The 72,089-nt window shown below is 33.6% G+C and overlaps 1 protein-coding gene across 5 annotated transcripts; it reads left to right on the top strand.

Moving 5' to 3' along the window:
- The first annotated feature begins 21,404 nt into the window (after positions 1 to 21,404).
- LOC123720843 (dedicator of cytokinesis protein 1) lies at positions 21,405 to 70,753 on the top strand. 5 transcript variants are annotated; one of them, XM_045677635.1, is made up of 38 exons: positions 21,405 to 21,582; positions 33,717 to 33,888; positions 35,720 to 35,822; positions 38,735 to 38,880; positions 39,571 to 39,694; positions 40,128 to 40,352; positions 41,130 to 41,221; positions 41,565 to 41,699; positions 41,791 to 41,914; positions 43,017 to 43,226; positions 43,641 to 43,739; positions 44,780 to 44,956; positions 45,468 to 45,660; positions 46,074 to 46,222; positions 46,601 to 46,764; positions 46,885 to 47,086; positions 47,774 to 47,904; positions 48,205 to 48,379; positions 51,430 to 51,534; positions 52,117 to 52,302; positions 52,696 to 52,916; positions 53,267 to 53,505; positions 53,835 to 53,981; positions 55,620 to 55,911; positions 56,672 to 56,840; positions 57,563 to 57,811; positions 58,295 to 58,430; positions 59,055 to 59,198; positions 59,881 to 59,982; positions 60,475 to 60,639; positions 61,349 to 61,498; positions 62,194 to 62,300; positions 63,115 to 63,245; positions 63,587 to 63,631; positions 64,273 to 64,324; positions 64,827 to 65,015; positions 65,690 to 65,792; positions 68,272 to 70,753. In XM_045677635.1, the coding sequence occupies exons 1-38, from the start codon at positions 21,537 to 21,539 to the stop codon at positions 68,520 to 68,522; spliced, it is 5,850 nt and encodes a 1,949-aa protein (XP_045533591.1). In that variant the 5' UTR covers positions 21,405 to 21,536; the 3' UTR covers positions 68,523 to 70,753. The 5 variants fall into 5 exon arrangements, with proteins under 5 accessions (XP_045533591.1, XP_045533590.1, XP_045533593.1 ...); XM_045677634.1 differs by having other exon boundaries at positions 41,538 to 41,699; XM_045677637.1 differs by lacking the exon at positions 51,430 to 51,534.
- The last annotated feature ends 1,336 nt before the right edge of the window (positions 70,754 to 72,089 follow it).

Genomic DNA, 72,089 nt, shown 5'->3' with positions numbered 1-72,089 from the left:
ACAAGCTGTAAATTTTTAGGTCTAAGGCTTCGACAATATGTTTAACTTCATGGTATGAGCAAGGGTTAACTGCGCAGCTATAAAGATAAGCTCATAGTAGCCGTAATTTTATGAAAATTATATTCAATGTCATATTAGTGACAAATGAGAGCAGTGATGGCCTAGTGGCGACTCTCATTCTCTCTCGTTCTATCTCCAGCTGTGCACCAATGGACTTTCTTCCCAAGCATTTAACATTCGCTCGATCGGTGGAGGAAAACATCGTGAGGAAACCGGCTTGCCTTACGCCCAAAAAGCGCCTAGTGACTAATGACAAGTACTTGTTGGTTTTGAATAATTTTCTACGATAATTTTTTTGGTACGAACAGGGTTGTCAGTATGATTATAGCATAAAATCGATTGAAGTGAGATTTGTAGATTATGATTCCTAACAAAAAAATAAGATATCATATCCAGATCGATTTGGCGGGAATTAGATAGTTATTTGATATAATTTGTACACAGGTGTGCTGAGCGTAATGTCATTAGCAATTGTTTATATGCGGCTTAAACAATTAATTATGCTAGGGTAATATATCATACACTATATACTGGTTAGTTTTTTAGAGGCTAAAGATATATAGACTAACTGACTACCGCTCTATCAACTCACATCTGATCAATTAAATTTATAGATTTTATTCTATGTTTAGAATGTTAAATTTAATTTGCAAAATATCTTATTTAATTATTTTTTTATCAATTCAGGGCCTATTTCATACGGAACACAATTAAAAAAGAACCTTGGTGCTACAACCTTTTGCATTGGCTTCTGATTTCTGTTCATTGGGATGTTCCTCGCGTAAAACTATTATAAAATAAACTCAACTCTTTGATTTGAATTATTGGTAAAGACGATGTCTCAATCATAAATCAATACCTTTTATTTAAGCAACGTAAGAATTATTTACCAAAAAAATGTGAATATATAAATTATCTTCCCTTCATTAATTTAGCTTGAAGTTTGTAATGAATCTCAATGTCTGGTGATGGGATTCATTACGTCTTGTGTAAAGCCTCAACACTTCATATAGACTAAAATAAAACTTAGGTTGAATACAAACAGCGCTTTTAGTGGATATCAATTAGACTGTATACAAAGTTATTTTTAGAATGTACGTTAAATAAGACTTCGTTATAGATATATTACTAAATATGCTCGTAGTTTTCTGAGTAAACATTGTGACAAAATTCATTCATAATATTAGCTCAACTCAACTTTGCGAACTGTTTGGCCTGTTTTGTTGTATAAAAGCGTCTTTTGCAACTTTAACGCCTTTAAAAATAAAATACAAACTTAATTTCAGCCTGTTGACGTTCACTGCTGGATTCTCTCCTAAATTTCTAGTACCAATGGTTCTCCGCATTTGCATCCATCACCTACCAACCAGGTTATCTGTCCGCTTAATGGGAGGAAAATTTAATCTGTAAACGATATAACTGTATTTTTATCACACGACTAGAAAAGAGATAATGTTTAATCGTATGTCAATCTCGCGTTTTGTAGGGATGTGGGGTCACTCTGCACTTTCTACCGCATTAACCATGGATAATGTTCAGAGGAGTTGTATGGATTCATGCCTGCAGCTGAGTTTCATCACCGGACGTCGAGGCAATATACGAAATACCATCCGTATCACCTGGACGTCCATCGTTCCACAACGGAGCGTTTCTTCAGATAGTTTTGCCGCGCATCATCACTGTGGAACCAGCTGCCCATTGAAGTATTTCCGAACCAATTCCTCTTAGGGTCCTTCAAAAAAAGAGCGTACCAATACTTAAGAGGCCGGCACTTGTGAGCCTTCTGGCGATGTGAGTTTCCATAAGCGGCGGAATCACTTAATATGAGAGCCACCTATCTGTTTGTCTCCTGTACCTTAAAAAAATAGAAACGTATGAAGATCGTAAATCATTTATGTACATGAATAATTCAAATAAATTGGCTGAACTTTAACGTTTTTTTCTTGCGTTACTTAGGTTTGGCAAAAACATATTTTTATTATTTGCTTTTATATTTACTCGTATATGTGAAGAAAGCAGAAAATATTTATAATTGCATAACGCTCGTGAGTAGACAGCCTATTCATATAGAAACCCTCAAAGTAGTATTATGTAAATCAGTTGTTTGGACTTCAGCTTTTCATATCAACACTATTCACTCGTTTTAATTAAATAGTTATTTTAGTTCCCATTACATTTTTTTTTGTAATACTTTAATATATTATAAGAATATTAGGATAATAAGATCGTTGGTATGTTTTTTTTATTGCATAAATAAAAGTGACATATAATGAAGGAGAAATACGGTTGATGGATTACTTATTTAAGGTACTATATTATCTCACGTGTCTCTCAAATAAATCTTGGTCTCCCTCAGATAGTAATATGCCCATGGACAAAATGTAAAAAGACTCGAAAATACATTAGGACATTACCGATTTAAAAGATATTAAATTATTTTGGCTGTTTTATGAGATTGAAATATACCTTATAGGAATTTATAATTGTTGACTAAACTAAAACCAAAACTTGATGAGTAGATAGACGTACTCAGAGTTCTATTAAGAGATGAGTTATTTAAATGACTACTAAATAGTAAATATTAAAACCCAGCTTCAAATTCAAGCTAAGAAATACTATAATAAATAACCACGAAACTTGTTCATTGTAAAATGTAATAAAGCCTTTGGCTTAACCATTAAACTATTTAAAAACGTTAAAAAGTTAACTCTTGGAGTTTCACGGAAACTGCGTAGAAGTTTAAAACCACAAAAATTGCTTCTTAACTTTCCGGATACAAGTTAGGAATTTGTTTCATTGACAAAATGCAGTTTTCTGGCTTTGTATAGATTTGGAGAATGACATAAGGCATTTTTATTTGAGTTACATCTTTTATTCTTAATATTATTCTTATTGCGTTCATGTAGTAGCTTCCAAAATGTTTATTTTTTTAGAAGACTGATCACTGGAACACTCTGGTCCTGTCCGGCGTTCACCATGGTGGATAATTTATTATACCTATTCCATCCATAAGTTCTGTTACAAATGTAAAAGCATTTTTTATAATGTAATATTATTAAATTTTATACCTACACATTATGGAATGAAGTCTCATAATTTTTTTAAAAAAATATTCTATTCGAAATGGCCACCTATGGCTTTTATACAGGCCTTCATCTGTTTTGTTACGAATCTATGGATTTATGCACTGTTTCCAAGGGAAATTTCGCCACTGCTTTATCCAAAGATTTTTTAAGAGACTCAATGTCGTATGTTGTATAAATCAGGGTACGTCCTATAAAACTGAGCATAATTTGAAGTAAAAAGGAATGAGGTCTGGGCTAGATGCCTGAGATGAGATGCTAGAGGGCCAGTCTTCAGCTCTTATAACGTTCGTTTCAAGCCAGGCTTGGTTAGTTCGCGCCTTGTGACCAGGTGCAGAATCCTGCTGGTAAAGTTTCTCAACATGAATCAAGACTGTATCTTACTTGCATACACTTTGGCTGAAGATTTCACTTGTTTTTTTACAAAAATGTAGTTTCGTGACTCCTTGATAAGACACACCCCACCAAACCATCACTGCTGTACCTTTTCCACCACTTGGACAACTTCTTTGGAACTGGAGCGTACACTTTATTATTTTGCTTATTGTAAAAAGCAAAAAAAAAACGTGAAAATTTTCAAAATAATGTGTGTTCAAAATAATTAAAAAGTTGAAAAAACTCACTGAAAGGCTTTGGGGCTGTCCGTTTCAGGTAAAATACCTCGCCTCTAATTTGACAAATGGAACCTCCGCTATACAGTTTGAAGCAGGGACTCTCAGTAACGATCATGAACTTAGCATTTTTATAATAGAAGTTTTTAATTTATAATATTTAATAAGACAGACAAGCACAGTTTAAAATTGTGTTTGACTAGGCTTTAATTTCTTGTTCGTCTATAATTCGGTAAAAGGTAATCAGTTTTCTTAATTTTGTTTGTATTATTCGCATAAAGTAGGTTTAAAAATAATATGAAATCTATGTGTATAATATGAAATCTTTACTGGAAATCTATTTAAAAAAAAGAAATTAAGCAATCATGCATTTGTTTCAAATACCATTTATCACATAAAGGTCTTTCTCCGTCCTCTCTCTAATAAAAAGGGAGTTATTAATAGAAGTGGATATTGAATGGATAAAGCATAAGTTTCAAACACACTCTCCTTACAGAAACTGACAAGATTCTCAACATCTTATACATCTGCAACGTCACGTATTACATTGGAGATCGCACTAATCACAAGCTGGATTCATCGCACTCCAAAATTTCTATTTATACTTTTTTCATTTATAATATACACGGCTAGGTTGAACTGAATGCACTAGCTTGACAAGGCACCGTGGCTGTTGAAACACCACTGCGTGAGCTTCGTGATAAGGTCTATTTACAAGGTTGTCATTGGACAATAATGGTGCGTTCGATATTTCTATTTATTGGTACGATGAAAAGCATCATGCATGTTTTACGCCCAAAAAATTATGGGGAACAGTCTCAGCGATGTGGCCCATTCTGATTAAGGTTGTTAATACATAGTGGGTATTTGATAACACATTATTTTGATCAAATACCATTTCAAAGACTGCCCACGCTTTATATTATTGTGTTAGTGTAATCTCAGCTTGTCTCGCTAAAACTCAAGAATGGCTATAGTTCAGGAAAGATTTAATCGGTCGGAATAAATAATAATAAGCAAACAATTGAATTTTCCAAAAAAAACTGTTTCTAGCTGTTCAATACTATCTTTTGTCTTGTATAAATAAAAAATCGTCACTTGGTTGTTACATATTGTTAGATGCCTTCAGAAATTTGGTTTCATATCTGTAGTATAAGTCCGATCTCTCTGGTCTGTTTTATTTTTTAATAATAGTTAATAAAACTGCTGATGACTACGGGTCGTCTCATTTATAAACTTAACTTACGGTTTTGTAAAAGTTCTCACCAGTTTTATATATCACCTGAATTTCATCTTAAATGTAGTTTCATGACATTGTTATTGAATTTTTTAGCATATATTTGACTTAGCGAACAAATTTCACTAATAAGTTCACTAGTAATACATGTTTTTTTCATTATTTATTTAAATGTGCGGAAAGAATTTTAAACATTTGGTTTTAAATTATCACTGTAGGTAGTTTTAAAATAAAATTGCACTTGTTATTCAGAAATATCTTTGTATTAAACGCTACGATTCTCGGATACAGAAAGTTTGCTGGCCTCATTATAAGTGTTCAATGTTTTTATAACTACAAAAATAATCTCCTTCAAGAAACATATAATGAAGACGCTTGTTATTTTCACGCCATCTAATACTTTATTTTAAAAGTTTAAGTACCAAATATTTATATTTTTATTACGCGTTTAAAGTACACATATGCAATTATGCTCACTCGGTCACTAGGTCATTTATCCCTAGTGATATAAATTTTAAAAGCTATAAAAAATGTTTTTAATAGACATATATAGGATTGTTATCCTTGTTTTTTTTTCTTTATACTCGTATACAATGTAATCTTAAATTCACAGAATTTTATTTATTTTATCTTCAGTGTTTTTATAGACAGATAAATAAAAAGTATTTTATTTATAAGGGATCGACAATATGAAGGATTGGTATAAAGTATACAGAAGGAGATCGCTTATTAGTGATATACTTTATCACTATTAAGCAATGTTTATACCTACTTACTTCTTTATTATAGCTACTAGTACTCGTATGTTTGTCGTTGTCCTGATTTATAATTTTTGTGTTGAATTGTCTACTTAGTTACCGTTCTGCTGTCATGTTTTGCTTTGTATCTTATTTTGTGTCGGTGAAACTCTTTGTGGATATATCCAATGTGTTAATTTTATTTTTTACTTTTTATTTTATAATTAAATAAACAAATAAGTCGCCTGTATAAGGTCATTTGTACTTCTTAAAACTGTATAGTTTTTTGTTGTTTTATACGAACTTTAAAAATCTTGATAAAACCTACAACATATTTAAAAATTGCGGCTTGCTTTATAATTTCAAAAGAAAAACTCTATTTCAGTAAAGATTTTTCTTCGTCTTTGTTATTTCGTATTATGGTTGATTTTGGGAAAAGCTTCATCCATCCCCGCCCCTCCTGGTATTGTTTTATATACTATTATGTGTACAAATAAATTCTAGGAAAAGTCATATAAAAACTAGTCTCCATACGACAATAAAAGATGTCGTAGCATAAGTTGCTTTAATTTATTCTTGCCATTACGCTTTTGGGAGACTGCATAATGAGGCTAGTTGAAAACTTTTTGATTACACAACAACCACTTAGGCTGTTGACGATCTGAACAACTTCACTCTACATTTTGGGTACTTTTAATAATATTTTTTACAGAAAACAAACGAAAGGGCGGCTTATAAAGTACGCTTGCAGCAAAGAGCTCCCCTGAAATCACTATTTCTGACTATGTAGACACCACAAATTCTTTCACTAAATAATACTGGCCTAAAATGTCAATAAAATCATTATTTTCAACATTGCGTAAATACAATTTGACGGATACAGACAAGAGAGGACTAAAGTTAAAATGGTGATGAAAACAGATTGAGTTTTTATGAATTATGGCGTAAGTGTTTCGCGGTGTAGCTCCCTACTTCTGGCCCGAATTAGATTATTGTTTGTCTCGACAGTATTGTGCTTAAATTCCTATTCCATACCTTTCCTGATTAATATCTTCTATAAGAGTTTTACATTTTGACTACATCCCCAGTTGAAAGAAAACTATTTTTTAACCGGCTTAAAGCTATTTGTATTTGATTTTTTTTTCAATGTGTAAAAGCTATGTTAACCAAAGACAATAATACATCCCCTCTTGTCATTTTTGATGGGAAGGGACAATGGCGTCCAGAATACATCGCGTGATGTCATTTTGACATGGGATATTGCGTTCTGACAACCTCATCTGCTTTTTTCCAATTCCATTCCGTACCATTCGGGTTCTTGGACACGACGGACGTATGATAGCTCATCTTCTATTGATTTGATTGTCTAAATTAAATACCTTTCTGGTCAGCAACACCACACTATGGTTTTAAGGTTGTCATTTAGTCATGACTTATATTAAATTATATATACACGACTAGCTATTGTGATATGCTGAGTTGATTAATTTTATTCCATAATTAAATTGCATGTCAATTAGCGTACCCAATATTAAAATTAATCTATTTAATGTAAATGTATCATTTAGATTTTCAGCAAGCTTTATCTTATCTGTAGTACTAAATATTTCACTAAACGAGACATCCTTTCTTCATCGTTATTCAATCTTATATGTTGTTGAGAACGAATTCAGTAGGCTCAATATTTAATAATAACGATAATCGTTATCCGGTATGATGGGTGCTTTGAAGATCGTATTGAAGGAAATGAGACATACATAATTAGGAACGTCGTTATACTTTATTAATGTCTGAAAACATATGTAATTTTATATTATTAATTGATTACAAAGTGATAGCTTAGAATTTGTACTTAAAATATCTAATGACAGCGGGAAATTTCTGGGTGTTATACAAGGTACAGATTACGAACAGGTGCCAAATTGTAAGTGATTGAAGCCTGAAAAGTCTACACTGAGATAGATCTATACAGAGGACTATACACGTAAATCCTATTTAGGACCGTGATGTACTTACTTCGTTATAAATAAGGCGGCCAGTGTCAATAGATGCGCAAATGTCGTTTTTAGTCACCACACAAAGCCTGGTCAAGGTATGTGCAGATTGTTTACTTATTCTTGGATGCTTGTTTTCTAGTATTTCGGTATTCCAGTATGACTTACATTACAATTAATTTTCGTATTATTTTGTCAATTGTATTGAACTTATGTAGAATATGTATTTAAGTTGCCAAGTCAGTAGATAGCCTAAACCGTGCATCCCCTAAGGATGTGCTGTGAAAATCCGCAAAATATGCTTCAGTACGCTTCTAAATATTAATAATATTATATTGCTTCTATAACTTGGAAAGCGTAAGTATTCTTTAAATTAAAACAAATAAACATTACAGAAATACTTAACTTTTATTTACACGTTACTTTTTAAGTAATTAATTGAATACATTACATTTTAGGTACAAAATAATCAGGTAATTTAAATTATAAAGAAGACATTGGTAACGAACCATTTCTTACTGGATTTGTATATAGAAGAGGCTCACTACATGCTAAGTGATGCCGCCACTCATGGACACTCACACTTCCAAACTTGTTAACCTTCAAGATTTGGTAAACTCTTCTCTTAGGAACCTTAGTCCAAATGGTTCGGAATATTTCAATGATTAGCTGGTCCTACATAGTGCACAAGCAAAAATGCCTTAAAAACGTTTGGTGTCGAAAAACTTCTTCTTCATCAAAATAAATTTTAATGAAATTTGCACGTAAATCAGAATACCTACTATATAACTAATTCTAACCATCCTACTACAAATTTCGATAAAACAAAATGCCTTCTCTGTGTCTATAGACTGGGAGGTAAAAAGATTTCAGTTTCAACACATAAAATTATAGTACAATTAATTTTTCTCTTCAAATTTTTTTATGTTGTTTAATCACGGCTTAACTGAAAAATTACGGTCGGCATTTCTTCCGCTGCATTAAGCCGCTAATTAGCTGAGAAAATGCGGGGACACGTTGCTCAAAATATATCAAAATACATAATTTATGCTCTAAATAATAAATCGAATTTATATTTATCATAGTAAGTTGAAGAAATAGAATGAAGGCAGGTGCTAGCAGGCCATAAAAGAGTTTCGTATTTCAGCACTTCCCTATTGCTTAAACGTGCTATTTCTAACCTTAAGGGAGTTTACTAGATCCCCCGATATGTGTATTACAGCAGATGTTTATTTAAGTTCATTTTTGTTATCCTATTTAAAGTGTTTATGTTTGGTATTATTCATAATAGCAGAGTGCATATACATAGAGTGCATTAATAAATTAACATATGAACTAAGGCAGAAACGTTTTTACAATTAGGGTTAAAAAATACATAAAACAAAGAAACACAGACATTTTAAAAACTTCACAACTATCCTTTAATAACCACATCAAACTTCAAACTTTACTTTGAAAATTAAAAAAAAACCCAGTTGGAAGACGAATCCAACAGGGTTTCCGGAACTCCATCGTATCTTGTATGCACAGTCCAATAATAACATATCTCTAACTCAAAATCACATTAATAATTATAATGTTTTCATGAATCTCAATCCATTTTTGATCCCGGCAAATAAAATAATTCGAGAACGATCAAAATGCTGAACAAAAATAGTAGAACAAATATTTACGATGGAGATCTAAAGAGCCACAAGACTTCTTTTGTCAAACGATGTTCTGGCCCCTGTCACCCCAAATACACTTCCAGCGCTTTCGTCAAAACATCCTCCTCCCTAGCTCCAGATACATCTTTTCTTTTAGACTTTCCCACAGATATCCAGGCGCCATAACCAGCTTCAGCTGGCCGGCCTGGATGGCATGTCACCCCAAAGTCTTAAAGATTCTCATACAGTGTTGGAGAAAGTGGGTGCTCGTCTTTTGGAAGGAGTAAGATTTAGAAGTACGATAAGGATTAGGGTTTGGATAAGGATTAAGATTAGGATTAGGATTCAACGACGAAGCCACACTTTTTACCTCGACCTGAGTGCAAACCTTTTCTTATTTAGCAGTCAAACTTGCTCATGTATTGCTGCTGCAGATTTTAAATCTTCACGGGTGAAGCTATTGACAAAGTATAAGCTCTGAGCTGCGACGCAGCGAAGCGCATCTTTTTCCTCGACTGAAAGGTACTGCCGGACTCGAAAGTATTTTAATCGGTATTTTAACACATAACCTCCATTCGAAAAACAATAATTTGATGTATTTATAATTTCCTTTATTTTATATTAGTGTGTTATCTCAATGAATTATTAATATGTAACCTACGTAATGATTGAATAACAATGTTAAATTTTAATTTATTAGTACAATGTAATACCGTTGCAATAAATATATGAATACGCAATTATCTCCTCTGTGATAAAACCGTTATAATAGGCAGTGTAGCGTGGCACCTGACACGTTGGCGACGTGCCAAATTGAACACCATATGCACAGTGTAAAATTATAGTAGGTAAACAATAAAAAAGCTGCTCTCCTTCCCTGTCCCGGAACAACATTTATAATTACGTTATCCAGTGTAAGACAGTTCCAATAAGCACCAGCAGAAAAAAAAAGAAAAACTATATAGTACTAAAAAGGATATTTATGTAAAAAGCAAATGCTCTAGAATTCCCTGTATCGTGGGAAGTCTCTTCCTTTTGAAATGTTCCCTGAACTTACACTTTATAACTAAACTATGGTTGCACTATAAGAATATTTTCTGTTTCAGCATAGGACAGCTTGAGAATTTTTTTATTATTGTTATATATACTGTTAATTCTATGAATTATACCTAAAAATATTAGAGGCACTCGGTGAGAAAAAGTAGCGTTTTTAAAACGAGTATACTGATTCTATTATATCTATATCTCTAGAGGCAGAATTATGCACGTACGTCGACCAGTGGGCACGAATTTTTATACGTTAATATATCTTTACTACTATTTCGTGGGAATTTGTAAGTATTTACAGGTAGTATATTTAGACTTTTTCAACGACAGATAATAAGATAAGTGTATAGTTTCATAAATATTATAAGAGATAATTAAAATGAAAACTATATCTCAGAGAAAAGTGTAAACAATTTTTTTTTAGATTTATTAAGATTTTTTAATATAACTTGACCTATCTATTATTTATACTACATACTTTTCTACTACTTACATTTATTTATTTATGATAATGTTATTCTTCGATTATTTTTTTCAGTTACTTTCCGATCGGCTTTGATTCCTTTCACAGAGATGTGGGGTCACTCATGCCCCATCAACCGCATTCACAACGTATAGTGTTCAGAGGAGTTGTTTGGATTAATGATCCTGCAGCTGAGTTGTATCATCGGACGTGGAGGCCGAATACGAAATTCCACCCGTCCGCCGTTCCTCAACTGCGCCTTTCTTATGGTAGTTATTGTCACGCACCACCTCTATGTGGAACCAGCTTTCCGAACCAATTTGACTAAAGTTCTTTCAAGAAAAGAACGCACCAAATCTTAAAAGGCTGGCAACGCAATTGCGAGCTTTCTGACAATGTTGGTGTCTATCGGCGGGTACTTAACATCAGATTAGCGTTCTACCCGTTTCTCCTCCGATGTAACGCATACAAAACATTATTTTTGTCTACAGTAATGTTATATAGATATTTTTTTAAATTAGTTTGTATGGTATTACAATCCTATAACACGATCATAGGCAATTAAGATTTTTTTAAAGTTAGAAATTCGTATGAAACTCTCATTATACTATCGTATTGTGATAAAGATACGAATAAAATCTTTATATCGCGTACGATATCGCCCTAGTGATGTGACTAATCTAGTAACTAAGGGTTTTAAAAAAACATTAATACCTACACAAAAGTCTACAATATCATGTCCTACTATACTATATACAATAATAACGTCCGAAGAAACGTGGCCACATTGTTATTAGTTTTTAGAATGAACATGTAAATATCCGTTTTTTAATTATTCAAACCGGACATACCATTCAAAATTACATCATCATTAGCGTCACTATTTAGCCCATTTCGAGACGCAGGTCTCCTACATTTTCCGCCATAACGCCCTGCACTCTCACACGTGAAATAATTATCAAAATTAGACTTTAATAATTTATTCGGTCCCTAAGAGACCTTCTGTCTTACGTTATGACGTAATTAGATAACCTAACATCTTATACTGACCCTATCAATATTAAACCTTTTATGTTTTAAATAAATGGCTTGACTTGGCTAAGCTAAACAATTTAATATAACATGTATTACTTATGATATATTCTGTTTTCATGCGTTGCTGTTAATCCAGACTCCATGTTTTGTTTGTTGTCCCACGACTAAATAGAAAATCGTTTGAATTGTCGAAAAAAAGATTGCAGTGCCGCTTTTTTTGCTGTTACAGCCGTACCCGTACCAGATTTGGTTAATATATGCGTAAATGATTTTAGTTAGATATATAAGTTTATTCAAAGTCAAAGTCAAAAATCATTTATTCATATAGGTAACACAATATACACTTATGGACGTCAAAAAAAGAAATATACATAAAATGCTTCTAATTTTACATTTACTGCCGGTTCTCAAATCAAGGGCGTAGAACGGAAGAGACGAACTGGGTATAAACTCTCCGCTACTCTTTTTAATCGCCAAGTTTTTTTTTTTTCAAAACGTTTGTAAGGAGCTGCAACCATTACACCATATTTCTCATGACATCTTAAGTAATAAATAATAATAAATTAAATTAAAAACAAAGATTTGTATCAGATTGTCAAAGATCCTCTATTAGCAGGAGGCATGGTGAAATAGGCCGACGCACTTATATTCTCGTGGGAACAACACACACATACATAGTTCAATTAACTAACATTATACTATTGGTGAAGTGGTTGCAAACAAAATGCCATAATACACGATTTACTCGGGCGAAGCTGCGAAATGAATCTACTAAAGTCTTAATTTATATTGTGTATGGGATATTAGTACGAAAAGTTTTCCGCAATTGCTGAGATGCCTTAATTTATGTTATCCCTTTATCCATATTTAACGCCACCCCGAGAATTCATGAAATTAGAATTCAAATTTATGTTAATAAAGGTTTTTTGACCACACTTAAATATTTAAGGCACGAATTTCGTGTTTGGCATCGCGCACCAACTGGCCGCCTGCCATCGAAGCCTTCTTGAAAACATCCGCCTAATTTTAATTATTTTGTAAGATATCTGCCAAGTATCTTTCTAGGCAATAGTGCTTAATGTAACTGAGTTGGTTTACCAATACTATTTTGTGACGAGTTCGAAACATCTATGGACTTGGAAACTTTTTTATGCGAAAAAAAGTTCTTTGAGTAGATATTCTTATATTATTCTAGGTTGGTTGGACAGTGATAGTTTCATCACTGATCGCCTGATCTTAATACAAAATACTATTAATAATATAGTTGCATAAAACAATAGCAAATATATTATTAATAAACCTATCAGATAACTTAATGTCTTGCATCGATGGATAACGCGTATATACCATACATTAACAAATTGCAAAAACTGGAATTACAGCCAATAATTATAAATATTATATAAATAATGAATAATACTTTGACAGTAATTAGAAGAAGGAGTCTATATCTGTTCCTTTATATACTGAGTATAACTGAAACTAAGCCACATAAAATTAAAATTATTCTAGATTTTTTAAAACCGAACCGACTTAAAATATCCGAAGCAGGTTAACAATTTAACGTGCATTTTTTGTACGAGTATTTACGCTTCACGATGTTTCCTCTTTTATATGACTTTTAAAGAAATTAATCGTTTATACATTTAATGGTTCAAGTAAAAAGCTGGTGGCGCTCTTTAGGCCTTCGTTTTACATGTGTATGTTTCGTGGTGATTTTTAATAATAGACAAGGTAATCATTCTGTACCTGACACACGCCGAGGATTTTAAATTCTAAGGCACGCTACTTTCCTCACGATATAAATCATGCACATAGAAAGAAACATCAATTGGTGCACAGCCGGGATTCGAATGCACGCTCTAATGGTTGAGACGCACGTGTTCGAGCCAACCAAGAAAACTTAGGTTGCTGGCTTTCTACGAGCGTTTATTTTATACCTAGCTAACACTGAAAATGTTTAGAAAATGAGAAACGGCTTAATGTAGAAAATTACCAATACTTTTATTGTTTTTCGATTTTATTTCCGTTCCTCTCTACAAATCATCCCATTCGATGGAACCACTGAGAAAATCATGTGGGTCCATTCTTGCTGAAGTGTCTCTTCCATGGCATTTTCGTACGTTTTCACCGCATCGTTAGGGCTCGTAAATCGGTCGAATGTTATCTTTAGTTCTTGGGAATAAATGAAAGACGCAAGGCACCAGGTCAGGACTGTATGGCGGCGAACTCATTATCTCGACACCTGCCATAGTCAAATATTCAACAATCCGTTTTTCGGAGTGCGCTGAAGCATTGTCGTGGTGAAGGGGGATCCTGCTTCGAGGGCGCTGCTGTCGAATTTTTCCAGGACAACAGGCAAACAGTGTTTGACGTACCAGTCTACAGTAAATTTCCTTCCATCTTCTATCACAACTGTCGCGAAATGACCTTTCCGACCAAAGAATGAGGCAATCATTTTATTCCTTGCCTTCTTTGTTTCTTTACCTTAGTTGGCAGATCCTCTAAAGAAAACACTCACTGAGCTGATTGTCTTTTCATTTCGGGTTTGTAGCAATCAAATACAGCATCTGAGATACCGCCGTTGAACTTATCTAACATTTGGCGACACCAGTCCATGCGAAGGTGTTTCTGGTCGTCGGTTAAAGTATGGGGAATCGATCTGGTACAAAGCTTCGTGACGCCTTAATGTTCGTGTTATATTTTTGGACTAGACTTATACCAATGCCTAGGCTTGCCCGTATCTGCTGATAGGTCATTCTCTTATCTTCCTTTATCCGTTAAAGGACGTTCCTCACGTGGATCATCATTGAGATTGCTACATCCACGCTCACACTCGTTAAACTGATGGTAAATAATGGCACGAGATAGGGCTTCAATCAGAAATGCTAATCGCCTACCATAGCTTTGTTGTTGAGTAAGCCCACAACGGAAGTCACAATAAATCATTGACCGAAAATTTTCTCGCGTTAGGTTCAATTTCAAGTGTAACAAGAGTTTTAGATTTGCCGCCAGTTCACAAAAATAAATGACAAATGAATGCAATTTACTAAATTAGGTTACCAAAGAGGTCTAAAATTGAATTAAAAAAAAATCATTAGCAATGTTTTAACAGTTCTAAACATTTTCAGTGCTACCTACTTATAACAGGAGGCAGACGAGCAGGACACTCGCCTGGTGTCACGTCACAAGGACGTCATATCTTGCAACGCATTAACGAAGTTATTCGACCTAACCCTTGGGCCCTGGGGGCCCTGGAGCCTTTGGGGTGACCTATGATTCACTATGCTGGTCAAAAATTCAACCTAAATTTATACCGACCGCCAAGGATACCACTGCTCGACTTTACCCACTGGGGCCTTCGGGCTGTCCAATCATTGGCTAGACTGATCAAAGATCGCTTTAGGGTCGAATAAGAGCAGAACAACTATTTTTTTTATATCTTCTGTGCAAGTCTCAGGGGTAAGGCTTGGGAAAATCGTCTAAGAGAAAATTAATAATCATCAGTGGTAAATAAATTATGATGAAGAAATAATTTATTACATAACCTTGTAACAATATAACAAGCGAAACAGTAATGAAACCGATGCCAGTGTCGATTAAATATCGTGTTCAAATGTAAAGCCATTTGTTAATGTTGCACCCGCGGTTAGGTCTCATTTGCATAGCTTAATACCATACCACAGATAAAATATATTAGTTTTATCTATTTACCAGTTTTTGTACACAAAAAGTTCTATAGGTTATAAAATCACAAATAGTAAATCCAAAATGGTTTATAAAATCTTGTCAAAAAAGGAGAAAAGTCTTCTCGTTTGTTTCCCTTATTTTCAATTGGCTTACGGCGCAAAGAACGATCCTAAATCTGATGGGAGGACGACATTTCCAAATCTGCTGGCCCATACTGACTCCTGTCTCCTATGCAAATTTTAACTTACATTTTAACTTACAATTTTACTAGTACTACTTAGGAATATATACATAATATGTATAAAAGTAACAAAATGTTTGTATAAACATATATATATAATTTTTGTAGAAATTTAAATGGTTTTTATTTATTTTATTGTCAGATTTATAGTTTTACATACTATGATAGCTTTTGTTTGATATTATCAAAATTCACCAATCCAATCATTGTAAATCAAACGGGTGAGTGAAATTTTAAATTAGAAGAGAAAATAGAGCATTTTATTTCTTTGTCAGATGTATTGTCGTGTAGTAGGTATCTGCGTTTGGACTGCATCAATGTTTCGTCTTTTGTTTAACAATGCTCTCGGTTCAGAACATGCAGTATTAAACAACCTACACATGGACTTGTATAGGTCTCGTAGCTCTATTACTCGTCTACCTGAAAATGATATTCATGGTTCTCATCCACAGCTGTGAGAAAATCTTTTAAAATAAATCGTATGCGTATGCTAGATATTGTCGTAAATGCGATACCATGTGTATTTTTATGAAATAAATATTCACGGCATTAAAGCCTATAATTTATTGCCGCTTAAGAGATATCTTCTGTGCCATAAACAAAATTATTACTTAATAATTCATAAATATTAAACTTGTTCGAGTACTAAAACAGCGAGCTCCGTCTTAAGTCGTTAAATATTCAAACTGAATTTTGTTTCTAAATTCTTTGGAATATATAAAATCTAAGGAAGACTAATAAACTCGACTATGCATAAGATAGGAGGAATGTAAGCAGTTCACGTATCCCTGAAATTGTGTGGTGGCTTTTAAAAGAGTGATTTTTATTAAAATATTATCAGGTTGTACGCATTTGGTAATACTAAAGACAGTTATGAAAATTGGTTTGATACAAATTTGGTGGTTAAATACTCAGCAGCCCCTTCCTTCAGATTGTTTAATCATAATTAGCTTTTACGAGAATTGCTTCTAAATTTCTAAAGAAGAAATATGTCTAGAATTATATTACACATACAAATTGGAATTTATATTTGAAGATGAAAAGCATCAAAACAAAAGACGATCCAATTTTTAGGGCAAACTTAGATACGACTGAGAATGGGGACGTTTTAAATTATGATAACAGATATATTTTCCACTTAGCATTTAGATTATACGATTACGAATTACGACACGATTCTATTATTGTTTTTCGTGTGTTATTATACACACGAAAAGAATAGCAAAGAAAAATAGCATACTGAAAAATGTAATAATTCAATATCAATTGAATAATAATCAAATATATCAGCAATTTTATGATTTAATTAATTATATTTTTTTATTTGAAAAAATACGTGAACTGAACTGTTATCTTTACACTGGTACTGCATTAATCAAATTAAAAGCGTAGTTTAAGTACGATCATCAACAAATATTTCACCCTTATGTAGTCAAATCTTAGAAGTGTTGAGTCTTCTAAGACATTCGAAAACTTTTTCTCAATAACCTTATTCAGGATCAGGTCTTAAGACCACGATACGGCTAGACTTGCTGTAGCTTACTTATATTGCAGTAACCTGTAAGCCAAAAGATCGTATCGTGCGCTGTGAATTAATTCTTATTTCGATTCATTTTCCACAATTTAGGGATAAAACGAAGTTACGATTGTATTAAGTTTCATCTGAATGACGTCGCATGGATTTGGGATTTATTAAGATAAATTTCAGTTCATTGAATATAATATTATCTTGAAAGTTCTTAAAATGAAGATTATTCTAGCCAACATGTTTTATGAATCAAATAATAAATTGTATTGGAAATTTTTTTTCATAAATATTATTTATTTACTAATACATAACACTTCGTTGCACATAATATAAAAAGTGAACATAATTAAATTAAAATGCCCCCCTTTTAACTGGCAGCCTTATCGCTTTGGAGCGATCTCTTCCAGGCAACCATTGTGAGAAGAGAAAGAAAAAATGTATTAAATTCGATAAGGTAGACAAGAAGTGCAAAAATATATGTTACACATAGTTGCTAAGACAAAACTAAACAGGGTTGAGACAAAATTATGTAATTATGTAAGTATACATTTATTTCATACTTTTTTTATAATATTGCATTATTTTTTATTTCATACTTATCTATACATATTTATTAATTAACACTATCTAGTGCATGTAATGGATTATGTAATTGATATATTACATCTATATTGTTTAAACTTTGTGGTGGGGATCTGTGGAGAGCTCTGACATCTCTGTCCCTAGCGACGCACCTTTCCACTGAATCCACTGTACACTTAACTTGTTTTTCAATTTTAATAACTAAGGTGTTAGCTGGCAGATAATAAGAAATGGTATATTTGCCGGCCAAATAATCAATAGTTTTAAATCTGTGAAAATTCCGAAACAGGTCGACCTAGGTTTTAATAAAATGATACAATTTTTGATAAGTAACTTAAAATTAGATAATAGGTCAAGACCAGGAAAAAAGAAGAGAAACCAGTCATCGTCACCAGAGTCGTTAGAAGACAACCGCGACACAAATCAAATTAGAAAAGCAGCGAAAAAATTAAATAAAAACAACCACATTGATAACTACTTGACAAAAACAACAAATTCAAAACATCCTGCTCTAGAAGAAGCTACAACTTCTCTAAAAATCACATAATAACAATTACAAGCGCCCCCTCCACCTCTCCCAACACGGCTAGTCACCGCGGGAGAAAAAGACTACAACCCTTCAACTTGCCAAAAACTATACATATGCACATACAACGTAAAATCATTACTTTCACCCCAACGTCTGATACTATTAAAGCACTCATTATCCAATATTAAATATGACATTATTGGGCTATCTGAAACCAGAAGGATGGGACAGGAGATAATAGAAGACGAAGATCATATCCTATGCTATACAGGAAAGACAAAGGGTCATTTCGGCGTAGGGTTTCTAATCAAAAAGTTATATAAAAGAAATATTCATAATTATATAGGGATATCAGAACGAGTCTGTCTCTTAATTCTGAAATGGGTCCCTATTGCTATGGAACCAGAAATTCCAGAGGCGACCTACTGCTGCAATATGCGCAAGCAAATAGATACACCATCATAAACACAATATTTAAAAAGAAAACTAAGAACCTATGGACTTGTAGGCCAACGACATAAAAATCAAATAGATTATATTCTGAGCAACGTCCCTAAGTGCTTCTCAAACTTGGAAAGCATAAATAATAAAATCTTCCAAAGCGACCACAGATTATTGAGAGGCACTCTCCTACTGAGTAAAGCCAAAAAAAGTCGAGCTTGTTTCAAAACACCTAGAACAGATTTTACGCTTGACGTAAATCAGCAGGAATACCTCACAGCTTTAAAACTAAAAATCCAACAAATCGAATGGAAACACGAAGATAACATAGACTCATTCTACGTAAAGATTGAAACGGCTATAAAACAAAGTTTGGCAAGCGTGACTATAAAGAAAACAAAACCAGATTTTTTTTCGGATGAAACAAAACAACAAATTAAAAAACGTTATACACTGCAATCAAAACCATCCAAGACCAAAGAAGAAAAGACAGAACTGACCGCTTTATATAAGCTTACAAATAAAATGATAAAATACGACTATAAAAAATACAGAACGGATACAATCGAAAGGAACTTCATTAATACCGGGAGTCAAAAGAAAGCCTTCAAGGAACTTAGCAAGGAAACAAAATGGATTCATACTTTAAAATCCCAGAGATACTCAGACAAACTTAAATCGCGAAATGACATAATAAATATAGGATCAGACTTTTATCGTGACCTCTATCAGGACAATCTGGATGGAGCGCTAGGCTACTTGAAACATGACTTACAACAAACTGCACCAGTGTCACCCTTCGATTCTAATGAAATTCTAACCAATATAAATAAGCTGAAGAATGACAGAAGTCCAGGTCCGGACAGTATCCCAAATGAAGCCTTAATAATTGGAAAAAATATCCTTATAAGCTTGATAACCACATTATTCAACAAGATATTGGAAAAGCAAGAAATTCCCAAAATTTGGGGTGAATCCCATATAGTTCTGTTGTATAAAAAAGGTGACCCTTCAGACGTTGGCAATCACCGCCCTATCAGTCTTCTACCAAATTTGTACAAACTGTTCGCAATATGTCTAGAAAAAAGAATTGCTATATTTATAGAAAAGCACCAACCTATAGAGCAAGCTGGATTTCGGGCAGGATGATCAACGACTGATCATATACACACGGTAGATCTTATAGTAGAAAAGCATCAAGAGTTTAACCAGCCCCTATATCTAGCATTCATCGATTATACTAAAGCATTTGACTGTATCTCACATGAAAGTATTTGGCAGGCGCTTTCATATCAAGGCATACCAGCCATATACATCAACATTATTAAAGACATATATAAGAAGAGTACCAGTAAAGTAAAATTAGACAGACTTGGACCAAAATTTCGTATCAGTAGAGGAGTAAAACAAGGAGATCCCTTATCACCCAAGATATTCATAGCCGTCCTTCAAAATATTATGAAAGAACTGCGATGGGAAAGGAAAGGAATACAAATAGACTCGAGATATTTGAGCAACCTACGTTTTGCAGACGATATAGTTTTGTTTTCAGGAACGCCAAAACAATTACAAGAAATGATAGAAGACCTAAATACTGCCAGCAAAAAAATAGGACTACAAATAAATACTTCGAAAACAAAAGTTGCAACAAATAACAACATTTACCCGATTATGCTTAACGGAACAGACATCGAGTATGTAGACAGCTATGCTTATCTTGGTAAACAAGTTTCATTTAAGAAACAAAGACATGACAACGAACTAGAGCGCTGCGTCACCACAACTTGGAAGAAGTTTTGGAGCTTAAAAGAAATCCTCAAAGCTAAGCTCCCAATTAAGTTAAAGAAAAAGGTAGTGGATTCTTGCCTGTTGCCCTGCCTTACATATGGAGCACAAACTTGGATTTTCAAAAACAAAACAAAAGCCAAAATACGTTCGTGCCAACGTGCGATAGAAAGGAGTATTCTCGGAATAAAATTACGCGACAAACATAGAAGTGAAAATATTCGCAGAAAAACCAATATTATTGATGCTGAGCAATATGCCCTTAAACTTAAATGGAGATGGGCAGGCCACGTAACCCGTTGTGCAGACGACGAGATGGTCTAGAACAGTAACAGAATGGACGGGTCCGAAAGGAAACAGAAAGAATGGAAGACCAATGGAGCGATGGGCCGACGGGATCGAGAGGGTAGCTGGAAGAGATTGGATGACGGATGATAGGAAACACAGACTTCTTAACATTCACTATATATACATGAATAAACATTTGTTTTATTTTAAAAACGCCATATTAAATGTGAAAAATATTACTTAATTTAAAAAGATGTCAAAGAATTTTACAATAATTAATAATCTTAAGCCATTGATAATCCATAAATTGGAAACCAAGAACAATTATTATTAAATTTTACCATTACAAATGTCAACTATAGTCTATGGCATTACGTGCAAACGTCACATATGACAACTGACACTTGTGCTACAAGTTATTGTCTTGCTCTAACTCTTGGGAAGTTGAAAAAAAGTTTTGATTACAATTGTGATAAAAATGACGAGCTCTACAATTATTTAGAGAATTTGTTAAATAAAACTGAGTTTTTTTTATAAATATGACTGTGTGGCGAAAAGTACAAAATGAAGAAACTTACGCTGTTGGTGAGTGTTTATTAAATTTTACTTAAACATTGGACTGTAGAAGTAGATGGTGCGTTCTGCTTAATCCTCTCCCACGGAGGATAAATATAAACATTGTATCACAATAATCACGCGTTACTTAGTGCTATCATTATACTTTCACAAATACTAATATATCATATATATTTATTAATTAAGAAAACTTTCCGCTTTCAAAACTTAATAAGCTTTAGTTTAATTATTTTCTAAAACTATTTTGTTCGATGACGTTCTAATGAGAAATTTACCATTTTTTTATCTTTCTTATCATAATATTAGTATGTTACAACATCTCACTTAATGATAATCTTAAATTATGTAGTATTGTGTTTCATTCTGTTGTGCCTTCTGTTTGTTATAAAAAAAAACATTACATGATTACAAAATTAATATTAAAATATGTGATATATAATATATATATATATATAGTATAATAGTAGACCTTTATATACTATACATATATACAAATATGTATATGTATGTAGTGAAAGTTTTCTATTTTAAAATGTTAAACAGTAACCTTAATTTTCCTGGGAATAAAGTATTCATAGTTTTGCTTAAATATAATAAGGGAACAACTGGTTTATCCGGCCAAGTAAACATGGAAAAAAGACAGCATCACCATGAACAGAAATGTTACCTGCCTGCATTTAAACTTGCCAAATGTTCTTAATTAGGACACCTGCAGTACCATCTTATTAAATTACTACTGTACTTTACTGAAACTTTTCATCAATATAAAACATTAATGAAATCATTTTGATTCACACCCCAATTATGGCTGTTAATAATTATAGCCCATGTTGCAATTTCACAGGTCATTTGTTACATAAACAGAGACTGGTTAGTGCTTATTGAATCTGAATGCTACATGCGTTTGCATATATTACACAATAATACTTTCCTTATTATGCTAATAGCAAAATTAACTAAGACAAATTGTTTTTACAACACAATACCTTAATTGATTTCTTTAATTTATATGTTGTTACTAGACTATCTCTGAGTCTAGTTTTATATTTTATACCTTAACAGTTAATAAAAAATTATGTTTTATTATTTCTTGGCAGGATGTTGTAACAGTTGAGGTTACTTCGTAAAGTATAATAACAAAACTAGTCTTTACTAATATGAATCTGAATATGCTTATTGATAGATTTATTACTTAGTTGTAAGGTACTGATTAAGTCTTATTTAAATATATTTTTCATGCCACAAAATGCTGTTGAGAATACAAATAGAAACCCCGTTCACTATAATCTTAGCATTCATACAAGTTGAAGGTGTAACATAGTATTCTATAAAAATAGAAATTGTAAAGGGAAGTCCTAATTAATTATTTGAAATTAATATACTAATCAAATTTTATGTGATATTAAAGTATGTAAGCCAAACAATATTATTTCCTGCTACACTTCCTTGTTTGTACACAATAGTGTTATATGAGACTCACATTGTCTCGTTTTATGCTAATAGCTTCTATTCTATTTGGAATACATTTTGGTACCTTGAGTATATACTTTAATTGTCTTGTATTTTTTTTAACAATTTCAATTGAATAGGCTTAATTTTTAAAGTGAACACATGCTTTATAGCCCTGTTCAACCAAGTTTTTTAATTTTTTTTTTTTTTACTAATGGTCATTCAATCACAACATACATCAATCAACATTACATCCATCCAAAATAGAACTGACCAAATAATCATATTAAATACGTGAAATCAGTTAAATAAATTTAAATATAGACTGGATTTTTAAAGTTCATCTCTGTATTCCGAAAAAGCTAAATTTTACTATCGTAAAGTTGTCTATATTTCGTAAAAACTTTCGAGTCTTGTTAAATAAACCTTCCCTTTCAAGATACTCCAAAGTTTATACAGGGGTCTAATCAAAGAGATAAGCTGATAAGACAGGATACAATGATAACGGGATCAGTCGATTTAGAATGTTGGCATATTTGGGTATTTTTAGATCTATTACAAACCTTCATCTTAGGTGGTTCATTTCAGCAAAAAAAAAGGAAGGTACCTTGATACTTTTATAGGAACGTCGAGAACTTTCGCAACGAGGTTACATTTCAATCCGACTTGTTAGAACCTTTCTCTAAAATATATCTAATAGTAATATTTTGTTTCATTGAAACTTGCTTCCTTCTCTGGGGTTATTGAACCAATTTTTCAGATTCGTTTACCTCTTGAGCGCTACATTATCTTTCTGTAATATTAAATTTGGCATTTGATGGCGATTAACATGTTTCCCGCTCCGATGCAGATGAATTCATGCCGACATCGGGTAGACTATAACTTAAGTCAACATTTATACGATGATAAGTACTACACCTTAAGTGATTGCATAACTTAAATTCTGTTGGTATTGATAGTTTCAATTTGATATGGGTCAGGTCCAAAAGTAATTTGGCAGCAGTTTTACATCAAGACTAGGCTAGTTCATTTTGGTTTAAGAATTTTAAGTTGCAGTTTAAGTTAAGAGTTAGAGAACGTCCTAAGTACGTAATACCTTAATCAACAAATAAGACATTTTAAAAGTTTGAAGGTTTATTAACATAAAATCGAATCCACAGTTATTATATTGAAATAATTTGAATGGCGAAAGGCTGAACTCACAGGCAACTATTATCATCAAGCGATCCAAGGACTCAATTCTAGCATTACTCATCGCAAGGCATGAACTCTTCACCTGTTCCATCAGCTGTTTATAAGCATAGCTACTAATTTAGTGCTTGATTAGGTAATGTTTTATTACCAAACAAAATGCAGTAAGGATATTTTCGAATTAAAATACGTCTGTAAATGGTGTCCCATTTGACTACCATTTCCATACCCTTAAGTGGTGTAAATTCTTTTAGAAATAAGTAACGAAATTAGGGACTCGTTTCGCTGAGTAAATCTCTGGATAAATCTGTATGCGAACAAATCAATTGAATTGAAGGTTGTCCCGCCCCACCTGAGGAAGTTCAATTATGTGCTGTCAAAACTCAAGTACGTCACTTGGCTTGTGATTTGTGGGACGGACAATACCGCTTGATCACTATGTATATAGTATAACATTCATTTAGTTCGGGTTCACGTTGACTATATTATCGAGGATTGCACAAAGATAAGCTTCTCGTATCAGATATATACTATGTTCTTTTTATTCAATTTATTGCAGAAATGTCAAAAGATAACTCGTAATTTTAGTGCAAGCGACCTTTCTCGCTAGTAGTTGAGTTCTTCCAAGCAGCTTGAATAGACAATAAATATTGTAAAAAAAATTGCGTGGGATTTGGATACTTATTAAAAATTGGACAGCAATAATAAGAAAGAAAAAAAAAAGAATAATTTGTCTGTCGGTCCATTATATTGTGGCCTAGGCCATAGTTATGGTGTTGCTTTCTAAAACTGAAGAAATTCCTCATCATTTTTAATATAATATCAACGTCATGTGTCGAAGGTTTAGAAACTCGCGCCCTAATTGCTTAGTTAAACATTCATCGGCCCATAATAACATCTAATCATCAATGTAAACTAATCAATTCTATTTAGGACATCTAGATGGCGTTAAATTACATTAATCTATATAATTAATGTTATCTAGGCACGTACGGAAGTCTATCTCAATATTATATTACACCAGTGATACGTAGTTACTGCTTTTATGAAAACTATTTATACTAATACGTATATGGAGATATTGATTATAATAATTTTTTAACCGGTTTATATATATGGAAATTATAAGTATGATGATTGTGGAAGACTTTGTATGAGTATTGGTTTTTTTTTATATAGAACAGGGAAACGGGAAACATTACCTGATGTTAAGTGATACCACCGCCCATACTCTATGCCAGAGGGCTCGCTCGTTGCTGGCCAAATTGTATCGTAGACGAAGATTTTTTTAAATATTAATTAGATTAGAGCCCGAGACTTCATTCTTTTTCTCTCACTTTTATTATTACATATTGTATGATTACTGATGTTATTTATAATAAATTGGGAATCATGCTTTTATAGCACCAATCCAAGTTTTTGGAGGTACAAACGTTATAATAAGTAGTATATGAATAATGCGAGCGTGTTCACAACTAAAAGTCATTGGTGACACCTGCTACGAATCGATTTCCCCTTATTACAATCAATTTGCAGGAACGCCTTTGATACTACGTGTATTTGTATTTTCATATTATTATATATATATTATATGCTTCATTACAAAGTAATCTTATTATATGAAAATTAAATGCATAGAATTTTAACACGCCTTACACTTCAGTTCAATTATTTTGATAAGCTGAATTTAAATAAATACATAAAAACTTTACTCGTGACAGAAATATGGTTGTGACAAAATTTACTAGTATATTTCATTTTTGTTCGTCTCTCTAAACCCTAAATGATGTATACTCTATGTATTATATTATGAATTAATGTTTAATACTCGTCCCACTTACGAACTAAGGTCTCGTTTGATCGTAATTCCGCGCGCGCATAACATCGGTTTTGGTGCGCGCCTCATAGTGTCAACGTGATTCACGCATTCCGCCCCATTGTGCTTATTATTTGAAATTGCGTAAGAGCTGGTAATTTTTATATTCGGGTAAATATTTTTTATGACACCAAAATAGTTTTGCTTAAATAATTCTGATTATTATTAACCGTTTTTTTAATTCCTTTAGATACTGTTTATATAACCAAGTTAAATGTGAAGAATGGATGTTGTTTTTATGAATTTAATACGTTATAGCCAAATGAGCTTATTCATAAATATTATATTCTTAATGATTGCTTAAACTTGACGAGCATGTTTTTTATTTACGTTATTCTTACTCACAATAGCGATTGCGATCCTGATTTCATTATTAAGTTTTTGTACTGCGACATCATCGCTTCGGTTATTGATTAAATACCAACATGCCGCTATCGCTTTGGGAAGTTACATAGTAGAATTTTTTAAACTAAGGTAGGTATGTGTTTACGCCTCCCCCGCTTTAAAAGCGATGGGTTTTGTGAGTCTCGACCGCTACCGTCCATACGGCTATTCTATTGGGACCTCAGCGGTATAGCCATATGGAGTCAAAGTGTGGACTACATTGGTGGTAGTGGCTCCCTTCCCCTTCCGTTACAGAATAGCAGCGATGTACGCAGCCATGATAGTCAACCTTCGAAAAAATATTAAAAAGTAAATGTCGTTTGTCTAGCTCTTTGTCTATGTAAGACAATTCACATGCAATGAAAGTTATTAATAACTTGGCGTTGACGCTAAGTAATAACTTGGACATGTGTTTTTTTTTAAATTAAGCGCTGTTGAACGGATATGATTTTGCTCTTTTTAGTTACGAAGAATTGTGAATGAATATTCTCATGGCTTCTCGTGTATGGTTGGCATTTATATTCATAAGTCGAATTAGTAACAAGTAGGAAGGTTCGTAGTACGATTCTTTAATTCACATTAGTGCAATTAAAACTACTACGAACTACTTAGTTAAATGTATTTTGTCTATTTTTTTCTGAGCTTTTTTAATGTTTTAACCTTTTTGTATATATTATTGTGTATTTGGCTATATTTTTGGTATATTGTTAATACGTATATAACTGCGTTGTCGCGTTTTTATTTGTTTGAAAGCCATTTCCACTGTTGTTCATAAAATTTTATACTAAATATATTACAATAATAAAATAAAATCAAACAGCACTTTTAAATCTGTTATATCGTTTTGTATCTAAGTATACTTTGTTTTTATAATGCAGTGTGTAACCTTTAAAGTTTACTTTACGTAAAAAATACAAGTACAGTAAAAATACAAGTAGTAGTATGGCGTTACAAATTTTACACACATACATATATCTACTAGCGAACTGTAGAATCGACTCCCGGTGGGGTTCTTCCCTGAGAGATACGACCTACAACTCTTCAAAATTCGAGTGAACCTACTCCTCCCTCAAAAGCCAGACACAATGCACCCACTAATAATGGGTGTCTATGGGCTGCGATGACTGCCTGTTTAGGCGTCCCTCAGACTCTTTTGCCCCGTATTATATTTAAAAAATATTAATTAGAACATAGGAATTTGAAAAAATAAAAATGGAAAACACATGTATAAGCAAAAAACATAAATATAGGCAAAATAAAAGAAACGCAAATTTAAACTAAATTTTATTTTTATTTAATGACAATTCCCCGACTATGTAGTCGTCGGAGGTATTAAATAACTTAGTACAGATACCGGCAAACATGAACATGAACAAATGTCCTTGCCTGTGCGTCGCGTGATTGGTAAAACAGTTGACGTTTGTGTCCCGCGCTGTGTAGATGCGCAAATTTTCCCCCACTCCCTTGTTTAATGCTCAAGAATTTTGCCGGTATCTGTAAATGGGATTGGTAATCCGGATGCTTAAATACTACTACTACCTATTTATTTTAACAACTTTTAATCGCCTTTACACCTAATTCCAAAAGATACCTTTTAACCTAATATTGAACTTTATTTCCTTAAAATGTTATTGTTACTTTTATTTCCATGGCTTTTTCAGTGTTATACCTTTCGTATCCATACAGTCGGTCAGTCGGTAAACTAAAATTAAATATGTTTGATTTTTGTAACAAGAGTAAGTTTTAAGTAAATCTTGTTAGCTGACACATAAATAAAATAAAAATGATGTAATATTAATATAATGTTTTTGTCGGTATTAAATTGGGATGTCTTGATTGTCATGAATATATGTATGACGTTTCATTCTCCTAAAATGTTACTTATTACATAATATCGTTAAGGCTGACGATATTAACTATTATTAATGTCCATTCCCAGGAGGCTTCTGTAGGCTACGCAATCACCTTTATTGTAATTCGGAACAATATAATGGGTGTGGTCGCAGTTTTGGCGAGAAAACTGATAGATTGTTGCTTATAGGGTTAAGATTTAAGCCTGTATTTAGCACGTTTGAAGAACTATATGGTTATATTTTCTGTATGAAGTTTGACATATTTTACAGTGCTCAAGAACAGATTGTGACTTGATACGAATTAGGATGTGGACCTCAGTGTCGAGATTATGACTTCCACATGTCTTTTTTTTTTTTTAAATATGTTTATTCATTTTAAGTTGAACCCTTTTAAGTAAAAAATATACCTGTGTCAGGGTTTCCAGCTCTTCTCAAACTTAGTTATACATTCCTTAAAATATTGAAGTTATATATAATTTAGTTACATCTTTTGTTAACTTTTTTTTTTCTTTTTTTGTTATTGATTTTTAACTGTTATCAACACACTGGAGTGCATAAGTGAGTGTGTGAGTGAGTGAGTGAGTGAGTGAGTCAGTGAGTGAATGAATAAAGTCTGTACTACATACTAGGCCTCAGAAGAAGCTCCAACTCTGCGTAGGGTATGTTCATGAGCCAGTCCTTTAGTCGTATTTTTAGATTGTAGACGGTAAGAGGGTAGATGTTAAGCAACCTATTTAATTTATTATAGATGTAGTCTGCTTGCATATTGCGTCTCGTAGTCAGTCCTAACGGTCTGACCGACGACAACATCCCTATTTCTTTTTAAGAACAGCCTACTATCAAATGGTAGCGCTCTGTGTGATTTTAAAATTAGACTCAGGACATACAGGTTCCTAACGGAAAGTAATTGGCTGAGATGATAAAGCTCTTCCGATGTGGAATCTGTATGGCCGGAACAGCATGACCTTTAATAGAGCCCTATGTCCCCGTTCCAATTCCAAAAAAAATGTTTTATTGGCCGTTCCCCATATGTTTATGCAATATGTCAGTACGGACTGAACAAGTGCTATGTAAATTCTTTTAAGTATTATATCCGATTTAAGGTGTCGCAAAATTTTAAAAATATATGTTAGTTTCCTTAATCTACCAGTCATGGACTCTATATGGGGATACCATGATAGTCGCTCGTCTATATGAATGCCCAAATATTTGATAGAGCTAACTTTTGTTATTGGAAGACACGGACTGTTACTGTCTCTTTGCATATCGCAGTGATGTATTTTAATTTTAAAATCATTAGGTGGTTGAGTTCGATCAGAAATTCTGAAACATACATAGTTAGTTTTCTCTTTATTGAGAGACAAAAAGTTAAAATCAAGCCACTTAGCAATAGTTGTCAGTCCAACTTCCGCTGATATTTTTACCTTTGCCCAGTTAAGCCCTATGAAAAGTACAGCCGTATCATCCGCATAGGAAAATATTTGCCCGTGATCAAGTTTTAGATTGCTTAATGCATTAATATATATTAAAAATAATGTTGGACCTAATATGCTTCCTTGCGGAACCCCTTAGGTGATTTCCAATTCATCACTTACGTAATCTCCTACTTTCACTCTCTGTGTTCGCCTTGAAAGGTAATCACAAAATAGCTTTAAGGGTGTATCTCTAATGCCTATATGCTCCATTTTATGTAAAAGTGAGGAGATACAGACTGTATCGAAGGCCTTTCTTAAATCTAGAAATGCACCAAGGCATTTCTTTCCCTTATCTAGGTTTGATACTATTAGAGACGTTAATTGAGATATGGCATCTTCAGTTGATTTTCCTTGCCTGAATCCATATTGTGCGCTTGATAGAATATTAAATTTATTAAGGTAGTTTAGTAATCTAATATTTAGTAGTTTTTCTAAGACCTTAGAGATGGCTGGAAGAATGGAAATTGGCCTGTAGTTATTTACTTTGTCTTTATCGCCTGATTTAAGCACCGGTACAATAATAGCTTGCTTAAGTTTAGTCGGAAATATCCCTTTTTGAAAACATAGGTTGACCAGATGACATAAACAAGGTACTAAAAGACCTCTAGCGAGTTTTAGAAATCATGTGGGAATATTATCCCACAACGGTGCGCTATCTGATTTTAGGTTTTTGATTATATGATCAACCTCTAGATGGTCGATACTAAATAGAACAAACGAATGCAAGCTGGATATAGGGGCTAGTGCTGATGTGGAGGAGTGTGACGAGCTTTGTTGAATTTCCTGAGCCAGTAGAGGGCCAAGATTTGTGAAATAATTATTAACTTCATTTATAGACTCTGTAGGCGTAGCCTTAAGATTTAATAGTTCGTCATTATTATCTTTTGTTTGACTCATATATGTAATCTTTTTAATATTTTTCCACAACTGTTTTGGGTCGTTAACTGAATTATTTAATTGTGTTCTTTCATATTTTCGTTTTAGTTTTTTTATTAAGTTATTACAAAAAATTCTATACCTTTTATAAGTAATTGATAGAACTTCGTCATATTCATTATTTTTTAAACGCTTTTGCATTTTATTTCTGTTTCTTATGCACCGCAAAATACCGGCAGTTATCCACGGCTTTAATATCTGAAGGTTTTTAGATACCTTCGTGATTATTGTATTTTCTTCTTCTTAAGGATTTTTTAATCTTATTTATTAATTTATCAACGACTTCATTTAGATCCTCGCAGAGTAAGAGATTATTTAGATTTTTATGAGATAATGTTATTACCGCTTTATCAAAATCTGTATAGGTTTTAAGTTTTTTAACCTCTACTGCGTTATGCATTTTTAATTTCTGTAAGCTTAAAAAAACCATGAGATGATCTGTAATTGATGTATTCAATACAGCTACTTTTGCCTGAAATTTTTTATTTTGTTGTTTTATCATAACATGGTCAAGACAGTTATTATTTCTAGTTGGGAAGAGATGTCCCGGCATTAAGCCATATATTGATAGCATACTAAGATAGTTTAGTCTGTTATTTAGGTAACTGTTGTCGTATTGTAAATTAGATTTATATTTATATCACCGGTGATGACTATATTTTTCTTGTTCTTTACATGATCCAAGTGTAGACGAAGTGATTCAAGAAATGATTCTGAGTTCGGAATAGAAGGAGAACGATAAATTCCTAAGATTAAATGATTAAGTACCTCGATTTGTATACAAGATGCATTTTCTAAGATTATTTCACGTACTTTGAGGTTTAAGATTATTCCTGATATAAGCCACTACGCCATCATTCTGATTAAGCTGATTCTTAGTATAATATGAAGAATATTGGCTAAGTCTTATACGTTTTCTGAATCTCTAGATACAATCTACCTAGAATACTTCCTCCGAAACACCTTATTTTTATATGTTTTTACTAGCGGATCCGACAGACGTTGTCATGCATGATATTTCAAGCGATATAAGGATAAAGATATTAAACAAAGTATGAAAATACCGCCTGCAGCGACATCTGCCGGGCTGATTTGTTAATTTAAATCAAACAAGGTCCCGCCCAAACTAAATACATAAAAAATACAAAAAAAAAACATTCCAAGGTCCAGCCGTTTAAAAGGAATTTAGTGACATATACACGTACAATAAAAAAATGTAAGCTAGATAAAACTGCACTCGGTGTTCTAATTTGATTGAAATCGGTTAAGTAGTTTAGGAGTCCATAGCGTACAAACAACGTGACGCGTAATTTATATATATTAAGGTAAAATCTTTATATGTCTATAAACACGTAGTCCACAAAGGTACTAAAGAAAACTCGCCACTACAATCTCATTACTATTATTATTAGCTTAACTCGCTAGGTTTGAGGCCATACTAGAAACCCTTCAGGCTCTTTGGGTACTCTTTATTATTGTTATACTGAATTAGGGAGGCGGTTTTCTTGATAAAGACTTCTGTAAGTAACATTTGCTTCTTGATTACATTTTCTATGTTGAACAAAAAGATCTGTGATTCTTTGAATCTTTAGTAGCGGGAATCATGATTGACAACTAGTTAATCGAAGTTTGTATTTCATATTCTATACCTATATATATTGTATAACATCTATGCAAGGTTGTAAGGATATTATTACAGAGGAGAAAACTAAATATGTTTGCTTCAAATATATTAAAATACTGATATACACATTTAGATTATTCAGTCTCGCTGATCCGCAAAATGAGATGAAAAATAAACGGAATTCTGTTGTTTTGGTAACATAAGTACCATATGTTGGCTAAATAATAGCGGAGCGAGTGTTCTTGATGTCAAAGGGTTGAGATACAATCTTTAAAGGGCTAATGAGTTAAAAAAATATATTATAAAAGGTAGTTTTTTTGTTTTTATTTTTTGCGAGAGTTGTAAGCGAGTGGCCTATTTTTGGTAGGATAACTGTGTGATGTATTGCGATTATTTTATTATTATTTTGAAAATATAACCTATTATTGTAAGTATATCGAATATAATAGAAGGCTTTAATAATATGGAATATGTATTATAGCGTACGAACGCAGGTTGACAGAAATGAAAATTTAATAATGAAGTCAAATAATATACCGTTGACTACCGAAAGGATATAATATTTAATGCAAATAGTCCCACAGCGTAATTTTTCTGTATGGTAATGTGATTGACAGCTCCACTACTTTACCAAATATGATATGATACTATAATATTATCACCGTTAAGCGTTTTACTAGAAATAACTGATATATATATACGTTTCAATTGACGTTAATTTATCAAGGCAACATTATATTTAGTAATGCTAAATTTATTTCTTAAAACATATTACACTTCTTACACTAGTAGAATTCGTAAATGTAATTTAAAAAAAATCAACCTTCTTATGTCTGAGCCTCGGATTTCTGTATATGTTTTGTAGAATTTGTGGGTAGACAAAAATTAAGTGTTAGGATTGTTAAATGATCTTTTGTTTCTACGTAAACGGTAGTAAAGACGGGTTTTTATTATATGTTAACATATGAAAGGACATAAAAGTGTAAACAAACTGTTGAAAGCTTACTTCTCCTATTAGGTGCTAAAATATTCGTTACAGCCTTCCTAACACTTATTATTACTTCAGTTAGCGAATTACATGGGTCAGACCTTTTTAATTCGTTGAGTGAACTGACAAAAGTTCCCTTATTTGTTAATTATAGTAGTTAATTTTTGTACTTTTATTATGTAATTTTTGTGTTTATTGGTTGTGTATTATTTTCGATTAAGGGTCACCTGTTAGGACAGGATTTTGTTTTGTATAAATAAATTCTAAATTCTCAATACCTTAAACTTGATCGTTTGACTATTGTAACACTTAATCATTATTCTATATTGTAAGGATTTTTTTATTAGCTTAACACATTTGTTTTCAGCCCTATACAACTTTAACGCCACATCATCAAACCACCTCCAACTCGAGGTGGGTGAGCTGGTACACCTCGAGGGAGAGACTAAGGATTGGTACTGGGGACAAAGTCTTCGAAGGGATGGGAGAGGCGTCTTCCCTAAGAACTATGTCGTAATACGAGAGTGCCATGTTGACAGGTATTCTTTATAGAATAAATATTATTGTAGAGTAGTTTACCTCATATGCTACGTGATGAACGTGAATTTATTACATCGTAAATCTGATTTTCCGACAGTTTAGCCTAACGTTTTTAGTGGCTTCAAGCAACATATGAAACATTTCGCTTTACAAAAAAAGTTATTATATATTCCTAATTTTTCGCTCTATAATAGCCTTCCTCAGAATTCAAATATCAAATATAAAAAAATCTCGTATTGGTCCAGCCGTCTTCGAGTTTAACGATTTTATTTTATTTATATAGGTCTGGGAAAAGTCTTTAAAATTAGTTTAGACGCATTAAATATCACCAGAGTAATCTTTGAACTGAATATTAAACCGATAAAGGCTCAACTGCTCTGAACTCGACACTGAGATAAAAACTAACATACATTGAGACTAATGGAATTGCAATTAATTGGCCTTGTCTTAAACTAGAAAGAATAATAATAAATTTTACGACATAATGATAATGGGATAATCTTTCAAATTATATAAATAAAGGAAATTTTTATATTTAACCTTTTTCCTTTGGGGTTTCGGAAGTGATTTAATACTACATCAAATTAAAAAAACTTAGTAAAAAAATAAATTTCCACTAACTTAATATAAATACAATAATAATGACCATCCGTAAAGTAGTTATGTATAAAATTTAACTGTACTATTATTTTTTAACTTACACAAAGTAACATATATACGGCAAAGTATGATATACCTCTTAGACTTCTGCTAAATACATGAAAAATTCTAGTTTAGCTTTTACTGAAGCCACCAGCTCCCCCATTAGCTCACTATACATGTACAATCAAAAACTTTATAACGCCCGCCAGCATCAAATGGTCCTTAAGTATGCCAATGAAATTTAGGCCAAAGTTCACAAAGAATGTTATTCCGCCCGGTCAAATGTATTCAGATAATGGGGTCAATGACCCTACGATAATGAATCATGACCCAGACCTGCGTAATTGAAATTATGGGGGTTTAAATGATTGTATTGTGATGAGATGAATCCAGTGATATCTGTATTTCTGATCACGTGTTTGCATTATATAGAGCAGCGTCTGCATAGTGGCTATAGCGTGTAACTCTGATCCTTGAGGTCGTAGGTTTGATCCCCAGCTGTGAACCAATGGGCTTTCTATGTTCGCATTTAACAGAAAGGCTTCGAAGGCGTATGTCAGGCACAGTAGGCTGATCATCTACTTGTCTATTAAAAATAATTGTTTACGAAACAGTTACGTGTGTGTGGTATATATTGCTGGTAAACTATATTAAATAGCACATATGTCCAATATATTAATTTAAAATGCGTCAGGTACGTGTTTTGATTTCCTATCTTATATAGTAATTATGACGAAACAGATGAACTTTTAAAGCGAGAAAGTTGAATATTGTGGCCTGCCTCTATGAAAGAAAAAACTGGTTAGCGGTTAATTTCACAGTAATATATTACAATAAATAATAGTGTGTAACAAACCTCTGGAAGCAAAATTTTGACCTGTATTGAACGTAAATATAGTTTTTAAAGCTGTCGAAGAATTTTTGAAGTGTGAACTTCTTTAGGCGTATGAGGGTAAAATTAATTTACAAAGAAGTTTCACCTCTGACATATGTACTTTGTACGCACGCAATTTTTAGTATCGATGCTGTTTTAACATGTGTAGATCAATACCGGCTTAGGAAAGGAAAAGTCTTATAGGTGTACATTGTCAAGTTTTGTGTGCTACGCTTTTTAAAAGCAAATTAAAATAATGAATACAGATATAAACATCGTTGGATGATATTGTTTAATTACCATTCTATTTTCAGATGTGGCGAGACAGTCGTGGCTTCGGCGGGTGGTGGTGGTGTTGTACACGATATTGCGGTCACTTTAAGAGAATGGCTGCAGCATTGGAAGGATCTATATACAGTATGTAATCTCTATATATATAAAATTCTCGTGTCACAATGTTCGTTCCCATACTCCTCCGAAACGGCTCGAGCGATTCTTATGAAATTGTTTATGCATATTCAGTAAGTCTGAGAATCGGCTACTATCTATATTTCAAACCCCTAAGTGACCAGGGGTGTCCACCCCAAATTTTTATTTTTCAGGCAAAACTTTTTGTTTTTATTTTTTTATGATACAACATTCAAAAATACATACAACCCCTCTACGATCAACGCCTATTTTGAATTATAGTAGATAATTATTTTTATTGAACTAAAAAAATGATTCCTATATAAATAATATATATGGCAAGACGACGTTTGCCGGGTCAGCTAGTAATATATATATAAATGAAAACGAAAACATTTTACAAATCATGATTTTTTTTCAATAAACATTTTGGGCCTTTATTAAAATCAGTTTAGATGTTATTTCTATTGAAACAATGTATATCGGTCTATATGCGGCTAGATCGTTTCATTCGATATACAATCACAATCGTCGAATATCGTAATAATCTTCTCACATATATAATATTCAATTGTAAAGTTGATTTACTAAATGCCTCCATCACTAATCTTTATGATATACATGCTCCTTTGAGGCCCGTTAAACTCAAGCATTTACCTGCTCCTTGGCTCAACGATGAAATCAAATCTTTGATTAAACAAAAAAACCGTGCTAAGGCCAAGATGAGAACAGCCAAAACGGATAAGGAACATGTATTTTACAAAACCTTGCGCAACCGTTGCAACACGCGTTGTCGCGATGCGCAGAGACGACACATTCACGACTCAGTGTCTAATGGGGATCCCTCAAAAATATGGAAATTTTTAAAATCTCTGGGTATCGGTAAGCCACCACGTACTGCCATGACTCCCGATATCGACGTAAACAGCCTAAACGCCCATTTTACCTCTCACTCCACTTCAAGTAATATCGATCTGGACTTAACACTTGAGTATATATCATCTCTCCCTCGTCCTAGTTTTCCATCTTTCTCTTTAGATGAATTCTCTAGTCAGAAAGTTGAATCGAGTATTTCTTCTATTCATTCCAACGCTGTTGGTTCTGACCTGATTAGTCGTGCTATGATCATACCTATTCTCTCTCTTATACTTCCTGTAATCACACATATTTTTAATTTTTCCATTTCTATAGGTGAATTTCCTTCTTGCTGGAAGGATGGACTTATCATCCCTATCCCCAAAAAGGCTAATCCTAGAATTTTTTCTGATTTTCGACCCATCTCGATTCTGCCATTTCTATCCAAGGTACTTGAACGCCTCATACATGAGCAATTAAATAATTTCCTAAACAAAAATTCCATACTGAATCCACTTCAGTCTGGGTTTCGACCTGGACATAGCACTACTACTGCTCTGGTCAGAGTAGCCGATGATATTCGCGAAGGCATGGACCACAAACAACTCACAATTCTCACACTGCTAGATTTCAGCAACGCTTTTAATACTATTAATTTTAAAATTCTAATGGGGTTGCTTAGATCTATTAATATTTCTTCTCATGCTGTTAACTGGTTCTCTAACTATCTTAATGGGCGCCGCCAGTGTATTAAGACAAGCGATTGCATATCTCAGTGGAGTTTGATTGAATCTGGCGTTCCGCAAGGTGGCGTACTTTCTCCTCTTCTTTTTGCTATATATATTAACTCCTTAACTTTCCGACTTTCAACTAATTTTCATTTATACGCTGACGATCTTCAAATCTACGTACAATCAAGTCTCGATGATCTCCCGCAAGCCATACAATCTACCAACAATGAGCTGGCAAATATAGTTGACTGGAGTAAAAAATTTGGTCTTCTAATCAATCCCAAAAAGAGTAAGGTATTAATTATTGGCAGCCCCTATTTCACGACGAGAATTGATTGGGCCAGGATATCCCCTATCCATATCGATGGTGTAATTTTAAATTTTAGCCGTACAGTAATAAATTTGGGGGTTTTATTTGATCAAAATTTATCCTGGGAGCAGCATGTTAAAGAAGTTAGCCGAAAATTATACGGTGCCTCCAGTATCCTTCGACGTCTTAGTAATTTTCTTCCCTTTAGTACCAAAACCTCACTGGCGCAATCTCTCCTCCTGCCTTTACTGGACTACGCCGATTCCTGCTCCTCCGATCTTAAGGAGGAATTGCTAAATAGACTGGATCGTCTCCAAAATTTCTGTATCAGATTTATATTCGGTCTAAGAAAGTACGATCATATCTCTGCGTTCCGTAAGCGGCTAGGCTGGTTGCCAATTCGTCAGCGACGCGATGCTCATGTTCTTCATCTCCTATATTCCATCCTGTTCAACCCTAAAACTCCTTCCTATCTCAAAAATGATTTCAATTTTTTGGGAGCCCATAACTATAGCTTACGCTCTTCCGAAAATTATACCCTTGAAATCCCATCTCATAACTCCTCCTTTCTTGGCGATTCCTTTAAGGTCTCCGCAGTTAGGCTATGGAATTCACTTCCCGTCCCTATTCGCTTAGCTCCTTCTTTATCTTCCTTTAAATTTCTTCTGTACAAACATTACCTGTCCACATCGTATCCCGAACTTTCTTACTAACTACTAACTGACGTGAGACTTATCTTAAATTATCGTGATTTATGTGTCTTTTTACTCTTTAATGTATCTTTAATATTTTATTCCTGTTTAGTTTTGTTTAATAACTGTGTATTACATGTATTTTGCACTACTTGCCTATCTTATTTAATACATTTATTTTTTTCTTTACTCACAGTGGTTGCCTGGAAGAGATCGCTCGTAAGCGATAAGGCCGCCAGTTGCCCTCCTTTTGATTTAATTATGTTAATTTTTATTTTTATTTTGTAGTGTAACGAAGTGTAAATAAATAAATAAATAAATAAAATATTTCAGAAAAATGATGGCCGTTTCAAATTCATGGAAGTGAGTATGCGCGCTTTATTGGAATTGAGGGGTCAGGCGGCATCCGGAGCCTTACCACAAGACCAGCTGAGACGCGTCGCCAGAACAGCTGTGTTTACTACCGATAAGGGAAATAGGTAATTTAGCTAAATAGTTAAAAAAAAGAAATAATAAAAAAAAATAGATTTTGAGTCTTGAGAGGCGAGTATTTTGTTTAAATTCCTTTAAAATATTTGTTACACAGATCAAACAATGAGGAATAAAATTACCAAGCATTAAAATCAGTGCAGCAAAGTATACTTGGTATTGTCTTTGGTTAACATAACTTTTACACATCGAAAGAAAACAATTTTTTTACCGGATTAAAGCTATTTGTATTACTTATTATTACTTAAACTTATAATTATTTTAAATTTAAGCGTGCGTGGTCACGGTGACTGAAGACAAAAGGTGTTGAATGTCACAAGTATCACAGCCGTACAGAAAGTTTTGTTATCTGTATTTATTTCCTCGGAGTTGGTATCGACTAAAAGATGACGGGTTTTTTGCAGAAATGACTCACGGTGTCCTCTATTTTCGCGGATTGGAATAATACAAATAGCTTTAATCCGGTAAAATTATTTTCTTTCAAAGTATACTTGTCTCAATTCTTATCAATAATCATCAAATATGTCCATTACGTCTTGGAAAGTAAAGTATTCTCACCCCATTAGTGTAAAGGGGCTTTCACAAAATCAAGTCATACTTTGTTTTTCGTATAGTATATATACTACTAACAAATAGTATATATATATATATATATATATAGTACTTCTTATATTTCTCAGAATATTGGGAATGGAGTTAGCTGTAAGAACAATGAGTGGTCAGCTAGTTGACCCTCTGACAACTTCTACGTTCAGATTGAACGCTCTACATGACGAAGCAAATTCGCGGATTGATAAAAATATGGTATGGTATTTGATTTTTAATACAATGAGATGCAATGATTTTTAGCCCGTAATTGTGCTCATAATTGTACTACATAACACGCCCTATTCCTCATTAACGGCATTTCAACACATTTTAAAAATATTGTATAAGCAATTGCTCACATAACTTATCTTTATATATTTCAAGCTTCGTCAAACCATTTTTTCTTTATGGAAGTTTTGTCATTGTTGAGAGCAATATAATATCTTTAAGTTCCTACTAATACGAACTATAATGAGCTGCACAAAAAATGCCTTGATATAATCATTTATAAAACTATATGACTATATATAACACTATAACCTGCATTCTGGTAATGGAGACTTAATTGTTTTGTGTGAAGGTTTATTATAGAACAAAAGTTATAGATTTATCTCCCTCTTACTCAAGGAATGTATAAATTATATTTCAGGAAACGACCCCTTCGAGTCGTCCAACGAGCCAAAACCCGATCGCACGTACGTACACAATAGTGGTGAACGTAAAAAACTTCGTCTGCCGTATGAGTGACGTCGCGGAACTTTCGCTCGCGTTACACGACTCAAGTGGCGCCAAATTGACTGAGAGTGTTTTATTAAGGTGGCCTCCACAAAATCTCGTCGTGGATTTGTTTACCGCACAACCTCTTGTGTTTACCGTGAGTATTATAATATTATTTTTAAATTATATTTGTATATTAAAACTCTTCCGCCTACAAAAGAGATATGCTGCTCCATGTTAGCTGATTTACCCTGAAATGCAATTTAAAGCATAGTATAGATACCGGCAAATATCTTGAACAAATGTCCTTGCCTGAGCACAATCGATTTTTAGGTATCAGGAGTGCGAACGCGTGATTGGTAAATCAGTTGACGTTTGTGTCCCGCCCTGTGTACGATGCGCAAACTTTCCCCCACTCCCTTGTTTAATGCTCAAAAAGTTTGCCGGTATATGTAAATAAGATTGATCACTAAATATTACAGACAGATATTTAGTTTATTTTACTCCATATCTTTCTTTAAATGTTTACTGTACAAACATTCCCTGTCCACGTCGTATACCTAACTCTTATACTAACTGATGGAATTATCGTGATTTATGCGTCCTTTTGTTTGTTGTATAGTCCTTTTCATTGTCTAAATATGTTTTAATTTTTTGTTTTGTTGCATTGATGCATTTTTTAGATCTTCTTATTTTATTTTATTGTTTCCTTTCCTTACAAAAGATCGCTTGAAAGCGATAAATGGTGGCCATTTGCACTCCTTTTTATATAATTATATTTATGCAACGACGTAAGTAAATAAAATAAATTCTAAAATGAGTGGTCAAGTAACATATACGTGCTAATTTAAGTTTTTTTTATATAAATATGGTGCTCTTGTTAGCAAGTTCCCTGACGATGTATTGTACTTGTGTATTTTAAAACTATTTTCAGGACCTTGGAAGTGATATAAAGAAAGAGAAGATTTTCCTCGTCTGTCATGTTGTGAGAATAGGATCTATGGAGGCACAGAATGTCGATCACAGGTAAATATAATTAACTATATGTATGCAAACAGTGTCTAAAACATACTTAAATGTAATTAAATTTGTTATTAATTTCGTTCATTTTACCGCTTAAGTTATTGTTCTATGTAAAATATTTGGGGTAATAGTTAATAATAAAAAATAGTAAAAGAAAAATATTTTCATGTCTTCAATTTTCCTCTGAATATCCTATTTGCCTCTGAAATATTGGATATCCTACTATGTATTCCTGATTTTCTTACCTCTTTCTATCTCTATCATTTTCTTTCTCTACTTCTATCTTTTCTATATATCTATGTCTATCTATTTATCTCAGTTTCGATCGAATCTCGTGTGTGCCCAGACGCAGCACGATCACAGGTGCACCGATGACTAGCGTTGGCACCATGCGCCGTCCGTTTGGCGTTGCTCTCGCTGACGTCACGCTGTACTTGGCCAATCAGCAAGCGGATAAGGAAATACAGCTGCCATTTTATCCGTATGTCTATATTTATATTAGTGATATTTAATTAATAATTCCAAACCCAAACACTGGCTCTGTTTATGTTTCTATATCAAAATTCTTTCAGGTGTGAGAAAGACAACATGGACTCTCTTCTTAAGAAAGTGATAACGAATAGAGATCTCAAAGACCAAAAGCACGCGCAAGGCTTATGGGTTTACCTTCAGATGTTTGAGGGGGATTTAAAACAAGTATGTATTATATTTGCATTTCATACTATATTTACATAAATTAGAAAGGCATATAAATGACAAATTATTATAAATAAATAAATAAATTATTTCTTTATTTTCTCCCACATAACATTTGAAACGAATAATATGATTACATTGAAAGAAAACACTTTTTTACCGAATTGAAGCTATGTATTATTATCACCGTGACCACGGACCGAAAGCACGCGAAAAATCGGAAAAAAATTAAAATTATGTAAAATAATTTTATTCAATCCGGTAAAAAAGTGTTTACTTTCAATTTGTAAAAGCTATGTTAACAAAAGACAATACAATACGATTACAATTAAGAAAGTATTGGGAAATTGGTTTCCAAGTTAGGTTTATATAACCAGGCTTCCATTCCACAGCAAAGTCATGATGAGGTATAACAAAAAGTACGTGAGTAGGTACATTTAAAGTTAAAAAAAAAACAAACAAGTAACTAAATTACTACAGAAATAAAGTTATATGAGTTTACGGGGTACTAAATGTTATTTTAAAATAACTTTCCAGCGCCATTGGTGGTATGTCAATAGGTAAGGGTTTTCAAACTAAATAGTGTTGTAAAACTAATGTATTACTTTAATTTCATTATGTAGACTTAGGGTACGAACGATATGTTTACGTTGAGGGTAATAAATTTCCTAAAACCAACTGGCTACTGAAGTATTTACGAACCAATTCGACTTAGGGTCCTTCACGAAAAGAGCGTACCAATTTTTGAAAGGCCGGTAACGCACTTGCGAGCCTTCTGTGCGTGTCCATGGGCGGCGGTATCGCTTGACATCAGGTGATCTTCTTGCCCGTTTCTCTCCTGTAACATGACATAGGCGAGATTAAAGCTCAAGTTTAGGCTGGCAATCGCGAGCCCTCTGGCAATGTGTGTGTCCATGGGCAAAAATATCATCCTGGTTTAGTACTGTAAGGATAGGAAAGGAAAGGTAGGACATGTATGTTTTGTGAATAAATAGATAAACGTCAGGTGTAGGCATACCTGCCTGCCCGTTTATCTCTTTTATATAAAAAAAATAATACTGTAGGTATCTTTGGACCTCGAAATTAACGTATTTATTTTTAGATACGCCAAGAAAACCCACATATAGTGGTCGGAAACAGCGCTTTTGCTCGTAAAATGGGTTTTCCTGAAGTGATTCTTCCGGGGGACGCCAGGAATGACCTCTACGTGACGTTATGCGGTGGATCCTTTTCCCGGGGCGGGGGGAAGTCTTCTGAGAGAAATATCGAGCTGGTCGCAAGAGTTGTGGATAAAAATGGACAGATTATACCGGTATGTATACGTGAACTAACAAAATGAATCGTTATATGTTAAAAATGAAACATGACGTATTTCTAATTTATCACTTTTTTTTAAATATGTATTAATTTTTAGATTTCTTAGAGTACGGCTTTATTTATATTCCATGACTTTTATTATTCAATAACATGAATATTCTATCAATTTGCTTAAAAAATAAAAAATAAATATTATTAATTAAATTATCTCTTGGCAAAAAAGACTGGAAATATCAATATATGTTCTAAATGATAATTTAATACAGAGAGCTTATAACAGAAATGTAAAAGGCTTTTCTGAACTAGTATTATTAATTTATTATGCTGTAACTACAAACCTAGGAGTATGGAAGAAAGTGTTGTAAAATGTTATGTAGTTATAATTATAAGAACCTTAAATTGCTTATAGGGTGTCATATCAATCGGCGCTGGTGTGGCGCTGGTCAACGAGTATACTTCTATAGTTTATTACCACGAAGACAGACCCCGTTGGCAAGAAGTATTTAAGGTATGTTATCTAAGCATCAAAAAATCTATGGTATATTTAAACTATATGCGGTAATAGCTTATTATAGTACTTTCAGAAGTATGTGTATAAGTAATTTAAAAAACAAGGCCAATAAAATTGTGTTGGTGATATAGGTTTTTAAACTTTAAAGTAAACGATTTTTTTACTAAATATATTTTTCAATGCCATTTTGTTTAAATCGTCAAAATGTATAGAAGGATTTTGACATGTCTATTTAATTTCCCAGTATTTTGGTAAATGGTGCTAAATTTAATTGAAAACTGAAATTAAAAACAGTTATTATCGAAACCGTTACTAAACAAGTTGTCAGCTAGCAGCTAGGACTTGACTTAAAAATTTACAAAAAAAGTGTAACTATTTGTTTAGCTACGGCAGATTTTGACATTTATGTAAATTATTTACTTATATATATTTGATTAAGTGTGTTTTTTAGTTTAGTCACAGTTTATTTTTATACAATGTTAATGTTAGGGGAATAATATTTTTAGTTGAATTTAATGTAAGGATTTTTTGTTTAATTGACCTGTGCATAAAATATCTTTAAAATAAATTATAATAGTCCTTATAATGGCTATAATTCGATTTTGAATATAGTTAGAATATACAAACTTAATATAATTGAAAAATTAATGATTTCAAAAGTGTTACTATAAAAATTAAAGTTCCTATAAAAATGTAATCATACAAAATATATAGGACTATGAACAAATAATCTCAAAAATATATCTGATAAGTGACTTACTTTTTTTATAAAGAGATAATAATGTAAAAATCGTAAATTCATTCTCCTGTAAAATTTAGTGTTTTTGTTTAATAACGGTTTCGAAATCAAGGTGCGATACGTCTTTTTAAAAGCGAATTTTGTAAAATTGTTGATTATAAATTAATTTTTCTTAACAGACGTTATATATATATATTTAAATAATATTCTAACCTTAATATTTTTTTGTTGACAACTGAGGGAATATCTATACATAAGTCATTGTAATGCAATAATTATTTTACAATTTTCTTAATAGGTGTGCCTAAATATTGAGGAGTTCAAGGAGGCTCACATAGTGTTCCTATGTCGGCATAGGAGTTCAAATGAGGCCAAAGATCGCAGCGAAAGACATTTCGCGTTAGCCTATTTACGACTTATGCAGAAGGAGGGCACTACTACATCGGATACTCAACACAATCTTGCTGTTTATAAGGTATATTATTATAATAATATTAGTTAAACGAGGCGAGTTGATTGATTTATTTTACCTTGTGCCCGAGAGCCGAGAGCTCTGCAATTGATTTCAAACAAAAGTCTCAAATCTACCTCTAAATCTGCTTATTTGCATTAAAAGTATGCAATATATAATTATTTAAGTACAGTTGGTAAAAATCAGTCAATAGATAACTGACTAGCGAACTGTGGAATTGATTCCCGGTGGAGGTTTTCCCTGGGAGATACGACCTCCAATTATTTAAAAAGAGATAATTCTTTCCTCAAAGGGAAGGGAAGGGAACCGAAAAAAACCGGCCCATTTAAAAAGTTGTACTTTGATTGCAATGACTTCGCTTTGTGGGTGTTCCGTGGAATCGTTTACCCCACTAACATTTTTATTTTATTTAAAACAAAGATGTTTGAATACATGGTCTTTAATATTCTTTATTATTTTTTATATTTATTATAATTGAATATGATTGGTTACACCTAAAAACTTGTTATTACAGATCGACCATAAGCGATCACAATCAAGTGAAGTGGAAACAGAAGCAGCGGCTGCCTGTCTTGGATTGCCGTCAAGACGTGATGAGCTCCCCGCTGGCTCTGACCGCGGACTGACTAGAGGTCCATTATCACTGGTTCATAGGGATACATTAACTGTGGCCACTAAATTATGCTCGACTAAGCTCACTCAGAGAGGTATGTTATATTGTGAATTTTATCCTTCGTAAAAGTTCCTTACTTTTTTAGTCCTTCGGATAGGAATGTTTATTCTGTAGACATAAACATAGACTTTTCCGTCTTAGTTTTAAAGTTAATTAGTAATGTCGATCTCTACGCTTATTGTCTCTTTAACATTTTATACATTTGTGGGGGTTAATTTAATCGAATGCTAGGAACGATTAGAAATATTACTAAGCGTAAAATGGCTAAGCTTTGTTATTTAAAACGTAAAATTTTAAAGGAGGACAAACCTGATGAGATTGTTATAATGTCTTACGGTGAAGGGAATATTAATTACTAGCGCATAGTAAAAAATATCAATAGTTTTTAGTAAAACTGCAATGGCTGAATTATGGTTTTGATACAGTGCTTTTATGAACTGATTTCAGAGGAAATCCTTGGCGTGCTTAAATGGAGTACCCATCACGCAGAAGGGACATTACGTACAGCGCTTACGAAGTTACTGCGAGTACCAAATGATGAATTAGTTAAATTTCTTCAGGACATTTTGGATGCTCTCTTCTCTATACTAACTCAGGTTTAGTAACTAATTTCAAAACTAGTTTTTGCTCTTTGAGCTATATTTGTCAGAAACTAAGCTTTTCAGCGCAACATCAAGTTCGCAGACAATTTTTTTGTTACAAGCGTCATCAGGGTTTTGATTATTTCCGGGATATAATTTTTTTTCAAAAGCACGAAAAAAAATACACAGAAACAGTATTTGTTCTTTTTAGTTAACCAATACTACGCTGCTAACTATGCTGAATTTCAGCAATTGAAATTGTTCACTTTGCACAAATGATAATTATTTGGCGTTTTGGAGTAACCAAATATTATTATCATACGCATTTCGTACATCCGGTACTACGGATTCGTACTACTGTAAGGACTGTATATTGTTATTTTATTATTTTAGGTGGAAGAAGAAAGCAGTTCGTTCACAGAACAAAGTTACGCAGTGCTTGTCCTTGACTGTTTGTTAGTAGTCATCTCCCTAGTAGCTGACCACAAGTACCAGCACTTCCAGCCCGTTCTACACGTTTATATTGAAGAAAGCTTTTGCGACGCTCTGGCTTATGAGTAAGTATATATTAAAGTCTCAAATATTTATAAATAACTCTTTATTAAAAGTTTATAATAAAAGAAATATTAAACTATTTCTTTTAAGAACTGTGTTTACATAAAAATATTTTTTCCCAGGAAATTAATTTCGATAATGGTCTGGGCGATACGTTCAGCGGAAAACGGGGAAGTGGCGTCTAAGCGACTTTTACAATGTATGAAGTGTTTGGAGAGTCTCGTACGCGTACTCGTACGTTCACGTCAGTTGCGAGCTGCTTTGGGATCGCGAGCCACTAATAGTTCAAGTAGGGATAATGATCCCTACTGTCCACAACTTGAGGTATGTGAATATATGTTTATTTTAATAGAGATCTATTTTATAAATGTCGATAGTTTGCAAATATTTTCTTTATATATAACAATATATTTATTGTCTTTGGTTAACATAGCTTTTAAACATTGAAAGTAAACAATTTTTTAACCGTATTAAAGCTATTTGCATTATTATAAACTTATAATTATTTTAAATAATTTTAAATTTAATTTTTTCCGACGTTTCGCGTGCTTTACGAGTTACGTGACCACGCACGCTGTTGTATGGAAAAAAATAATGGCAGAGGTACCCTAATAATTATCATCATTAATGTCTATAGACTTGTGGGCCTTAGCCTCCACAAGTATACTTTGCCATCGCTATCTATTTAGTGCTACTTGCATCCAACTTCGAACCCCTATTGTTTTGAAGTCCTCGACAACTCCATTCCACCTACGCAGCCTCCCAACCATTTGAGCCAGTTGCATTTTATAAATTGAACGATGTTGGCATCGTCAAGGATGTTGTAAAGTTCTTTATGGAAAACCTAAATAATCAAGCTTTTTTGTTGAGCTTTTACTTTACAAATTTAGAAAAATATCCATTGTGGCTTTATGAGAGAACAGTTTCATTTGTCAGCCCAGTGATTCATTAAGAGGAGAAAACCGAAACCGAGACCGAAAATGTGTTTTTAATTAATAATATATGTTACAGAGTCTCCTACAAGCGTTAGTGTGGTTAATGCGTTGTGGCGATCACGCGCTGACGTGTCAAGGGTCCGCTCTGAAGTACCTCCCGCACGCCATACCGCATATGATCAAGATATATCCGGACACACAGCTCAGGTATTAAATACGGTATTTACTATTGTATTGTATATCAATGCATAGCGATGTTGGCCTGGTGGCTTCAGTGTGCGACTCTCGTCGCTGAGGTCGAACGTTCGATTTCCAGCCAATGGACTTTCTCTCTATCTGCGCATTTAACATTTGCTTGAAGGAAAACACCGTGAGATACAGTCCGTGAAGATATTTTACTTTGATCTTAAAATACATTTTTTGTAAAAAAATATACTACTCAAACTTTTTAGTTATTTATAAAATGCAACAAGTTTTAATGTTTTTAATTATATGTTTATTTTTTAGTGAATATACAGTCTGGGCACTAGAAGCTTTACCACTCGGTCGATTATCGAACCAGCGACTTCACGCCTTACTAGAACTAATCAAAGGACCTCTAGGCACTAATGCGGGGTCACGGGCCAAATTACTTCCTCATTTGGCCCAAACTTTGCGATCTCTTTTACGAGCACCAGCTGAGGTATGTTTCAAATTATTCAATATAACAAAAAGATCGTGGATAAATAACTAAGTATCTAGTCATTATAAATTTAAAAAATTGAACAAATTCCATACAACGGTTTATTATCTTAAAGCACGCCTTTAAAATAATAGATGTTGGCACATTTTGTGTCCCAAATATCAATTACTTAAGAGTTACACTTACTCAAGATAAAGAGATATTTATTCACGATTCAAAGTTTACTAGGGACCGGCTCAAACGCGATACAATACCAATTTTTAAATATACACTTTAGACAAAATACATTGTAGTACAATAAAATATTTTTTACTTCATACAACGTATCGAGATAACACATTTTCACAAAACCGAAATCTAAAATGACAATTAATTATTTCAGTAATAAAATAATTTGGTCCTTCGAAATCATTGCTTATTTTAATATTTTATTAAAAGGGACTTTTGCTTGGGAAGTTGGGAGTCATAATTAATGTGGGTACATATTCCGCGACACACTCACATTTATTTGTAACAATTAAAACACTAGTACATAAAATTCATGTGGTTTTTAAAGTAGTTCCGTTATTTTCATGTGACAAAACGTATTTCATCGAATTTGTTAATATTAAAAAAATTATTGTCTTTCGCTGGAACGCGAAACGAGGACTCCACAAATAGTCACATGAAAATTTCAAGGTGTATTTCAATACACCTAAGGTTATTTATGTCGAGAATAGTTGTTAGTTACGATCTGTTTACGAAGTATATTTTTTTACTGTGTGTTCTTCGTAATAAGATCGCATTTAGTTATAGACAACGAATGGTTGTGTTCGTCCATGTTTAAACACCACGTTGTGATGGTATGTATGCACTTGGCACTGGATGCAGGTGACAATGACATTACGACGAGAATTGTTTTCAATTAGTCAACCCTTCAAATGGTCCTTCGGTCCGGGTTTTAAGTTTCTTATTTGTTTTAATTGCAAATAAGTAATAAGTAAATATACTAAGCCTTTATAAATGTTTATTTTATGCAATACTCGTCATAATGTCTACGCAATAAGATCGAGACTCGGCTGGCAGTATTTGTCCTTCGCTGTACACGAGGTAAGCGCACGCTATGCATGACGCATGATTCACTGTATTTCAATGTCTATAATGCTTTTACCGTTTAATATAGATTTAACCAAAAATAATAATCACGAGGAGATATAAAAATCGTATGTACCAACAAAAAAAATGTACAATTCAAAGCTTTATCTACTATTTTCCGTTGGTCATTTCTATTTCGAAGACAAAAGGTTAGTTTATATTGTGTGTTGCATGTATTGTTAACTAACTTACGGTTTTAGACAAAGCCTCATATTTTAAAAGTTTATTAAAATAAAATGTAAGATGGCTTTTATTTAACTAGAGTATCTTTTTATCTCTGTCTCTTTATCTGAATATATTAAAACTAAATAGTTATACCGTAACCCGCTGCTGAGTACAGATTTTTTATAGATTTATTAGGACCATATTTCGTAAATTTAAACTAATTTTGAAACGTACTTTGTGTCGTGTAGTAAATTACATTAACAAGGTCATATAAAACGCGAAAAACGATAAATATAAATGCTGTAATATCAATGTTCAAATATTGTACAAAGAGTTAGGATTGAGTAGTTTGCAAAATTCTGAAAAGCCTTGTAGTAAAAGGTTAACATCTTTCTTAAAATATGTGGTTTTGGCGTATTATGTTAAACGTAAGTTACGTAGTAAGTAACGTTAGTCTTGCATACGCAAGACTAGAACTTATTTTCTTGCCGCACCCGCATCGTGAGGTATGCACACAAATCATAACCTCCATCGACACGACTTGAAGACCTATAATTTAGTTTATAAGAAATTGTATTATATGTATTAACTTATCATTATTTTTAATAATAACTTTCACTGTGTTCACTGTGTGTGTGGGCATGATACGTCACGTGTGTGAGATAATACTGATTGCAATATTAAAATGTTTAACATACTAAATACTATTACTGCAATTCTAATATAAATAAATTGCCATATAAAAAAAGTCTTCATTTAATTTCCAACTTATTACTCAAACAAAAAATCCTTTCTTATATATAACTCACGGTCGGAAAATTGTGCTTTGCAAATTGTTCTGTAACTGGGGTTGAGGAGATTGATACTAAATATTTTATTGTAGAATATAAATATTGTAATCAGTACTGTGTTGTGTTGTGTGCGTGTGTTTTCACTACTAACTATATGTATCGTCCAACCCATATTTCACTTTACATTTGTCTCTCAACACCATTCTACACCACACATTCCTTACACTACGTTATATACATGAATTTCTTTTTTGTTATTTATTTTATTTAAGTTTCGAACTAAAGATGTTTTACGGTTAACAAGTTTTTGTTTTTTTTTTCATAATAATATAACAAGCGAGCTTTTGATGTCGCTTGCTGAATTGTGTGCAGACTCAAGATGTGACGCATGAACGCAGGAGATTCGTAATTATTGGCGTTTCCTGCGTAACGCTCGTGTTTGGCCAAAATGAATTAATAAATAAAATTAAAACTAAACCATCACTTTGACATTCCTCAAGTGACGGACACAGAATTTAAGTTATATGGATATATAATGTCGATGTAAACAGTAAAAATCGTGATGGTTACGATTCCTCTCTCTTAATAAATAATGGAAATATGATGTTAATTCATTGTGGTTATTCATTTTATTGGTGTATGCTTGTAACGAACATCCGATGTGACACAGTTTAGGTTATCACATAAGTTTAATGCTCGATAATTTTGAGTAAGGATAAACTCGTAACAACTATAGAGAAGGATTTGAATATGTGGTAACCTTAATATCTAACAAAGAACGGACACTGATCATATACGTAAATCTCTATTCTTCGTAATGAAGACAAAACAAATAAGAAATAATAATATATAAGAAAGTTTTTAATCGATTTTTCGAGTTTTTAACAATCCGCGTTCAAGTCCAATATGATCAGTGTCGGTGTAGTGTGTCGTCGGTGAGCGTTAGTGGCTGGTGTGCAGTGGGAGCGCGAGGCAGCCATTAAGTCACGATCCGTGAACAAGGCGGCGCGGCTGCTCGGCGCCGACACCACACGACTCGTCGATAACAGCCAGCAACAACAGTTTGTACGTATACGTTTATTTGGTCTGCGTACGTGTGTAGTACGTACGCATTATATTTATAATTTGCTTACAAATGATCTTTATTTAATTTACTAAACTTCCCAGTTAAGGAATATATATAGATGAGATAACGTATTTGTATATATTTTGTAGTATAAGTCCCTTAATAGAAACACAATTCCTATATGTTATTACGGTTTTCGAGATTTCATATGACTTTTTAATTAATTTTGTTTGATTATGCAGCGCCATATTCAACATTTGGAAGGCAGGTTAGTTAGTTATAGTATAATTTAAAAATGTATGGGTTTATTTTGAATTTATCACTATTTATATATAGCTTTATTCACAGGTAATTATTAATAGAATAAACCCTTAAATAATAACATAAAATATGGTAAAACAAGCATATATAAGTTACGGTACGTGAATAAAAAATGCCTCCCACAAACAATATTTGTACTGTATCATGTGGGTACATTGCCCTCTTGGTACCCTCGTATATATAATGTAATTAAATACCTATCTGAAAATATTTTTTTATGTAATAATAGTAAGTGTTGCTAAGTTATTAAGACTGTATAGGTGGAGCTTTGCGTAGACACATTAGGAGAAGTGGTCACACTGCTAGCAAGAGATGATGTGGGACCTGTTGAGGCTGACAGAGGTGTCCTAGCCAGAGCCTTGCTTCCTACAGTATTAAAGATAGCCGTCACAATGATGAGGGAGAGAGGAAGAGATGAGACCATCGCAAATGATGATCCTTTACTGGTGAGGAGCTTTACTTATTTTAAAGAAACTAACGGTATATCAAGAAATTAAAAACTTTGTTATTTTATTTAATTCTACTGTTTAGACGACAACATATAGCTGATTGTGGACAATTTACAAACTTTAGGTTGTTACCGTTCAGTTATTTAAAAAAAACCCACAATGTTCTAATTCTTATGATTTGCTTTAAAAATTATTCTTATAAAACTTCTATTACTAAATTCTTTACTTTAAGGTTGTTAAGATGTTTCAAACAACAAGCCGAGGGGCGTTGATTAAGTGTATTATTATTCCTTACCCATTACAATCAACATGGACTGTCATTTAGTTTTTCATACATTTCCACTTTTTAAAATATGTTAATCACCACTAACATCTTATAAATATTTCCAGCGTAAACTGATCTGCGTACTGCTGGATATGGTGCGACAAATGTCTGAGGAACAATACACAACTGTAATGAAGACCGTGGAGGCAGAAGGCACAGGCCGATCTGACTCCTTAGCCCATGATGCACTGGCGATGATGACGTCACTACTCCAAAGGCCGGTGTTCAGGTGTTATTGGGCCGATATGCTGCATCTACAACATTATATTATGATGCATGCTTTGAGGTAATTTTATTATTATTACAGTGTTGCGATTTACAAAATGTTTAGAAACGTTTCAAATGTATGTTTAAATTTTGTCTAATCTTAATCTACATCAATATTAAAGTCAAACTTCTCTTACAGTTGTACTTGATAGTATCTCTGACCCTCAAATAGAAATAGTTCTCCTACTTTCTACTTCCACAATCCGCTTCTTTAGGCCTTTTGCAACTTGGTGAACTGGGAATTGACTACTAGTGGAGGTCTTTCCTGGAAGACATCTAAACCTTTAATACTCTTGTATAGGCCGGCAACAAAAAATATTGATGGTTTACAATCATCAAATCATAATGTATGTCGAATGTCAATTTCAGGCTTCTCTCTAGAATGCTGCGAGACAGCCTTTCCACACTGGACGAGACGGATACCGAGAGTGTTAGTGCAGTCCATTCAACCTTAGCTGAATGGTTTAGTACAGTGGGTCTGGTGGCGTCATCTCCTCCTCTGCAGTTGGAGAGCGTTCCAGCTACGAGAAAACACCGGGTGGTGATGTTGTATGGCGACATACGTAGGTCTGCAGCGACGTTGGCCGCGGAAATGTGGTACAGCTTGGGTACGTTTTGTTTCATACAACTTTATCGCTTTTGTACGTAATTATGGTGACGTCACACTGTATTAAGATTTTTTAATTAAAAAAACATAAGTGTTAGCAGCTAATTATCGATAAAATAAATAATAATAGACAAAAATAAATGATGAAATTCCAAAGTGCGCAATTTTATTGCGCTGTCATTTTTTAAATGTATTTATGAAAGTAAAACTTTCGTACTGGATCGCTTTTTCGCTAACGAAAAATCCGTGATTTTAGACATTCAGTTCTTTTGACGTGTCATTTCCAAGGACTGATTACAGACTGATTAATCGAATGAACAACACTTTCAGGTGACCACAAGCGATATTTCATCCCTCAGCTAGTAGGCCCCTTCCTTGAAGTGAGTTTCCTCAATGACGAAGAAGTTCGCAACACGATAATACCGCTCTTTTTCGACATGATGCAGACTGACTTCCGACGGACACAGGAGATTTATGGTGAGATTGAATAAATTTTTAATAGCCGACCCCAAAATGCACTAAAAAATTTCAAACTTGTATTACTAAGAATATTTAATCTAAAGTTACTTGGTTTATTTATGGAAGCCGGTGCCAAAATCAATGTATATTGATTATAATCATCAACATTATAAAATCTATAAAAAAATATTTTTAGTCAGTTTATAAGTAAAATATCTGTATTCATAGTATTGTCTTTTGTTAACATAGCATTTACATATTTAAAGAAAACACTTTTTACCTTTTTTTATTATAAGTTTATAATAAAACATAGCTTCAATCTGGTAAAAAGGTGTTTTCTTTAAATATCTGTATTCAACCATTTTTTCTCCGGTGGTACTAAATGCCACTTTAAATATATATTTTTTTAATTCTATATTGACACCTGCTCGTATACTGAAGTAAAATATTGTGAGGAAACCGGCTTTCATATGACCTAAAACGTCGACGGCGTGTGTCTGGCACAGAAAGCACTTACTTGTCCATTAGGAAAAGAAAATTATCACGAAACTGATACAGAATTATAAAGCCCACACTTGAATAGGTTGTAGCGCCACCGCAGTTCTCAAATCAAGGACGAAGAACGGACGAGAACTGGATAATAATTATTTTCTATTTTTAATGCTTAATAATGCGTATACTAGGCGGATAGAAAATATGAAATGATAACGTTATCAATCTTGTGTCTGTCTTTACTTAGAAGATTCACTTCAAACCTATGACTCTCGCTTTTAAAGATTTGACCTTGTTTCAATTGAATTGCGACGTTACGTCATTGATGTAGTGTTACAAGATAATGCTTCATAAAATCCCTATCCACTGCAGTACACGGTTGCCTAGAAACAAGTATCCATTTTACATGCCTGTCTCACGTTTGTGCCCGTCGTTTAATGGTCCTGTTAACAGATCGTGTCGTATTTACAAAAAAAACTCAGAAGAATGGACAATTTCAAACTCCATAGAGATATTTCGCCGAGTCGTTTTAGTAAACTTCCAGTAATCATTATTTGCTATTATTATTATTTTCTTAGTTCTAATATTTTTTATTTATTGTATTGATATTGTATATTCGCGGATGCTTCCCGGATCCATGCGACTTCTTCGATGCAAAAAGCCTCATCATGAGTTGTGTGCTGCGATATAGCGGGCTACTCGATTGTAACTTCTCGTATAATTTTCACACTTTCTTGACTTTTCCAAAATCACTAAATTTTTCTTAGGGAGCGTTCAAGTATTGCGTCACGCATTTTTTTGGAGATTCTTGAATGTCCCCCATAAAAGGCGTCGTAACGTTTCTGTATCCAATAGTAAAACGTTTCGTGACTACCCCCAGTGACTCTTTATACCTAAAACTTACCATTATGTGGTGTAAAGTACTGGAAAGTGGAAAATAAGATTAACAATAATGCGTAATTCAATCCCCGCTCCGCATCGTAACGTTTTACAAGAGAAACTCCCCCAAAATTCGTTACGTAATACTTGAACGGTCCCTTACAAGTGTTACCGAAAGAGAACTTTTGGTAGCGAATAATTGATTTGTGTTGTAGAAAACAATGCGTGCTATGCATTAACTGTTTATTAGACTTTTATTGTATATATAACCGTTCTTACTTACAGGTGAAGGTAACCTCCGCACATTCGAAAATGAGTTAATAGACAAGTTAGACGTATTAGCCGAAGCAGGGCGTGGCGACGCAGGATGGCGTGCTCGCTTCGTATCTCTTTGCGGCGCTATGTGCAACCAAAGCACGGAGTTGCGCAACTGTGGCTCGACTTTAGTTGCCGCAGCTGCCCGGCAACTGGATGCCCTGTTACAGTATAGGGCAGCTCCTACGTCCCATAGAATGTACTTGATCACCAGTGTGTTGCGGTTCTATGAACAAATTGAAAGACCGCATATGTATATCAGGTATTTTTTTAAGTCCAAAAGTATGTTGAGTGCTCAGAGGATTTGTTCGAATCAATAGATGTGTTTCATCAGCGGACGTTGAAGTAGAAAATGAATTTCCTCTCATATGACTTCGACGTCCGTCGTTAAACAACTGAGCGTTTTTGAAGGTATATTTTGCCGCGCGCTACCAGTATGTGGCCACTCGAGGTATTTCCAAACCAATGAGAATTATGTTCCTACAAGAAAAGAGCGTACCAATTCTAAAAAAACTGGCAACGTACTCGCTAGCCCTCTCGCATACGTACATGGACACTGTACGTACGTAACACGTGACTTAAGTGATAAGTAAATACTATAAAAATATAAGAAAAAATTCATGTTTACCTTTAGCTTAATAAATACATAAAATTTAGTTTAGAAGTGGTTTAATAATGCTTTAAATTTAAACAAAATCATTTTTATCCTATAGTAACTTAATTGACTCTATCCTTGTCTTACATCACCAGATGTTCTCTATCTGGTAGTGGCTGTACCTAAACTATTTCGCCTCTATAGCTTGTCATCAATTTTCCTTTGGTTCATGTGAATCATTGTTTTTCCCTTCGTATTTGTATGTGTTGTTGTCACATTAAAACTTGTATCTTTCCCTGTATTTATCAATATGCCGAGCATCGCTAAGCTTTTGTAAATAAAAAAACAGGATATAATTACTTGCAAAGTATTGTTGTGTTAGGCTAAATATTGTTATTTAATTGTTGTAATTTTTTGTACATTTCAGATATGTCCACCGGTTAGCAGCCATGCACCGCTCCTCCCAGCATTGGGCAGAGGCCGGTCTCACTTTACAGCTACACGCAAAACTACTTGAGTGGAGTCATACTGCGTTGCCGCCCCGGTTGAGACATCCTGCCTCGCCTGACTCGCATCTTACTCATTTAGACCTCAAGGTTAGTTAATAGTAATATTAGCTCAGTTTGTATTACGTTGTATTAACGATAAGGCAAATGTATGAAAGTATACTCGTACAGAGGTGTGCAGCCACGGAAGTAGTGACGTTCAGTTCGAACGAACGAGAACTTGGAACATCACGCGTGCGCCCGCAGTTGCCTCAAACTTTCCATCTCAAAATTACATTAACAATTTTTACTTTTACATTGCAATTCAAAATTACATTAACAATTTTTACTTTTACATTGCAATTCAAAATTAGATTTATAATTTTTACATTTACATTGCAACGCAAAATTACATTAACAATTTTTACGTTTAAATTGCAACTCAAAATTACATAACCAATTTATACGTTTACATTGCAATTCTAAATTACATTAACACAGTAGTGTGGTATTTTTGCGATTGTTTATTCAGTTTACAAAAATAAATAAAAAAAATTATCTCCGAATATATCTCTATATAAGATAAAGCTCGTATTTACTATTTTTTTTTAAATTTAATACTTAGAGAGAGTCGTTCTATTTAGCTTCAATTACTATACCCATTTTAATTGGAATAAATTTATTATTACATCTCAAATATTTGATAATATTTTGAGCATTTTAATATGTTCTATGTGTTGCGTATGCGTATACTTTGTACAGGATCGGTAATAAGGCTCTGAAAATTCCTCGTCAAAATACAGATAAAAAATAAAATCATTCCATTTTTATAGATATTTCTATACGAAGAAATGGCCCGTCTACTAGAGTCGGGTCGGCAGTGGGAGGCAGCAGTGGAAGTTATCAAAGAACTAGTGTTAGTGCATGAGCAAAATGCACTAGATTATACCGCATTGGCCGATTTACACGAGCTACTGGCTTCTCTATACAGAGCCACTTTACATCAAACGAGGTTACCGAACTCGTACTTCAGGGTGCGGTATTTAGGTAAAGGATTCCCACCGCATTTGCTAACACCAAAGGTGAGTCATAACTCCATAAAATCATAAATGTTGTCATGAATGTTTGAAAAACATTCAATATAATATTGGTCATTCATTATAAGTTATGCTGTAGTTAGTAATTTAGAAAGTTTACACATAAGTAAGACATTCTATATATAAAAATTCAACAAAAGATTTAAATATATGGGTAGAGTTTTTTTTTTAATATACGTCGAAAAAATAATGCTAAAAATGTACAGAACTGTCATATAAATATCGTCTATAATCTATTTTGACTATTGTTAAAGGCCTCCAGGGTGAGAAAACCATTCCAGTTAACTTGACTTACTTTAATACAATTATTTCACTTCAAAGTTAGACGAATTATGTTCGTGAGTTGACAATGAGATTACACGTGTATTCAGTACTTTTAATCTGACATTAGGTAACCCAGTGTCCGAAAAATAATCCTAGAACTGATATTTTTTTTATCATATTTATAACGTATATTGATTGTATTAGGGTTTCGTATACCGCGGTAACGAGTGCGATATGCTTCACAACTTCAAAGAGCGAATGCTAGATGAGTGGCCTGAAGCTGAGGTTCTACTCAAACTGGATGAACCCGGAGAAGATATCACGGAGTCTGACGGACAATGTATCCTTTTTCAATTTGATGCAAAAAATTCTCTCGAATTGCTTTTTATTTATTTCCACATCATGATTCTACCTTAACAGTTACAAATAATAAAAAATATATTTATATGCCTAAATCTTATAACTAACAATATAGCAAGCAACTCTTGTGAACTCAGCCAGTTTACAAACAAATAGGTCTACCTTAGTAGAAATTTTGTTAATTACTCGTATTGCTCTCGTGAGTGGCGCTTTGCTAAAGAAGTTGGACTGTGCTTGCGGTATATCCAAGTTTTGCGGGTAGCCTCAGGTTTCTACTTGGTACCCGTAGACCCAGTTTCTCCATAATATCCTCATTATGAACCCGACCCGTAATTATCTTAAATAAGTACACTGACACAGCTAGCTCTCTTCTGAGGCGTAACTGGTCGTAACCCACCATACCCAGAACAAGTCGAGTACATAAGTGGACATTATAGATACTAGTTTTTTTTGACAGGTACTAATCTTGGTAGCTAGTCTTTATTAACTGAAGCAAGCAGTACTGTTATCACCACGAAATCTTTTAAAAATAAAACTTTTTTTTTCTATATTCGAGATACAGTATTTTTTTAATGATATTGTGATTTCCTTATAAATATATCAGATTTACAAATTAACGCGGTGACACCAGTGATCTCTGAGAAATGGGCGCATCTCGTGAACAAACCGATAGATGACAGAATACTTCAGTATTATGAGCACAATAATGTTAATAAGTTTATTTTTTCAAGGCCTGTATATAAAAATGGTAAGCATTTCAGATTTATAATATTCTTTTTTTACGTTTCCTTATATAGGACTGATTTTTAATAGACCATTTTCCTTTGGCTCATTTGTATAGGAGTTGTTTTAACAAATTTGGGAGGGCTTTTTGGCACATCAATTCTAAACACTTTTCTCGAACCTTGAAAGTTTAGATAGATATTCATAATTAAAGATTACCGTAAAAACAGGTTGTTTATCAGCAGCAAACGTATAAGTAGGCAATATTTGTCTAGTATATATAGTATAATAGTCAGAAATCAACTATAAGCTATCTTTAAACATAGATAAATCTTGATAACTAAAAGTCTACACTTGATAAAATTCAAAACCATTTATTCATATAGGTTAAACAATGTATACTTATGAACTTCAAAATAGAAATATATATGAAATGATTCTTATGTTAAATTAACTGCCAGTTCGCAAATCAAGGGTTGTAGAACGGAAGAGAAGAACTGGCAATAAACTCTCCGCCACACTTTTTAATCGCCAAGTTCTTTGTTTTCATTATAGCTTCTGTAAACGCACCCAACATGTGTCCGAGAGATCATATCTTGCAAGTATTAGATGTTTTAGATTGATAGGCACATAGGCATTCGATTTTTATCCCCTACGTAAAATATAGGTAGATTTACCAAGACTGAATATTTTTTTAAATATTTCAGACGACGGAGATTTAATATCGGGTAAAGATGTTTCTGGTGCAAAGGAGTTCGCTTCGAGATGGATCGAAAGAACGGAAGTTGAGATTAGTGATAAATTACCTGGTGAGTATTGGTTTCCTGCGCCAGAGTCATACTATGCTTGTTTTATTTCTTTATTTAGTTTTTTATACGTAATATAAGTTTTAGAGCTGTTCCGTTAAAGGATTTAAAAATTAAATACATCAAATCAATGGCGCTACAACATCTGTAGGTCTGAGCCTCAGATTTCTGTATCTGTTTCATAATCATTTGTTAATCTAATAGGCAAGTAGGTGATCAGCCTCCTGTGCCTGACGCACGCCGTCGACTTTTTGTGTATAAGCCGGTTCCTCACAATGTTTTCCTTCATCGTTCGAGGGAATGATAATAGAAAAAAAAGTCCGTTGGTGCACGGCCGGGGATCGAACCTATGACCTCAGTAATAAGAGTCCAACGCTGAAGTCACTAGGCCAACAGTGCTCTGAAGAAAGAAGTCTGTCTTAATTGTCTATTTCATGTGTATTGAAAGAAAACACTTACTTCATGTGCATTTATATTATTATTTTTTACCTTCAGGCATACTTCGTTGGTTCCCTGTAATAGCTTCGCGTACATACTTGGTGTCTCCTTTGGAAGTGGCGGTGGAAACTATGTCAAATACGAACAGACAACTCAAACGGGTCATTATGGAGACGAAAAGTACGAATGCGATATTACATCCGCTGACAATGAGGTTGCAAGGTGAGTTTCCGGCTCCACAAGTCATATAGTACTTTAATATTGTCGTCACTTACTCATTACCTATGTCTAAAATCAGAAATATCTTCCAAATTCCTCCTACAAAAACCAACCTAGGAGTCGCAAGCACCTATCTTTCGAGTTCTTCGCGATTTTAACGGATTGAACAGTGCTTATCCGGAGCTGGATATCCAAAGGGAAAGCATTGTTAGCCTATCTCAAACCTAATTCGCTGTTTTGCTGATTATATATTTTTTTGTTTTTCAATTTTTTTTCTACTTTACCAAAAATTTCTGGTAATTTTATTGTGTGCTTATTTTTATCTTGTATATGTTTTAATAGTATATTTTAATTTATTTTTTGAAACACTTATGTTTACTTCACTTGTCATACATTTTAGATGAAAGATTTTGTAAAATATGCAGTAGATTTAGTACAATGTGGTTATGTTATGACTTTAACAAATAAATAAGTACTGATGGATTCTTTAAATCAATCTTATTACCCCCAAAACTCGATTTTATATTATTTCTGGCCAAGATTTTTTCCTATTAAACACAAACCTTTTTATGTATAAAAAGATATTGTTGTATTTATGAACTGTTTTCAAGGTACGAATAATTTTTTTGGTGAAAAAATGCGAACAAAATCGTACTCAATAATTTAAAAGCAGTTTGTAATGTATTCATTTTATCCCTTGAATGCATTCCAGGTATCCTAGACCCACAAGTACAAGGAGGGCTCGTTAACTACGAGTTGGCATTCTTCACGGCCAGCTACGAGGCACGGCATCCTGAACATAGCGGGCTACTGCAGCAGCTCAAAGATTTGATCGCTGATCAAGTGCCTTTACTGAAGTTTGGTAAGAATTTTATGAAACCTCATTCGAAGCATTTAAACCCATCTCATCATATCATAATTATAATTCTTCTTCTGCCTCTGTTCTATTTTCTTTAATCTTGTTGGCATCCGGTGTATAGGTTGTAAAAAAGGTGTAGGAATGTATCTGCCCCAAACCCCATCGCGTCCTAAATCAACCCTTGTTGGATGAGTCTTATAAGTCGAATTTTGCACAAAATTATTTATTAATATAAAAATTAAAAAATATTTGTATCATGTAAACCTATAATTATAAATATTCTGCCAAATAGTTACATTTCAAGTCAGAGCAGTGCTGGCCTAGTGGCAGCGTTTGACTCTTATCCCTGAGGTAGGTTCGATACCCGACTGTGCACTTTGTGCAATGAAATTTATTTCTATGTGCGCATTTAACATTCGCTCGAGCGGTGAAGGAAAACATCGTGAGGAAACCGGCTTGCCTCAGACCCCTAAAAGTAGAAGGCGTGCGTCAGGCACAGAAGACTGATCACCTACTTGCCAATTCGATTAACAAATGATAATGAAACAGATACAGAAATTTGGCCCAGGCCTAAAAAGGTTACAGCGCCATTGATTTTTTATTATTAATTACATTCCAAACAAATTATTTACTATGGCAAAGTTTGAAACATTAATAATATTAATGTTCAAGATTATAAATATTTATATAAATTACAGGTTTAGAAGTTCACGCCTCTCGGGATCCAGACAAGAAAATGCACGCGTTATTGGTGAAACGTTTTCACGAGTTACAACAGAAGGTTGAACAGAACTTCGGTAGACGAGTACGTATTTTTACGTATACGATAAATTTTCTGAATGTATATTAAAGCCCCGTTACCATGGTTACTATTGTTTACCATATGAAAAATACAAATCTATACTTTTTATAATAGTTATTAACGCAACTTTAAATTGTTAATCTCTTCTTCGAACTCAGTTATTAGGTATTACGTAGCATCGTCAAACATCTAATAATACGTTTTTTTTTACGTTGGGAAGTCTAGTTTAACGCCGGGACAACTTGTTTAAATTACGAGAGAGTGGGGGTCGAGGGTGAGATGGGGGTCCATCACCTAAACTCTATAAGGATTTTATTAAATTTTATTTAATCTGTTGCTTACATACAAAACATCTAGTTTGCATCTATCAAAAAAATTTCTGATATATTTGTTGTATACTATTAGAAATAAACGTGTGTATGTTCGCGTTTTTTTATCACATAACAGAGAAATCGAATTTGCAGTAATTTTCAGGCTGAAACATTCTTCGAGGGCGTTTCAAACAAACAATATTATTTATTTTACTACTCTGTCATCTTCAAATGGATTTAACGTATTCATGCCAAGGATTATTATCAGTTAATTTATTGAAAATATTTACTTTAACATTAGCTCGAACGGTGAAGGAAAACATCGTGAGGAAACCGGCTTGCCTTAGATCATCATTAGACTTGTCTATTAGATTAACAAATGATCATGAAACAGATACAGAAATCTGAAGCCCAGACCTATAAAGGTTGTAGCGCCTAGCGATTTTTTTTAATGAAAATAATATCCTTTATTACCCAGGACTTAATTTTAATTAACTTGATTTCAGATAAGTGAATTTGATACTCTAAGCGAGGCGTCATCAGAAGTTCAGTTGCGAGCAAATCTTAGAGACAGCAGCGATATTGATTCACGAAGCCTCGCGAATAACCGGATGTCCGATATATCGACCGGAAATGAGTAAGTTTTATGACATTATACAACTATCACGTAATGTAAGCTAAGGATATTACTAAAGTACCCGAAGTAGAAAATTCATACAAGAAATTAAGCAACATATCAAATAAATATATATTTGAAACTAGTGGACAGTTAAACATGTGTATACATGTCCTGTACACGTGTTGAAAAATAAAAATCATATAATTGTAAATCTAAACGATTCCTGAAATCACTTGAATACAAAAAACTTCATCAAAATCGGTCCAGCCGTTTAGCTTGGAGCTTACAAACACGCACAGAAGATTTATACGTATAAAGATTCGAATCTTATACTTTCTGACTTAAACATTTATTTGCAGGTCAACGTCCAAGTCAAAATTCATTTCCGCTTTTAATAGGACAAGGTATGTACATTTTTCAAATATTAGAATAGTTTTTAAAAATATATTCTTTCGTCTTATTTATTATCTTGTATAATATCAATATATATATATATCAATATTATATCCTGATGCATTTAAACCTTAATGACTTCAGGGGTGAATAAAATTAGACCAAAGGTACCTATTAACGTACAGACTCAATGATGCCAACTTGGAGATCTTCCCCCTATATTTAAGATAATCAAGGTGTTAGAGCGTATAGTATATTTCATTACAAGTGCGGAAAGCCTGTCATTGCAAAGAGTTCCGCCAAATGTATACCCGTGCTAAGGCAAAGCCCCAAATCATTAAATGTGATATTGAAACAAATTAGTAGCTTCTTTGATATAGATATAAATATTTGCATGGATAATAAAAACGTCTATGATTTTTTTTTTGTAAAACCTTTGTGGTTGGTTTTTTCTTTTTAATAGAAATGACAGTTGGGAAAAAGAAAGCACGAGTGTGTCCCACATCCCTAACGCTATACGGTCCTGCAATACATCACTTTTTGAGCAACTGTATTTAAAAAAATAAGGGGAATAATTTATGCAAGATTTTTTTAAACACGTACTGTGTAAGGAGCTTTATTTTATAAGTAATATACATACTTTATTTCACAGAATTAGTAGCAGTGGTACACTCACCCCTAGGCACAAAAAAAGAAGTAGAAAGGTATGTGTTTCATATTGTGGTACCGTTCTTGCGAAGGTTGGCGATCATCATGGCTAGTTTACTTTTGGATGCTGCGTTTCTGAACAATGACTTGGTGCTATGACCAAACCATTGTCTAAGATTCTTCAACCAAGACGTGATGATCTTGTATGATCAGTTGAAGGAGCTCGTATTTTTTGGTCTTACGTGAGACGTGTCGAAATATTCCAGCAGTTCTTTGTTCTGCTTTCTGTGACGCTCGGTTGTATTTCGTATGCGGCCTGTCCAAGATATTTTAAGCAGACGTCGATAAACCCAGATCTCAAAATCCTTCCAGTATTTTTGAATTATTAATTTATATATATTATCCGCTTAGTCAAATGAAGCAAATGCATAGTAGAGTAGATTTTTAATATACTTTTTCAGTTATTTGTAATAATTAATTTGACGAGTTTTAAAGTAACGGTACACTAGTTTAATTATTTCTTACACTTAAAATTCAAAGTATGTAATTTACTTTCAGAGTGAAGTGAGCATCCAATCAAGTGGTAGTCAGTGGTACACCTCAGCTACAACGAATGGTGTGAACAACGCTATCAACAGTGCCATAACATCGGCAATCGCAAGTGCCTTCAACAATAACTTGAATAGTATAAGCTCACCGAATATTGTCGATTCAGCAGTTTCTCCACTGCGAGAGCTGCGCCAGGACGTAAGTATTCTTGAACTAAATCGATACCACCGCATTCAGAAGTGGTACTCTGTAATTGACATACCACACTATCTCGTGTTGGTGACATCAGCACTAGAAAAACTAAATCAAAAGCGATAAAAGCTCACTAAAGTCGCTATGGTTATGGAAGATACAGAGTACACAGTCTTTAAATGTCAGAAATATTTTTTTCTGTAAAATACTGAAAAGCCATATTTTTTTCTTCTGCTAAAACCAGTAACGAAATTTATTGTTATTTTTTATTGCTATTCTACGTATACAAACCCAGCTTTTGAGCTTTAATTATGCTTTTATAAAAGCTTTATGTAAGATACTTAGCTTGCTTACAGGTATTTTACAATCGATTTACAAAATACCACAAGAGAATTTAATAAATGCGATGTCTATTTTTTTAATGATCCAATTCATTTTCGCGTACTGAACTTAGTCCAAAACAAACTTAAATTATCAATTCCATTGGTAACATAATTCTTGAATCAAGATTTCCAAAACACTGCAAAAATTTAACTACTAAGTTCACGGTGAAAATTGTGAATGAAAAAAATGAATACATAAATGTTGTTATTAGAGAAGCACTATGAAGATGAATGGTCACCCCAGGTCTTAGTCAAATTCAAAGCCGTACAAAAAGTACATACTATGTTTGATATTAGTTGGTGACGGAAAGGCCTCTTCGGGCGGACGTCGAGCGGCGGTTATCGCAACGAGCTTCATACGTCACTTCCTCAGAGCCACCATCTAACAGGGATTCGTTAGGTACACGTGCACCGGATAATTATGCATGGTTTTATGCCGTCCTTGATAAATGTTAAACACTACATTTTTGTTTTAACACTATTAATTAATTTAAGGTACAGATATTGCAAAAACACACTTAACGGTGGCTTTGGTGCTTGGATTTAAAAATGGTAGATAGGTCTAGATTTTTTATGAATATCACATTCAAAACATTGTTCTGCTTGGATTTAAAAATGGTAGATAGGTCTAGATTTTTATGAATATCATATTCCAAAAAAAATTCTGCTTGGATTTAAAAATGGTAGATAGGTCTAGATTTTTATGAATATCACATTCCAAACATGTTTCTGCTTGGATTTAAAAATGGTAGATAGGTCTAGATTTTTTATGAATATCACATTCCAAACATTTTTCTGCTTGGATTTAAAAATGGTAGATAGGTCTAGATTTTTATGAATATCACATTCCAAACATTTTTCTGCTTGGATTTAAAAATGGTAGATAGGTCTAGATTTTTTTATGAATATCACATTCAAAACATTTTTCAAGTGGTAAGAATTGTTGGAATTGTTCAAAGAAAGCCCCGAAAATATTTTCACTAGTGATACAATGAATTTATCTTTAACGAATACAAATATCAAACGAAACGGTAAAATAAATTATACATACTCTTTTTACTAAGATTTTTAATAATTGAAATTAACTACATTAAAAATGTTAAAAAAAGCACAGTATTTTGCTCAGAAACGTGATTTCTTTTTTCTGTTTGTCCATTCCTACCGGTTGAAAATAATCTTTCTGAGGCGACAGAAAAAGGCTTTAGGGCAAATTTGCCGCAGCGCTTCTGCTGCCGCGCTGTTGTCGTAATACATATTTTCACGATGGACTCTTGACCAAGAAACACTGGTCTTAGTGTTACTATTAGAAGGAAAAAGAATCATTTTGTTAGCCCAGAAGGAGAATTGTCATGGCAAGTAATGAAAATATAAAATAATTGTGTTAAAAAAAAACACTTGCGGTTTTGTGAGTGAAATTCTCAATAAATTTATTTTTTCCCATGCCTTTTTCTTTTCAATTTGATTGCTGTACTTGGCGGTCGAGGTCCGATCCGATCCCGTATAGCTGGACTCGACGAACTGGAAGACTCTAAACCTCATCGATAAATTCTTCAACCCGATTTGTGATGTTACATGTCTAGTCGGTCGATGAACTGATACGTGGCTGTAGCGCTGTAACCGCGCGTTGTTTATTTACATAGATTTACAAAGCAACGCGGCATTTTGCTGCAAATTTGAAGGCGCCTTTAATGATACTTTGGCTATTTTTTAGCTTCGGGAAATATATACACGTATTTGTATTCATTGCATCACTATTTTTGACTAACCTTTGCAAAATTAATTTGAATAATTATTCAGATTATAAGTAATTGTTTGTATTTAATTTATTATTTACTATACTTTTAGTTTAGTTTTTTTTGTCCCTTTTTAGTTTTATCTTAATAACTGTGTATAACATGTATTTTTGCACTATTTGCCTATCTTATGAAATTTATTTCATTTTTATTTACTCGAAGTGGTTACCTGGAAGAGATCGCTCGAAAGCGATAAGGCCGCCAGTTGCCCTCCTTTAGATTTAATTAAGTTCAATGTTTTTTATATAGTCGTGTAACGAAGTGTTAATAAATAAATAATAAATAGTTTTTGCCTACCAGACTCGTAATCGTGGTTTGTTTCACATTCCTCACGTCAACCAGTGCAAAAAACTCAGTTTTATATCACGCAGCCCGAACATACAATGACCAATATTTAAGACTCGACTTATTTAACCTATATAAATATGGTAGCGCTAAATCACCTGCATCATAAGCACACCCCTAACACCCTTACGTACATACCCTCATTTTCACACTATAACACAACAGCCGAATTAGGTATTACTTAGTTAAATGTATTTAATTGTTCCTTTTGTAAATGTTTGAACCTTTTTGTATATGTATTCCATCTTTCGCTATATCGTTTGTATAATTGACTTTTGTTATATATAATTTGTTAGCTGCAGGATAATGTAGCTAAGGAAATTGTTATAATCAAGGACGGTTTGTTTCGAAATGTGTTTTGTGCACGTCGCCTGATCTTGGAATTATTTTGACTTTTAACAACTTAATGTTTTGTGTGATTGTGTATAGGTTCCTTAAGGTTTTTGCTTGCATGTGTTACAGCTGTTATAATTTGCAATGCTTTTATAGTAGAATAGTTTTGCATAAAGGCATATGTTCTAACGCACGCGTTTTTATGTAACCCACCGGTTTGGAATTTTTAGCTTTATACAAGGTTTTTGGGTTTTGCATATGGTTCCGCCCCTACGGTAAAAATATTCTCTGCCTACTGATCCAAAAGTTATTATTTGCTTGGAATTTAATACATTTGCGTGTCGAAGCACTTAAAATAATCATCTTAATGTGCCCACATGTTTATATATCTAAAAATATGCCCCACAGGCACTACAGACTCGAACCAAGACGAAGAGGAACCGCCGCCGCTACCAGTCAAGCAGTCACACAGAAGCCTAGACCTAGACACAGAGAACAATAACCAGGAGTCGAACCCCCTACCCACCAGGTATAATTACGATTTAGTGCTGTCGCCGCGCAACTCGTATTTGTACCAATCAAAGAGAAGAGAGTTACCACCGACCAATGAGAAAGCGCCGACGCCGCCGCCAAAGAAACGGAATCAAACTAATGCATAATCTGTGGTTCCGGTCCAGTTAATATAAGATCCTTTACGGGCTTAAACGTGGAGTGAAGCACGAGGTTTGTTACCATGGTAACCAACCATCCTTTTATATGGAAATAGCATTGTAAATAGTCATCATGGGGTGATCATTATATTTTTTTATGATAATAGCATCGTAACCAAGGTAACCAACTTTTATATGAAAATAGCATCGTATCCATTGGAACCGACTTTTCTACGTAAATAGCATTGTCACCATGGTAACTAACTTTTATATGGAAATAGCATCGTATCCATGGGAACCGACTTTTTCTACGTAAATAGCATCGTAACCATGGTAACCGACTGTTTCTACGTAAATAGCGGCGTAACCATAGTAACCAGACAGTTCATGCCATTTTAATCCCACCATTCCATTTCGTATACCATTTATTTCCAACTTATTTTCAAAAACTTAGTTTCCCTCTATCTTACCTAATAACGTTAAAATTCTTATAATTTTGAAGCGAATGATTCGCGCTTTTGATTATACATGAATATGTCTTCCAAAAAATCTTTATGTTTATGTATACTGTAGTGTACGGCTTATATTATTATTTTTATGATTCTTTGTCGTAAGCTATTTAATGAACAAAATGCAAAGGTAATATTTTTACTCTTTCACGCTTTTGTATATTCAATAGGTTTTATAAAGCGCGTTCAGTACTGTTTTGTAGGTTTTCTAATGCAAATTATCGTGATATTAAAAACTTGATGCCATGTTCCCAAAGCGATAAACCCGTGTCATATGTATATGTAGGTTATCAATAATTTATATTGTACAATATAGAGTTTATTTAAGAGCAACAGATGTATAGGGTGATTAAGATTTAAACAAATGTAAGAGAAATGTATTTTATTTCTATGTTCGTTTAATATGTGAATCAAAATGTCGAATAGCACTCATAGTTCAAGGAAAATAATTTACAGTAGTAGTAATGATACCGTAATTTTTTTTACAAACAATTTACCTGTCTCTTTTCATCACAGTGTAAACACATTTTGACAGTAAGATACAAAAGATTTTAGTAAAAACGGTGCATTATTATGTCATGTCCGTGATTTTAACACTTCATAAAACGCGTCTGCATGAGATAGCAGAAAATTTTGTATTCTATTTATACTACTAATTAACACCATGGTAGAATGTTAATTGAAAAGTTCAAAGTTTAAAACAATATGACATACCACAGAAAGTAGTTTAATAATAAAATAGCCATATAATAATAAGCTCTACAATCAGCTCTTGTACTCTGTAACTCTCAATAGTGATTGCTCTCCCGGCTTCAATTTTAAGTTTTTTGTTGAGACATCAGCGCTACGGATATTGATAGAACTACGCCGAAATTCTATACAAAAATATCTATATCATTTTTGGAAGTTACAGAGTACCGGCGCAGGCCAGGACATATTGATATAACTACAACATTCCGGGCATATATCCTGTTATTTTTTTTTACTTGTGAGAAAATGACGTATCTCTAAAGATTGTTAACATTTGTCAGCAATAGCTTTAATATGTGTAATTTTTTACTCCCTTTTTTGTAAATCTACATATTGTATATTTATACAGATAATGACAGTTAAAAGTTCAATTTTTTTAGCTCGCAGTTCTTTGTCCACAAAGTCTACATTAAGTATGTTTAGCAACAACTATATATAGGCAGTGTTATATTCGAGTGGACGTTGACTTCAAGTAAATTGTGTTTATATAGCGATATAACGTAAAAAACAGGGTTTACAAACAATATAACACGCTGAGCCTATAACAAAGGTTTCTTGATCGCTTAAATTATCAATGATACAGAAATTTAGACTAGACGTTTTTGTGTTAACGCGAGTCTGATAGAATCAAACCCCCGTCATCTACCTTATAATTAATGATTTCTAAATTAAAAATGTTCTGAGTTAATTGACAACTATAGGACAACCTTTAATGTTCAGTGAAAGTGTACTTTCTTGACTTGTACACCTAAATGATAAGGCAACAAAAATAACGTAATTTATTTTAAAGAATTTAAAAATAATTGTATTTCCATGAACATTCAAAATGGTTTAAGTTACGGCTCCACTGCTCGTGGCCCAGAATTGTCGGCAAACTTAGATGTAGATGATATTGAATACATAATAATATTGAAATATACTCTTGTAAATCCAACGTTTATATGATTAAGTGTTACATTTTGTAATAAATATTATTATCAAGGTTGACTTTCATTTTATCTTTTTACAATAAGAACCAGTAATATATATAGCTAAAGACAATAGTGACTGGTTTAGTGATCAGTTTGACGCCAGGAAGTCAAGGCAAATTTAATCAAACTTTTTAATCACCAATGGTGATTCAAAACAAAGTTTACATTTTTTGTATGTAACAAGAGGGACTATGTCGAATTGGTTCGGAAATACTTCAGTGGGCAGCTGGTTGCATATAGTTATGGTGCGCGGCAAAAACTGCCTTAAGAAGCGCTCATTTGTGGAACGACGGACGTCGAGGTGATACGGATTCTGCCTTGACGTCCGATGATGATTGCTAAGTTGCAACAAATCATTGATATGCAGAATAAACAGGGTCAGACATAAGACACAGCCTTGTGGAACTCCAGCGTTCACGAGTTTAAGGTTGGAACATGCTGGTCGATGACGGCCTTGATGCACCGATCAACGACGATTATTGGACGTCAAGGCAAAATACAAAATACCATCCGTATCAGCTCGACGTCCGTCGTTCCACAACAGAGCGTTTTTTAAGGCAGTTATTGCCGCGCACCACCACTATGTGGAACCAGCTGCCCACTGAAGTATTTCCGAACCAATTCGACTTAGGGTCCTTCAAGAAAACAGCGTACCAATTCTTGAAAGGCCGGCAACGCACTTGCGAGCCTTCTGGCAATGTGAGTGTCTATGGGCGGCGGTATCGCTTAACATCAGGTGAGCCTCTTGCCCGTTTGCCTGCTATAACATAAAAAAAAGGAAAGCTGGAAATCCAGTTGCACAATTTCTCCTTGAGCATGGGTTCTCCATAGGCTGGAAGCTTAAGAGTAATGCTCTGTCCCATACCAGATCGAAGGCTTTCGCTATGTCCAAACTTACCGCCAGCGCCTCCCTCTTGGACTCAATTGCCTCTGCCCACCTATGTGTAAGGTATACAATAAGGTCACCAGCTGAACGACCATAATGGAAGCCGTACTGATAATCGCTAATTAGCTGGTGGCCTTCTAGATACCTCAGGAGCTGCCCGATGATAATGTAGCTATTGGGCGGTAGTTGGATGGACCACGGAAATCGTCTTTTTTAAGGATCGGATGTATTGAAGCGGTCTTCCACACCAGGGACAAGGACGAGCGAGTACAGGTACCGGAAAAGGTGCATTAGGACCGAAGCCAACCTAGGAGCACAAGTATGCATTGCAATTGGGGGATGCCATCAGCCCCGCTCGACTTATGGATGTCCAAGATAAGATAAGCGACGTTACCGAAATTAACGGACGTTGATGGTAACATGTAAGACATTGAAGGAAGAGGGCTAGCTTATCAGAAGT

The sequence above is a fragment of the Pieris brassicae genome, chromosome 2 (genome assembly GCF_905147105.1).
Source record: "Pieris brassicae chromosome 2, ilPieBrab1.1, whole genome shotgun sequence".
Classification (NCBI taxonomy): Eukaryota; Metazoa; Arthropoda; class Insecta; order Lepidoptera; family Pieridae; genus Pieris; species Pieris brassicae.
This window is presented reverse-complemented; position numbering and strand designations above follow the sequence as displayed.

Bases quoted from the DNA above. Each gene is read 5' to 3' on its own strand.
- LOC123720843 (XM_045677634.1), top strand. From the start codon at position 21,537: ATGACTGTGTGGCGAAAAGTACAAAATGAAGAAACTTACGCTGTTG. The intron at 57,812-58,294 runs GTGAGTCATAAC...TGATTGTATTAG, and splicing joins CGCATTTGCTAACACCAAAG to GGTTTCGTATACCGCGGTAA. The intron at 61,499-62,193 runs GTAAGAATTTTA...TATAAATTACAG, and splicing joins AGTGCCTTTACTGAAGTTTG to GTTTAGAAGTTCACGCCTCT.